Source organism: Helianthus annuus, chromosome 13 (assembly GCF_002127325.2).
Source record: "Helianthus annuus cultivar XRQ/B chromosome 13, HanXRQr2.0-SUNRISE, whole genome shotgun sequence".
Taxonomy (NCBI): Eukaryota; Viridiplantae; Streptophyta; class Magnoliopsida; order Asterales; family Asteraceae; genus Helianthus; species Helianthus annuus.
The window spans coordinates 113871636-113943724 of record NC_035445.2 but is presented as its reverse complement, the minus strand read 5'-3'; positions in this window follow the sequence as shown (position 1 = coordinate 113943724).

Genomic DNA, 72089 nt, shown 5'->3' with positions numbered 1-72089 from the left:
TAGTTTAAATTTTGAAAAAGAAAAAAGATTTTCGACAACTGACGTTGGAAAACTGATTTTCAAAATTCCGAGTGCTAAACATGATGAGCAGAATTTGAGGGGGAGTGATTGTGTAAATCTAACTGTATTTGTTAAATCTAAACTTCTTCAAGTGGTTCATCATAGATTGTTTTGAGGGGAGTAATATTTTGGTGCAGAGGTATCTGATATGTGATAAAGTTAGAAAAGTTATTTCTGAGTTAAGATTGTGCAGGTAGCCAGGTTTCGATCTCAGAAATTAATGCTAAAGATTTTTGATAGAGCTAGGATATTCGATTCTAAAAGTCTATGAAGATCATATTTTGATTCTGAAGATCATGTCAAACTGATGAACTTAAGGAATCAAGAGATCTGATCAAGAGAATTAGAGTGTTTGAATGCCAGACAAAGATCCTGAAGATGTTACTGAAGAACAAAAGAATGCCAGTAAATCGAGAGGGGGAGTATGAAGATTGAAAGAAGAGGAAGCCCAGAGACTGATCAAGCTTGACGATGTGAAGACACAGTTTTGATATCAAGGTGTGTTGACGACTCCATCAACATCTGAGGGGGAGTCTGTTGGTGCACTACATCTGTTGATTCCGTTTAGGTGTCTAGGATCAGATCTTATATCGAATTGTATAGCATAGGGCTCGAAATACGAGAAAACAGGAGTTTGTATAGATTTTAGGAGTGTGGATCGCTTTTAGGGTCACATGTGTCTTGGATCGCTCATACGACACTTTGTGGATCGCTTTTGTGACATGCCTGGATCGCTCATATGTCATTTGACCACATGAGCGGCCCCAGAACCCTATATATAGATCTTGAGCGATCCTCATTAAAAAAAAAACTGGTTTTCCATGCCGAAGTTCTGCCGGTGTGACGTCTGAGCTGTAAATCGTTTCTAATCAATACAAAAGATAGTTAGAAGGAAGAACAAGCTATATCTACTTGCTATTCTTATTATTCCGCATCTGAATTGCAAGAGTTAACCTTTGAACGACTCGTTCGGGTCAGCATACGATCCTACAAACATATTGACCCGTTTTAATACCTTGTCTTCACTTATTTGCTATTTCATAGAATCGCTAATTCGCGAGCCGTTCATCCTGCGAGCATGAGACTCGACATATACTTATTAGTTGCTAATTGTCAAATGGTATCAATACCACCATTTGATCCGTTTTACCCTTATTATTAGTTTAGGCTTACTTAATAAGTAGCCGTTCGAAAAAATCACTTTATCATAGTCTTTTCGTGACTAATTTACCGTTCCACCCCGTTTTACCATTACTATATCTTTAACACTTGTTTTTAGTTCTGACCCGTATCATTTGCGTCGGTAACCATATTTCAAATATTATCTCAATTGTATTTATAACTTATAGAATGGATACGTATTCTACAAAAATGTGTAAGTTTCACTTACCTTGCATCCATGCCACGCATTTCTTTCCATATTCGTTCCGTTTGACCCGCTTCATCCACAAGCTCCCACCTAGCTTGTTAAGCGCCAAACTATTATTCAATATTCACAAGGTGGTTAGATTAACCATAATTTAATATGATTTTCCACCTTACACATTTCATATCATCTTATCATTCATCGTATTGGAGGTCAGTTTGACTTTTAAAGGTCAAACGCCCATTAACATATAAAATGCACATTCACATTGGACAACTAGTTTAGGCATTCCTTTAATTTCCCGGTAGGCGTTATTTCTAGGTCACCGTTTTAACTAAAGTTCTAACCAAGTCCATTGCATTTTCAATACTCCAACTAGTTTAAGCAATTATCAAAACTAATTTATTCACTCATTTCGCAAGAACTAAGGGTTCTCATCTATAAGTGAGACCCGTTTCATCATATCACTAGCATTCGTCCGAACACCTAATAAATCAAGTTTTGCACACAACCGAGTAGACTGCGATTTCATTTAGGCATTTTCACAAACACCTAATGGGCATAATTTTTACTTATTTACAATCAAGTTCAAAACTTGTTATTTCGCCAATCATAATCACATATTTCGATTCCATCTTGACAAGCATGCATACAATTACCAAAATCATCATATGGAAATCAAGTAATACTACTTTTGACAATCATAACTCTTGTGTTCATCATATTTGTAAAACCCATTTAACCTACGAATGGGTTATCATAAATTTCAAAATTTCAAAATTTCAAACATGATTCCTGCTATTTATCAACTAGGACTCACTCTTAAACTTGTTTTCATTACAAGTTTCATCTAAATATCACATAATCAAGCTCAAATTTCGATTTTCACCATCTACCTAGAATTTTTAGATGAATCAAAACACCAAAATTTTGCATACCTTATGATCCCTTCAACGAGGTAATCATTAATTTGTGCTTGAAAGTCGATTTGGAACTGATTAAAGCCTTCAATTTGATCAATTTGGCAAGAACTAGGGTTTGGTGGGGGATCCTTGTTCGCCCCTGTGCTTTTGATCGACCAGACACACTTAAGTGTGTGTTTGGTGTAGATTATTTTGTTTTAATAATTTAGGTTTCAAACTTAACAACTTTGGTCCCCAAACTATTGTCTGGTTCTTATTATTCGTGTTTCTAACACACTAATGTATTATCACAAGACTTCTATCTAACTAGGTTATTTTAATTCCCAGTTAGTTCATTTCATTTATTAACGTCACTAAATTTTATAACATAAGGATTCATATCTTCGGTTACGACTCGGTTTATTTTAAGTCCCGTTTTCTCGGGCCGTTTATAAACTTTTATTTCCTCAAAAGTTTTCGTTCAACTTTATTTAATATTAGGTTTATTTATTTAAATCCTAATATTTACTGAGTTACTTTTACTACTAACGGTACAACTTTAATATTAGGTTTATAAACTCATTTTTCGGGGTATTACAGCTTTAAAAGAAGGTTGCACTAGATGTAGCTCTTGAAGGCTCAGGAATCAGGGTTGCTGATGTGCGGTCGCTCATCATACCTATCCTTTCCCTATGGAGAAGCTGTTTCTTTCCCCTCTGTGGTTGTGAACCGGAAGCGAGGGATTTGAAGCTTGAAGAAGCTTTAAGGCATTGTGGTTTGCCTGTTCCTGAGGTACGGTTTTCGCAGTCCAAAGAACACTGCTGGTTCTGAGTATCTGGCACGCCTGTGCAGGCTCGTGTGTGTTATCTCCGTATATTCCACGTGTGGAAGTGAAGCTATGTGTAAGGACCTTCAAAAATGTCCCTAAACGACCTGTAAGTGAAAACCCGGACCCTTGAAATCCTAATCCATATCAAAAACCAAGAAATCAAGATTTTTGGTCCTCTCGCGGGCCGCGTAAAGGATAACCAGACCCTTACGCGGGCCGCGCCAACTAGAAATTTGACTGGATAAACGTCCCAGGTCACGTGTCGCACACGTGGCAGGCCCACCGATGACACGCTAGCCCTAGTCTACGCCTAGGTGGCCCTCGCGGGCCGCGTAAGAGCCTGTTAAGGCTTACGCGGGCCGCGTAAAACTCAAATTTTTGCTATAAATTGAGCAGTGCATGGGCTTTCATCCTGTGTTGAAAACTTTGATCAAAAACGAAGTTATACTGCCCAAATTCGAAATTTACCATAGTGCCACGATATCGGGTAATAACTCGATCGTTGTTAGATTCAATGTCCGATCGATTGAAACTATCCAATGAATGTTTAAGCGCTGCCCACATTAGGGTTATACTTTGTCATTCGTCGTAAATTCGATGGATGTTAAGTATCGCGCTTTGTCATTCATTGTGAGAGTTTATATCTCGTGAGTTCTCGTAAATGCTGTATTAGAACCTTCTGGGGTAGCCCAGTTGGCCAGCCTCACCCAGCCTCTTCTTGAGGTCACCGGTTCGATTCCCGGCAATGTCCTAATGGGGTGTTGGGGCTCTTCACTGTGGGTAATCACCGCCAGGCAGCTATGGGGCTAAGCTAGCTTGCGGAGTTGCAATACTCCGGCGGATGGGAGGTCCATGCAACTACCCCCCCCCCCCGTAAATGCTGTATTAGTTACTGACCTAATTCGTGTGCATTATTGTTTAAATTAAGTTATCAGGCTTATCAGTAGGCTAAACTTTGCCCGTTTAAATCTGCAATGTGAGCCATTCTCTTTTTATCAACAATGTTTTACAATACCCCAAAGTATTTTCAAAAGTTATAATTACAGGGATTAAGTCGTGGTTATCTTGAATCACTGGCTAGTGGGGTATTGTGCACATTACTAATTTCTCACAGTTAGGCTAATAAATCCTAACAGTGATAATCATCGCTACTTGGGTGAAAGGACCCAATAGTGGTATGACCATCGTCACCAGGAGGTGACACGACGCCAGATAAAATAAGATAGAAGCCATTGTAATCGCTCTTATGCTGTAATTTATAGCTATGTGTCATTTCATCAAATGGAGTGACTCCAGTATTTCCCCGCTGACAAAATATTTTTAACACATGTTTTAGGTGACCTACTGTGAATCAAGGAAAAGTGCTACGGAGCACTCACAAGCTTGAGGTAGTGGCTCAAATAAATAAATAAACATGTTTTGTAAAATCAGGGAATTCTTGTGAAATTCCTCTATTGTAAATTACAGGGTTTATCCCGAATTATGAAATAAAATAATAATCGGGCATTTTCAAGTTTAAATGATCCTGCTAGACTTCCGCTGTAAACATAAATACCACGGGTTTCTGTCCCGCGGCTCCTGGACCGGGTCAAACCGGGGCGGGGGCCGTGACAGAAAAAGGTGGTATCAAAGCCACTGGTTTAAGCCAATTAAGTATTTAGGAATACTTAATTTATCTGATTGCCATTCTGTGATTTTGTGAAATTGTCATTTTGCAAAATTTTAACTTAGGATTGTGTGTGTCTTCGTGTGTGCTAACAGCATGAATAAACTATCAGAAGCCCTTCAAAATTTTACTATCCATAGTACAGATATGGATACCACTGGTACTGTTACTGGATACCAGGCATATATCGAGGAGCCTATGGTGCTCAAAGTCCAACCTCAGGAAAAACCAAAAGTAGTGAAAAAGAGGTGGAGGTTTGTAGGTTGGAGGCATGTACGCAGGAAGAAACCAGCAACACAGAAAACTATCAAAAAGGAAGACCCAAAAGATAAGGGAAAAGGAATAGAGACTGGGGAGAGTTCTAGGCAAACCCAGGGAATGCTATCCTGGGAGAAGAGTTGGACCATAAATTGGCACTTGGCGACATCATCGGACCTGCCGATGAAACTCTCTTTAATTACCCAGCTGAAGCCCTACTTCCTGTTAACCTAGAACCTGCTATTTCAGACCCTATTGTTCACCCTAGACCTCTACCAGGAGCACTGGAAGAATGGTGGACTACCGACTGGCAATTCCAGAACCTAATAGATAACCCTAATACCTTTTTCCCTTAGTTCGACCCGGAACCTGCACCGAACCCACCAATGAGCAATGAAAATTTGGCTGAACTCCATCATTATGGCGAGGAGCTGGTGGATGCCGAAAATAGGATTCGGGTAGTGGGAGAACAGATCTCCTGGAAGTACGAAGAGAGGAAACGTCGTTACTGAAGTGCCAGCTAACAGGGGTAGTAGGGGATGGTGTGGTTATAGTTGTATAATAATAATAATAATAGTAATAGTAAAAATATAAATCCTGTAAAATAGCTTAAAAATAAAACTTTATAAGATAACAGGTGTGTACGGAAGCATAATATAATATATAAAAATCGGATAGTCGCAAGGTCGACAATTTTGGCTATACGTGATTATGTGTGTTTTTGTGTTATTTGACTATTTGTTACTTTATAGTATGGGTAAGCAAAAGCTTTCGGACATCTATCGTTAACTAGAAAATGCCCAAAAGGATAAGGGAGCCTCATCTCAATCAGATTCCTCAAGATATTCAGTAAATACTAAGGAAGGAATATTTATTCATAAGGCACAGTATGAGAACCCACTTACTACCAAGAAAAGAAATTGGATTATTAGAAAAAAACACAAGAAAATAGGGACACCCAATTCAAAAGAAGTAATAGTTAATAAGGAGACTCAGGAAATATGCAAAAACCCGCCATGGGAAGATGAATTAGATGAAAAATGGGCAGATCTCTATATGTTAGCCACTACAGCAGTAAATCTTGATTCTTAATTAAGATAAACTGCCAAATCTAGACCAACCATGGAAGTTAGATAAATAAATACGAGGCAATAAAATAAATGCGGAGCATAATCGTCCTAGCTAAATTAAATAATAGTATATTTTGAATTTCAGTTGTAAGTTGTAATAGATAGATATAAGATTGTTGTGTTTGCTATTTTAAATAAAATCTGGTTGTACAGTTATACCCAAAATGTTTATACTAAATAATAGTTGTGATTGATAAACATCCAGATGGAACACGCGGTTAATGAACCCGTTAACGAAGTTAATCAATCGGAACACAATAACGAGGATCACTTCCTAAACCGGCAAGATATAGAAAACATCGTCGCTCAGGGAATAGTTAATGCTATTCCAGCAATCGTCACTGCGGTAAAAAGCCCTGCTGAGCCTTCGCAAGCTCACCTAGTAAACGCACGCGCGACGATACTTCTAGTAATAGTATTAATGGAGGCGGCAACAATAATATGTAATTCAAGCCCCGGTATACAAAAGAATGAAAGCTGCAACACCTGGTTGGACTTACAAGGAATTTCTTGCCTGTAAACCTGTTGAGTTCGCAGGCAATGAAGGGGCGACTGCGGCACTGCGTTGGCTGGAGAAAACCGAGGGGCAGTAATCAAAATAAGTAAATATGCCTGATGTATTGCAAAATACATCTTTATTCGCGTCCGGTTTAGTCGTTAGATATTTGTTTTTTGTCCCGTTTTTAGCGTAGAATGTATATATTTTGATTTATTTGTGTTTTCCAGGTCTTTGTAGTTGAAAGTGCAGGAAACGAGTAAAATATGACGAAGTAAAAGTGTCGGGTCGAGAATCGGAAAGTCGAAAGTTGAAAGATGCAAAAAAACTGATTCTGGAAAGTGAAGGCGGGCCGCGTGAACTAAACATACATCCTTTCGCGGGCCGCCTAAACTTAAAAGATGTTTTGAGATTGTAGCCATGAAGCTGGTCGCGTAAACTTACATGTATATCTTACGCGGGCCGTGAGAGACGTGAATACGTGCATCTCACTCAACAGGCAACGGCTAGTAGGTTTTTGAAGGTTATAAAACATCATCTTCATCAACAGTTTGTAGGAGATACGAATTTGAGTTTCTTGAAGCATCATTGAAGGTTGTTGAAGGTTTTGGAGCATCTGGGACGCTCGGAATCATTCGGGTATACTTTGGGAGCGTTCGGGAGTGAAGATTCGGGTTTAATCATCCTTTATCTTTCGTTTTCGTTCGTTTAAACTTATATCCATAATGAATTCAGATATGTTCTTGATTTTGTTTATGTTCTTGATGATGTTTTCTGGCTAAAAACCTTTAACTACCTAGGTTAATGACAATAGTTAAATAAAGTTTGGATCTTTATTCGATTTTTGGCGTGGTTATGGATTTTTCTTGTATTGTAAAAGCTTTGGGAATTTAACTTGGTGTATATGCGTGCTTGACAATTGTTTTATCACTATTTATTGCTTCGTATAATCCTTGGTGACGGTCTTTATCACGTAATAGGGTTGTGCTAGGGTTCTTGATTTAGGTGACGGTCTTTATCACGTAATAGATCATTAATCCTTTAGGGTGAAAATCTAGTAAGTAACCTTAGAAGTAATATTCGGTAATTTAATAAAATCAAGTGTTCTGCTAATCTTGTCGCTGTGAGGCTCGAGGTTATTAATAGGTCTCGGTTTGGTTTATAAGTCCTTAAACATTCCATTGTCTATTAAACCAGGATTAAAACCCGTAGTTGCTTTAGACTTTCGCGCTGTGAGGTAGATTGTCTTATATAGGCACTTTCAAGAAACTAGAGGACTGTGAGGAAATCTAGAAAACCGGTAAGCGTAACAGCCTAGGTAGTGCCACAAGAATCGCCTTGAGAGTGCTTGAGGGGCTTAGTGGTGTCTTAATAGGTTTAGTATCCAAAGATCCCGGTTCCATAACACAAAATTATCGAATAGAACTCCATTCTGAGTTTAGCTTGCGTCTAGCCTAGGTAGTCTTCATCATCTCTGGTCAAAGTCTCCGTTCGAGTTTGTGTTAGTTATTTAGCTAATCTAGTTATTTGTTATTTGCATTCTTAGGATTTTTTGGAACCCCCCAATCAATAAACAAATAGTTTGAGTCGTGTCAGTCTAAGTCTAGATAGAGTCGTTGGCGTATTTAGTAGAGTCTCTTGGGTTCGATACTCGGACTTCCATAGGCTATATTGCATCAATCGGTACACTTGCCGGTCGTGTGGTTTAGATTTTAGAGAGTCTTAGTATTATAAATTTAAAGCTTAGAGAGTCTAGTTTAGGGTTTAATTTAGTTAATTTAATTGAACCACTTTCAGCACATCAAGTTTTTGGCGCCGTTGCCGGGGACTCTTTGGCAATTGCGTTGATTACTTTATTTGGACTTAATTGACATCGTACGTGCTATTTGTTTGTTTGAGTCGTAGGAGTCTAGTTGTCCGTGTCTTTTATTTTTCTTGAGTCTTGTAAATATGTGTGAAATTTGTGGAGGTCCTCATTTTACTATTAATTTCCCACAATATGAGGGCTCCTCTGCACAATGTTATGCTAATCCTTTTATGTGTCAAAATTGTGGTATACCTCACATCTCTATATTTTGTCCATATTTCCCGAGGTACTCCACACGTTACGCTAACCCTTTTGTGCAGTCACAGCCATATTTTTCACAGGGGTATTCTTTGAATTATTATGATAATCAGCCATATTGCGATGATCCGTATCAGCAACCACAACATAACCAGGGCCAGACTAGCGATAGAGGTTCAGGGGGTAGTTTGAGTAGGATGGAAGAGATGTTCGCTCAGATGATGACGCAAAATGAGGCGACACATAAATCTCTAGCTGATTTCGCTAAAAATCAAGAGCAAATTAATAAAAATAAAGAGTCTGCTTTATTAGATCAATAGTCTGCTCTATTAGATCTTCAACGTACAACAGATGACATTGCTAGGAGATTGAAAGAAGAGGAACAAGCGCAAAAAGTCCAACCAGAACAGCCAACGACTGGTTATACATATGATGCGGAAGGGAACTACTTCAGTTACATGCTTTCTACTGGGGAATTAATCCCAACATTTCCAGACTGGGGAAAGAGCTGCCATATGAGGATTGGTCAGATGAAGATATCACTTCAGTTACGGAGACGAAAATGGACGACGAAGTCCCACCTCCGGTTCCACAGGTTCCGATTATTAATTACTGGAGTGACTCTGATGATGAAATAGACGAAGAAGAATGGGCGTCGTATCAGAGGTCGTTAGTGAAGAAAGAAGTAATTGAAGAAGAAGTGGAATTGGGGGATTCCACTGGTTGGATGTTTGATGAAGTGGAAAAAGAAAAAGTGATGGAGGAGGAAGTGGATTTAGGAGACTCCCTTGGGTTAATGTTTGGTGCAGAGGAAGAAATTGAAGAGGTTGAAATTAAGTCGTCTGGGGAGGATGAGTTTTTAGAGTTAGAATTAGATGGCTTACCGGTTGATGCGTGGTTGAAAACCGGCATTCGTTAATGTTTAAGTTGATGTTTTTACTTGGCTTTTAATCTCGAATAGCCTACTTTTAATTAAATTTGTGTTTTGCAGGTTTAATGAAGTTTAAGGAGCTTTTCGGGAGCTTTACGGGTCACCGGATCGAAAACCGGAGCACCGGGATGCGAACGGGTCAACCGGACTCAAGAAATGGACGAAACAGAAAACCCAACATCTGGGCACCGTCGTCGACGGTTTGCACATATGTCCGTCGCCAAGATTTGTTCGTAGGCAGCAACATAACCCGTCGGCCACTTTCAACAATCCACACACCGTCGCCGACGGACACATCCACCGTCGGCGACGGTCCTTCGAAAGTTTGTCGCGAATTTTTGGGTTTCGTTTGATTGTTTGACGAATTAAAGGGCATGGTCACCAACCAAAACGGGGGTTACACACTTTTTGAGTTTGAAACTTGATCTTGGAGCCTTATTCACCAACCATTCAACCAACCATTCCATCACTATCATCTCTACAACCCGGAACCATTCATCATCATCCCCAATTCACCATCAAAACCCTAGTTCATCCAATCCATCATCTTTCTCACCATCATCATTCCATAAACCCTAATTCTCCATCATTCCTTCATCCTACAAGCTTCAAGATGGCTCCATCCGCATTCCAACCATCCGGTGATCAAGTTGCATCAACCATGAGCGGTTAATCATCTCGGTTTCACCCCGGTGTAGGTAGTTGTTAATTTTAGGGTTTCAATTTGTTCTTGTTTCATCTTAGTGACAATTTGTATTTGGTTTTTGAAACTTTTGACAATAGTATTACATTTGTTACGAATTCGTGAATTGTCGAACGATGTTAAAAGTTATGACTTTGCGAAACGGTGATATGTAATTGTACATTGTCGTTGTTAGGATTTACTTGTGTTGATTACAAAGTGTCTTTTTGTTCGTTCTTCGGGACGTTGATAGCTAGTAGCACCTAAGTCACGGTACACTAAATCCGTTAATCGAATGCATTTGAGTTGAAACTAAAACTTATGGAAATCCTAGATTAATAATTGCCGAAACCGGGTGTGATTCCTTTTTATTATTATTGATCTAGTAATCATTTTTCTTGCAATTGTTAATTAGTAGTTGTTACTCATTTTCATCAAATCATCTAGTTTAAAATCATATCTTCCAAATAAACAAAAACACAAAATTATTCTAGTAAGCTTCATAATCGTGACACAATTGTTTAATTCATTCGAATCCACACACAAACCACATACTCTTGGTGGATCAACCCCTTACTACCACTAACACATTGTTAAGGGTAATTTGGGATTATAAATATTATCTTTGACCGGAGCGCGACACTCCGATCAAATTTTGGCGCCGTTGCCGAGGAGTGCATGCGCTTTGTGTTTGGATATTGTTTGAATTTTTTTTGTGATTAACTGTTTAACTTGTTTAGCTTTCTTTTTGTATTGTCTTTTTCCTTGTTACGCGGGGTGTGTTACTTGTGCAGGTTACAGGTAGTGCATGCGTACACGAAATTCCGGGAGGACTTCACCTTTAGTCTACGAACCGGAAATCGAAAGACTCGCAAGAAGGAACCTAGCAAGCCGGTTAGAAGCAACTCTTGCTTCTAATCAAACCAATCAAACACCACCACTCACACCGACCATTGAAACCGATTCAATGGCAAACCATAACTCCAACCAAGACTTCAATCTCAACCAAAACCTCAACCCAAATCAATTCCAATCCCGAGGAACCTTTTATCCCGCTCAAAACACCCAACCTATACCTCAAGAACAACCGGGTGGTAACACCAACGCAAGACCACCTACTCCACCTTTCCGAAACCAAAATACCAACAACACCCAACGAACACCTCAACAACAACCCCTTCACCGACAAGCATCGTTACCTATCAACCTTGATGATCGGAATGTCAACTCCGATCGTAGAGGTAACCGTGATCGCGGCAATCCCGCAAATGAAGACCCGTTTTTCAATATCGACGATTTAAGGAATGCAATCCCCGATGATGAACCGTATAGTGTTCCCGGTTATCAATCGCCGGAACACGTAAGCATTCATACGGAAAATTCGGACGACGGGGGGTATTACGATGATTGGGCTAATGATGATGAAGATTGGGGCTACGTGAATAGGGGAAACGTCTACAACGATAGAAGGTATGACGATGAGGAATTTGGTTACCAAAACGCCAATTATGTTGGGGACGATGAATACGGTTACGGAGGTGGAAGAAATGATGGTTATGGGAACAACCGTCAACCACGAAACAATAACCAACGGAACCGGAATGATGGGTTTTACAACAACAACAACAATGCAAACCCTAACCGGATTCCTCGTTTCGTGGGAGGTGGTAACCCAAGGGATAATCGAAGGGGGGATCAAAGAGGTGAAAGAAGGGATAATCGAAGACCGGGCGATCAAGAGGTTAATGGTCCACAACGTCGTCAACAACCTCCACGGGGAGTAAATGACCGTTTCCGCCCGATAGTGACCGAGAATAATTCCCCGATAGTATGCGAAAGGAGGATGTTTGATTGTAAACCGCATTACATCAACATACTTCCTCACTTCAATGGGAGGTCCAATGATGAGCCGTACACACATTTAACGGAGTTCTCTTCCATTTGTGATACTATTGGGGGGCAAAATTTCGCACTAGAGGAAGTTAAGCTTCGGTTATTTCAATTTTCGTTGAAAGACAAGGCAAAACAGTGGTTCCTTACACTTCCGGCCAATAGTATTCGAACTTGGGAACAAATGCAACAAGCATTTTTGGATGAATACTATTCTATGGCAAAAACCGACGATGCTAGAGATGAAATTCGGTCGTTTCGTCAACTTTCGAGTGAGCCTTTACATGAAGCATTTACCCGATTCAAAGAACTAATGAGGAGATGCCCACATCACCAAATAGAAAAATGGGAGTTGGTGAAATGCTTTGTACGGGGTTTGGATGATGCAACCTGGAATCGTCTCGAGACAACAAGCAATGGTACACTCTTGAGCAATCATGAGGATGATGATTGGGAATTTTTGGAAAGGATGAGCAAACGATCCAAGGAAAAAGAATCGGCCGATAGAGCAAAAAGACATCTAGTTTCCCGGTCACTTCCCGATCTCGATTCCAAAGACCGGATTTCCACCTTAGAACGGGAAATAGCTCAACTGAAAAAGAAGAAAGAGGTAAATGCGGTTCAGTTTGCGGTTTGTGAAGAATGTGGAGATATTGGGCATGAGACCGAGCAATGCTCAATGGGGTCGAGTGGTTACACCGAAGAAGTCAATCAAGTGTATGGAGATAGAAAACAATATGACATGAACTCCAACACTTACCATCCGGGTTTGAGAAATCACCCCAATTTCCGGTATGGCAACGCTTCAAATCAAATGAACCCGAATTTCCAATCGGGTAATCAAGGAGGAAGTGGGTCATCATATCAAAACCGTCAAGGTGGTAACCAAGGAGGTTACCAACGAAATTACAACCAAGGGTACCAAGGTGGGTACCAAAAGAATTACAATAACCAAGGCGGTAACGGAAGTGGGTCGAACAATCAAACTGGTGGCGATGATTTGAGTGCCAAGATGGATGCTTTGCTAAACATGCAAAAGGAGACTCACAGTGATGTTAAAGAGATAAAGAAGGCAAACGAGATTCGAGACAAAGCACACGAGGCATTGGCGAAACAAGTGGGTCAACTAGCGGAAGAAGTGGCCCAAATGAAGGGAGGCATGGGGAAGCTTCCAAGTGACACCACCATAAACCCTAAGCATCAAGGGTCGAGTTCGAGGAACACACGTGAGGTACCAATTAATAAAATTACTTTACGTAGTGGTCGAGTTATTGATAATGGTGTCAAAACACCACCACCCCAATTTGTTGAAGGGGTGGTGGAAGATGCTAGTGATGAGGAGCTTGAGGATGGTCAAACGGGTCAAAATAAAAATGATTTGAAAAAGAATAATGTTACTCCCGCTGCGACCATCCCCGTCCCCAAGGCTAAGGAAAAGGGTGTGGAGGCTAATACCGCCCCTTATCCCGAAGCATTGAAGGGACCCATGAAAAAAGTTGTAAACAAAAGAGGTCCACAACAAGAAGAGTTGTTGGAAATTTTCAAACAAGTCAAAATCAATTTACCTCTTTTGGATGCAATTAAACAAGTACCGTCGTATTCTAAGTACTTGAAAGATTTGTGTACCCAAAAACGCACTCACAAATTTCAAAAAAAAAAAAAAATAGATTTAACCGAAAACGTGAGTTCAATTCTTTCGGGTGCACTTCCACCTAAGCTCCAAGATCCGGGTGCGCCTATCATTTCAATTCAAGTGGGCGATTTTAAAATCAACCGGGCACTCCTAGATCTTGGTGCTAGTGTAAGCATTCTACCGGGTAGTTTGTATGACCAATACGAGTTTGGTCCACTTCAATCGTCAAACACCACCGTGGTGTTAGCCGATTTGACACCCAAACTACCCCGTGGAATTGTTTCGGATGTGATAGTGAAAATCGAGGATTTTTACTATCCGGTGGACTTTCTTGTACTTGATTATGTGGCCAAGGACCCAACCAAACAACCTACGGTGATTTTGGGTCGCCCGTTCTTAGCAACTGCAAATGCTCAAATTGATTGCAGAACAGGAACGGTTGACATGACATTTGGAAACCGGAGGTTGAGGTTGCATGTTTTTTCCGGACTTATGAGCCCTCCAGTTGATGATGAATGCTATATGGCAGACATTGTTGACACGTGTATACCTCTTTGCGACACAGTCGTTTATGGGGAAAACACAATGGAGGATTGTTATATGTTTGACATGTCACAGGTGGAGGTGGAGAAAAGCATGGACGAGGAAGTGAAGAGTTTGGAGGTGCAAGCGGTTAGAGAAGGAAAACCGACATGGACGCACCAAGTCGAAAGCTTACCGGAGAGCATTGATACTAAATTGAAGCCGTCTTTAGTGGAGCCTCCGGAAGTGGAGTTGAAAGCATTGCCAAAGCATCTCAAGTATGCTTATGTTGGAGAAGGCAATACTCTCCCGGTTATTATTGCATCAAATTTAACCGCGGAGCAAGAGAAAAAGTTAATGGAAGTGTTGGTCATCAATCGGGCGGCGATTGGATGGACTATTGCGGATTTGAAGGGTATTAGTCCCTCGGTGGTGATGCACAAAATCATCACGGAAGAGAATGTGACTCCCGTTCGAGATGCACAAAGGCGGTTAAATCCGAATATGCGGGAGGTCGTGAAGAAAGAGTTGTTGAAGTGGCTTGATGCGGGTATCATTTACCCAATCTCGGATAGCCAATGGGTGAGCCCAACACAGACGGTTCCCAAGAAAGCCGATATACAAGTCGTCAAAAATGACGCAGGTGAAGAGGTAGCTACCCGGCCGGTAACCGGGTGGCGAATTTGTATTGATTATAGGAAGTTGAATACCGCAACTTCCAAAGATCATTTTCCTTTACCTTTTATTGATCAAATAGTTGAGAAATTGTCGGAGCAAAAATTTTATTGCTTCTTAGATGGTTATTCCGGTTATAACCAAATTGCCATCCATCCGGAAGATCAATCAAAGACTACATTTACATGTCCTTACGGTACCTTCGCATTTAGGCGGATGCCGTTTGGATTATGTAATGCTCCCGCCACCTTTCAAAGGTGCATGATGAGTATCTTCTCCGATATGGTGGGAAAGTCTTTGGAAATCTTCATGGATGATTTCTCAATTTTTGGATCATCATTTGAGACTTGTTTGGACCAATTAGATAAAGTATTAAAAAGATGTGTTGAAACTAGTTTGGTCCTAAGTTGGGAAAAGAGCCATTTTATGGTTCAAGAGGGAATTGTGTTGGGGCACGTGGTGTCAAGTCGTGGGATAGAGGTTGATCGTGCTAAGGTACAAGTCATATCTACTTTACCATATCCCACGACTGTTAAAGGTGTTAGGTCATTTTTAGGTCATGCGGGGTTTTATCGGCGGTTTATTAAGGGTTTTAGTGATATAACAAAGCCTTTATGTAATTTGTTGTTAAAAGACCAACCGTTTGATTTCAATGAAAATTGCCAAAATGCTTTTAACAATTTAAAAGAGAAGTTAGTGGAGGCCCCAATCTTGCAATCGCCAAATTGGTCTTTACCTTTTGAGATTATGTGCGATGCAAGTGATTATGCGGTGGGGGCCGTGTTGGGACAACGGGTTGACAAGAAACCCGTTGCCATATACTACGCAAGTAAGACTCTTTCGGATGCACAATTGAACTACACAACTACCGAAAAAGAGCTACTTGCGGTGGTATATGCATTGGATAAATTTCGGTCTTACATATGGGGTAGTAAAGTGATTATTTACTCGGATCACACTGCAGTTAGGTACCTCATGGAGAAGAAAGATGCGAAGCCGAGGTTAATCCGATGGGTGTTATTGCTCCAAGAGTTTGATTTGGAGATACGGGACAAGAAAGGCATTGAGAATGTGGTAGCGGACCACTTGTCCCGGTTGATGGTGGAAGATAATCCGAAAGCCTTAGAAATCAATGAGTCTTTCCCAGACGAGCATATAATGAAATTAGATAAATTGCCATGGTATGCTAACATTGTCAATTATCTTGTTACAGGTGATATGCCGGCACATTGGGATAGACGGAAAAGGCAACACTTCATGTCCCAAATCAAGTACTATCGGTTGGAGGAACCGCATTTGTGGAAGGAGTGTGCGGATCAAGTTATAAGAAGATGCATTGATGACGAAGAGATTCCGAGCGTGTTGCAGCATCTACACTCGTTTGCATGTGGTGGTCACTTTAGTGGTCACAAAACGGGTCACAAAGTGTTGAATAGTGGCCTTTATTGGCCTACTATTTTCAAGGATGCAAATGAGTTTGCCAAAAATTGCGTAGAGTGTCAAAAATTAGGGGGTATTTCAAAAAGGGATGATATGCCCATGCAACCAATCCTTGTAGTCGATGTTTTCGATGTTTTCGATGTATGGGGTATTGATTTCATGGGCCCATTCCCCAATTCCTATGGCAATTTGTATATCTTGGTGGCCGTTGACTATGTGTCAAAATGGGTCGAAGCAATAGCCACCAAGACAAACGACCATTCCGTAGTATGCAACTTTGTACAAACCAATATTTTCTCAAGGTTTGGGATCCCTCGTGTCATCATAAGTGATGGAGGATCTCATTTTAAAAATTTTCGGTTTGGAAAACTCTTAAAACGGTTTGGTGTTGACCATAGGATTGCTACCCCCTATCACCCGCAAACAAGCGGGCAAGTTGAGGTGTCAAATAGGCAAATCAAACAGATTTTGCAAAAGACCGTGCGGGCGGACCGTAAGGATTGGTCAATTAAATTGAACGATGCTTTATGGGCCTACCGAACGGCACATAAGACACCCATTGGCACTACACCTTACCGGTTGGTCTACGGTAAAAACTGTCATTTACCGGTTGAACTTGTGCACAAATCGTTATGGGCTATTAAAGAGGTTAATGTGCAATATGATGATGCAGGTAAGGAACGGAGGCTTAAGTTGTGTGAATTGGAGGAGCTAAGGGAGATGGCATATGAATACACATCTCAATACAAGGATGGAATGAAGAGGGCGCATGATGCCAAGTTGAGAAAGAAAGAATTCGAGGTGGGTCAAAAGGTGTGGCTCTACAATTCGAAGCTCAAATTCTTTCCCGGGAAGCTACGGAGCAAATGGATGGGACCCTATGTTATCACCCGGGTCGGACAATTGGGTGATGTTACTATCGAGGACCCGAAGGACGGGGTACGACAAACGGTAAATGGTCATCGGCTAATACCGTTTCTCGAGGGTAACGAGAAAGTGGATGAAAACAAGGAATCAGTAAGCTTCGTAGCAAGTTTCCCGGTTTACGAGGTCGAATGAAAAGGACCGGTAACATTTGGTGTAAAGTTATGTATAACTATTTAATTGTTTGCGTATTTGGATGTGAATCGTTTCCGTTTCATACTAACCTTTCTTGATTGTGTGAAGTTCGGGCACTCCAAACGGGTCATGAAGATACAAGGTATGTTTTAGACTTGATTTGGTGCATTGAGGACAATACATGAATTTTTGGGGGGTGGTAGGGCCGTTGACGGTTATTTTGTTTATAAATTTTAACTTATAAAAATTCACAAAAAAGATTTTTAATAATTTTTAGGATTTTTACATGTACATAGCCCCTTAATAAAAGTTAATAAAAATTCTCTTCTCTTTTCATATATAAAAAAAAATTTACAAAATATAAGCACCGTCGCCGACGGTGGGTATTGGCGTCGCCCACGGTCTCCCAAAACTCCCGTAGATGAAAATTGGCCGTAGACAGCAAGATAGGCCGTCGGCCCAAAAGTCAATTACACACACCGTCGCCGACGGGGAAGTGACCGTCGCCGACGGCTCTTCTAATGTCCTCCGACGCAGGTTTGTTTTTGGGGTCTTGTTTCGAATTTAAACACTTATAAACTCATTCAAGCTTGACCCGAAACCCTTTTCCACCACACAAATAACCCGAAAATCCTATTACTTCCACCAAACATCTAGTAAACCTCATCAAATCTGCATCCACGTTACTTTCTCTCTCTCATATCCTTCATCTTCCCCAACTTCTCTCTAGAACCCTAATTCTTCTCTTCTCCATAACTTTCTCAATCCTTAACCAAATCACTTGCTTCTTGAGCCTATTTTGAGTGATTTTCAGAGGAGAACAAAACCCCCATAACCAATTTCACCAATTCTTGCTCGATTGCAAGATTTCTGGACGTGTGTTTTAGGGTTTTGAAGAGTGTTCATCCAAGTTCTTGTTTTACACTTTTCTTTAGTTCTTCTTGTCAATCTTCATCAAAGGTATGACTTTTCACTTAAATTATGCTTTAATTTCATATGTGTTGTTGATTTCTGCCGAAATTTTAAGCTTATTGTTTAAGAGTAAGTAGTTTATCACAATGTAGTATGTGTTGGTATGAATTTAAGAATGTTTGTTTGATTTGGAATGGATTTGAGCATACTTTAGTTTTAGTGATGTGATTACACTAAAACTTTGGCATGATTGAACATAGTAGTGATGTTGAACATTGTTGAACCATGATTTTCTGTTGAAAACTCTTAGGATTAAACGTGTTAGTCAATATAGATGATAAAATGAGCGACTTTGGAAGTTTAAAATGGCGATTTTACATCTAAAATTTGATTGAAGTTCAACATTGCATACCATGTTCAAAGTTTGAGATTGTTGAAGGTAGGAAGTACTAATTGTTGTTGTCTTTGTTTTGTGATTGTAGCCATGTTTCGAGGGGGAAAGAAAGCAAAGACTTCCGGTCAAGGTTCATCTTCGGGAGCCGGGTCGGGCTCCGGGGTATATCAAAGACGTTGGGAACAACTTAGTAATGTAGAAGAAGGCGATGGTCAACTTGAAAGACAAGATTGGGCTTGGGAAGAGGCTAAGAACAGTGGGTCGGCTTCGGCATGGAAGGAAGAGAAAACAAAGGCTCTTTCTAGATACAATAATAAGAGGTTGGAAGCCAAGATGTGGAAGATGAAAATGGTTACGGGCATTTCAAAACCCGTACCCGACAGGGCGGTTTGTGAACGTACGGTGGATGTTGAAGAGTTTAGGAAGATTGGTATAGTGCAAAGGTTTGAGAAACTTGGTTGGGAACGGGTGATTGACTGGTGTGATGACATCACCACTCGCGTATACTTGGGGGCAGTTTGTGAGTGGCTATCCACCCTTCGTTTTGAAAACTCTGATAGACCGGCTCATAGGTGGAAGTTGATTGGTAACATTGGAAAAGCTCAAATGGTCATGTCCTTCGAGCATATGAATGCTATTGCGAGGTTTGATTCACTAGGGGTCGATGCGTATGACTATTATGGGTATGATCAGTTTTTGGACAACAAGAAAAACGATGCGGACCCAGTGAGGCTTTTAGAGGACACATTACCCGGTTCTGGGGGTGCAGGTAATGCAAGGGCAGATTTGTCTCTGATGGGAAAGATATTGCAAGGTATCTCGTTGGAGAACATTATGGTACGGTTTGGAGACCGTGGAACGGTGAAGGCACCCGACTGTCGGGTTGTGCATGCATTGTTATATGGGACGCCCAAGCTCTCGTGGCGTCAAATTGTTATGATTAACACATGGGATACACGGGAATCGTTTAAACGCAAAATGATTCCTTACCCAAGATTGATCAGCGCCATGATTCTCCAACAAAATGCATTACCTCAAGACTCACTATGGGTATCCAAACCCATTGATCAATTCAACTTCGCCTCTATGAGGCGACATTGGAACATAACCGTGAAAGCTTTTGGGCATTTGCACACGGTTGAAGATGAGCAAGGGGATAGCTATCGGTTCAACGACAAAGAGGGTGATGAAGAAGGTGATGAAGAAGGTGATGAAGAAGGGGGCGATGAGGAGATGCCCGATGTTGAGGAGGACATTGATCCTTCCGGTCCACGGGGACCGAGGCGTAGGTACAGGAAGAAGCATAGGGAAATCTCTGCCAATGTGGCAGATTTTGTGAATCAAAGGCAAATACCGTCGTATCGGTTGTGGAACCGTGGGGATCAAGCGATCTACGACAATGTGTCGGCGGGTATTGGTGAAGCAAGAGAGTACCATGCTAGTCGGAAGGAATGGGAAGAGGCGCAAGGGGCGTACTCACAACAACAATGGGGTTTTCAATCATCTTTCCGCGAGAGGGTGGAAAAGCACTTGGAGGAACAACAGCTGCAAAATGCGTTGCACCAATCACAAATGGAACGCATGATACAGCTGCAAGAAGAGGAAAGGGCCAACAGACAAGCGTGGGAGGAAGAGGATGCTAGGCGCCGGAATGCACAGGCAGAGTTGGACCAACGCCGATGGGGGGCGTTGGCTTTCTCCAACCAGATGGCGATTAATAATTTCAAGGTGCTCCATGACCAAGAACGCCATCAACGAGATTATCAAGTCGGGCTTCCATATGCTGAACATTCGGGGTGGACCGATTACCCCAACCTTCCTCACCCGCAAGGGCCATCCGATCCAACCCCTCATTGGCCCGAAGCAGTCGGCTCGAGTTTTGTTCCGATGCCGTACCAACCGCCACCTCAACAAGAGTCAAGCCCGATGGATAACCATAGGGATATGTTTGAGGCCCTTACTGGTTATCCGTACCAGCCAAATCCGCCCGTGAACCCGAATGAGAGATATCAGCGGTAGAGGCGAGGTACGTTTTTTGTTGTCGTTGTTGTATATTATTACTTTGTTTTGTTGTTTTTCATTTTGTTATTTAAATTACCGTCTAGTTAAATGAACTTTGTGGGTGTGTTCCCTATATAACCCTCACGAGACCTCTCGTCCTCCCAAGCTATTGGGGGGTTTAAAAGGGCTTGTTGCATAAGCTAAATGCAACCGTGATTCCTACGAAAGTGAGTTAGGTTTGTTGTTGTTGTAAATTTTTTTTCCACAAAAAAATCAAAGTAAAATAATGCATGACTTGGTAATATGTTCATAAAAAGGGTAGAACTACGTACTAACAAATTTTGATGGTTGTGAGAAGCATGCTTCTACACAAGGATTAGAATTTGTAGGTACAACATGTTTGCGGGACAACCATTTTTATGAAGAGACGAAGAATATGAGCATCAAGCGATAAAAATCAGGTGCATGTGTTTCTTTTTACTTTGATTGGTAGTTTAGAATAAGTGGATTGTAATGTGTATTTTAATTTCCGGGGTGAAAAGTTGGGAAGGTTAGTCGTGTCACATCCCATGTGTATTGCTAAAACTCTAGTTCTTACACATTGAGGACAATATGTACTTCAAGTGTGGGGATGGGGGAGTAGTAAAATTTTTTTTTCGATTTTGACCCGTTCATTTAAACACTACACATTGAGGACAATGTTTACCTCAAGTGTGGGGATGGGGGAAAATTTCAAAAATTTTCCAAAATTGTCTTGTTTTCAAAGCAATCTCAAAAGCACAAGTAACCAAGTCAACGAGGGATGTCACAACCCATTTGGTCTTTTGTCATGGTCAAGTTCAAATTAATAAGCATAGCGGGTATTTATCGGGTGGTTATTTGGGAATAATTCGCCTAAGGAACTAGCAATTTATGCATATCACATATCATACCCTTATACGTGAGGTTTGAGCCACTTATATATCATAGATTTACATTTACATGTTTCTTTGTTGAGTGGACCATTAGTCGCGTATCGTAGAACTTGCAACTTTTGATACGTTTGAGACTATAGACCAAATACAAGCACGAGAATGATTAAGGCATTAGGTAAACCTTTTTCTCTTAAAACCATTTTTCTATCCTTACCCGAACAAATTCCTTAGTCGCCCATTTTGAGCCTAACCTTTCGTTTGACCACCCTATAGCCCATAAACCTTAAACCTTTTCTTTTTAAACCCGTGTGATGAAAATTTGATTATAGGAGTCGCATCTGTATAGTTATTCTTGATTGTTTGCATTGTTAAAAAAAAAAAGGAGAAAAACAGAAAATGTTATGAAAAAGAATTGAAAATTGTTGAAGAAAAACACAAAAAGAAGCGTTAGTAGTTGTCGAATAAAAGGGTGAAAAATTATTGCCCATAGTTGATGTGTATAGTTTACTTTTGTTTAGGATAGTCTTTTGTAATAAAAAGTCGAATTTTCATCACTTTAGCCACTTTAAAAATATCCTATTTCCTACCCTTCGCCTAGCCCCGTTACAACCCTTCAAGGACCTTTTGACTTGTGCTTGGTATTTGTGTTCGATAGTGGAGAATGATTGAGTTGCAAGCCTATGCGGGTACGTGTTCTAATCGGCTTTGAGCGATTAATTGTTGAAATGCTAATACATTATACATGTTAGCAAATTTTAAGCCGAGTGGAGAGCACATTGTGAGGGATATGCATGAGTTGTTAGTTTTACGGGCGGGTTAGTCTTGGATAACTATTAGTATATGTGATTATTCACTTAACCGGTAAATATGTGAAATTTGTAAAGAGTTTGAACTTTTGTATGACAATAGACCTTAACCTCTGTCTCGGGAATGGGATGTGCATTTGTTGTTCGACCCACGCGAAAGTGAAAAACAAATTTGCTTGAGGACAAGCAAAAGACAAGTGTGGGGATGTGATGCGTGGTTGAAAACCGGCGTTCGTTAATGTTTAAGTTGATGTTTTTACTTGGCTTTTAATCTCGAATAGCCTACTTTTAATTAAATTTGTGTTTTGCAGGTTTAATGAAGTTTAAGGAGCTTTTCGGGAGCTTTACGGGTCACCGGATCGAAAACCGGAGCATCGGGATGCGAAACGGGTCAACCGGACTCAAGAAATGGACGAAACAGAAAACCCAACATTTGGGCACCGTCGCCGACGCCCATAGGGGCCGTCGCCGACGGTTTGCACATATGTCCGTCGCCAAGATTTGTTCGTAGGCAGCAACATAACCCGTCGGCCACTTTCAACAATCCACACACCGTCGTCGACGGACACATCCACCGTCGGCGACGGTCCTTTGAAAGTTTGTCGCGAATTTTTGGGTTTCGTTTGATTGTTTGACGAATTAAAGGGCATGGTCACCAACCAAAACGGGGGTTACACACTTTTTGAGTTTGAAACTTGATCTTGGAGCCTTATTCACCAACCATTCAACCAACCATTCCATCACTATCATCTCTACAACCCGGAACCATTCATCATCATCCCCAATTCACCATCAAAACCCTAGTTCATCCAATCCATCATCTTTCTCACCATCATCATTCCATAAACCCTAATTCTCCATCTGTCACACCCCGGCCGCGTGTAACATGCAACCGCGGCGGAAACGCCGGGGAGTGTCGTGGACAGAATTAAATTGTTTCATAACCATGGCATACAAGTTGTATTTTATTTATAAACAAGAGTAGTACATTGTTTCAAAACAAGAAATACCAAGTTCATAACATATTTATACTAGCCTATCTTCATTGTTAGGCACTAAGGCACAGGTCCGCCCTAGTAATGTGATCAACGCCTTATGGAACAACTCCTGAAAACACATGTGAAAGTAGGTACGTCAGCATAAAAATGCCTGTGAGATACATAGTTTTTGTGAAAATGGGGTTCATGACTTGAGTTTTAAAGAATGTTTAATAACAGTCAGTCATGAACCTTGTAATTTGTTTTGCTTTGTAAATCATTTCAAAAACGATAACATCAAACGATATGTATAGATAAGTGCAAGGTTAAACGAATAACCAAGTAAAATGAGTTGAATAAGATAAGTTGTTTGTGAAAATAATGTCTTGTGAAGAATATGTTATTTATGTAAAATGTAATGTGTCTAAACTGAAATGACTTAGATAACGCCACGATATGTAACATTATACAAACATTTATATATAGGAAGTACCAGCGGCGTATCCACCATGTTCGTATCATATTACATACGCCACGTTACTTAAATCATTTTCCCAAACCAATCCACCATGTAAATTGTTCATGTGTAAACCAAATGTCAAGTGTTATTGTAAACCATGTCAAATGTTTATGTTCAAATGTAAACCACCAAATGTGTATGTCAATGTCGACATGTTTATGTTCAATGTAAATCATGTAATGTGCATCCCAAAATGTATCATGTATGGTAAGCGAAATGTATCAACTTAAACCATATGCACAAAACAAGTCGTTGAAGTAAAACGTGGTTTAAATCAACGTTATGTTCTGCGGAAAATGCATGCTCTATTGATATTAACATTTATGCGGTATTGTAAACTATGCATACATCCAAGCCTTGAGACTGCGGCGATAAACCCTTAAACAAATTAAAGGTTTATCTAAGTTATGTATATCGAATTCGGTCATTCCTTCCAGTCCTATCAAACCCAGGACTTCAGGAATGGGAGTTGTCAATTCCTATGGTACCACTACCTACTAACGAACGGCGTAGCTAGTGTTAATGAATGTATTGTCCCATGTTAAACAAACCAAATGTCAAAACAAAATGAAGGCATGTGATGTAAACAATTGTACTAAGTATGCTAAGTAAACATACGAAGCAGAAATGTTCATGTAAATCAATGTGTCCATATGCTGAGTAAACATATGCAACAGAAATGTTTATGTAAATCAATGTACTAAGTACGCACACAATGGGCATACATAGCATAAAATGTAATGAAATCGTGTACTATAATGTACTAACAACATAGCAGGCATATGATGTGAAAACATGGAAAGCATGAATGTAACAGCTAGGCACATGTGTTTCACCCCAAAACAGTTGGAAAACAGTAAACGAGGGGTTCTATGTACTCACCTGAGGTTGCTTTGTTGTTCTTGTGAAATAACCAGGTAAATGCGAGAGGTCACGGAATATCAACGGCACCTAATAGGTAGCTATGTTAATATACCGGACCATATCGGAAGATCGGATAGTACGCGGGTTCGTAAACCAAACGAGTATGGAGACTCGTGTAATATGGTTTAACAAAACCTACATACTAAAATGAAACTTAACCTAAGTGCTTACGGTCCATCACGACCCGCTTAGGTAGCTTACGCTACCCTAACGCGTCGCTCGCGTAGAACGCGTCTGGAACGCCTAACATCGTGACCACAAGGTATAACCTCGGAAGGTTATAGCTATGGTCACCTAATGTGTTTGGTCAGGTCCTAATGACCGACCAAATGGGTCGGGTTCGAAAGCATAAGCGATGGTTTAGATCGCTTACCTTACGACCCTATATAAGCACTAAACTAAAAGTGACGAGCTAAGCATGTTAGAACATGCTTAACTAAGTTTAGAAACAGGTTTGACATCAAAACAAACGGCTTTGATGCCCACGAGTAGTTTGGTTACAAAACATGCAAGAATGCACATTTTGGCCGAAACTACGACTCGTCACTGAGCCTAGATAACGTGGTGATCAGTAGGGATGGTCACTATGGACCATAACCATCGTGATCACGCTCACGTTATGAAGTTCCATGAACTTCGCATCGACCATAGGCTGGTCAATGCAGAAAGTCAACAAAACGTCGACTTTCGGACTCGAAAAGCGAATAAAAGAGCGAAAGAAGACTTACGGAGTGTCCCCGAGTGCTAATCAAGATCCAATAGCTCAGGTATGAAGCAAAAGCATCAACTTAGAGCATTTAGATCTGATTTGTGGGTTTTTACACAAAAGGGGGGGGGTATTTATAGGAAAAGTGGAATCGTTAGGATCGTTTTATCGAATAACGTGCTTTGATCTCGTGCGTACATGTGTCCAGGGGTTAGATTCAGTGTACTTGACCCTTGGCCCTTCATTTGGGTGAAAAGGCATCGCCCTTTGATCGAACGAAAGGCCAGATTCTGCATTAAATGCAGAATCTGCTGTCAGACATGTTCACGCGGCCCGCGTGAAAGTGGGTGTAGGTCTTACGCGGGTCGCCTAGCCCCGTCTGATCTGCACCACTTGCAGAATTTACGTATTCAGCCCCTGTTGCGTTTTTAAGCTATTTCCAGCCCCTTTAAGACCTGTAAAGTCACCTTTAAGGCCCAAAAATGATGCCTAAACATTGTGGACATGAAACATGCCCAAAAATATGTCGGATGTCGGTTCGTTTGGCCGTACGATCGCGATGTTCGCTTAATTACGACGGAATGCGCATAAGCGTGAAAGACGATCCAAATGACGCGACGAATGGATTTTTCTCATGCCAACCACTAAGGCATAATATAAGGATGCTTACATAAATTTTTGGATGTCCGGATGTATTCAGAACGTAAGTTATGCGCGAAAGTGCAAACTTGTGCACTTTTTGACACTTTTAGTCCCTGAATGATCCAAAAGTTTGTTTTAGCATACCAAACCCCTCAGAGCCTATTTCTAAGCTATGTAAAGGATATTTATGGTATGTTTAACTTATGGACATGTTCCGGAATGTTCGTTACAGTTCAAATTGGCATACTTTCGCAGTTTGTCAAGTTTAGTCCCTGTAAGTGAATTAAGTTGTTTTTGCTATACCAAAGCCTTCAAAACTTATTTCTAAGTTATGTAAAGGTTATTTAAGGTATGTTGAGTATATGTTGATGTTCCGGAGTATTTGTCGCATTAAACTGAGTACGTTTACGCACCAGTTTGCGTATAATGCTCCAGAAAGCGATGTAGAGTTTGAAATTGAACGAAAGTCCAAACACGAAAAATGTAAAACACAATGAAACAAACATTGGGATCAAATAACATTATTTTATTGATAATTGAACTGTTCATGATGATTACAGGCACAAATGTTACAGTCTCCCCTACTTGTGGAAATTTCGTCCCGAAATTTATTTAGAGGAAACTGATTGAAAAAGATGCGGATATTTTGCTTCATTTGGTCTTCACGTTCCCAAGTAAACTCGGGTCCACGCTTAGATTCCCAACGAACCTTGACCAAAGGAATGCGCTTGCGTTTGAGCCACTTGACTTCACGTTCCATGATTTCTACCGGTTTCTCAACAAATTTCGGTGTTTCATCAACACGAATTTCGTCAAGCGGTATGTGGAGGTTTTCATCAGCTAAACACCTCTTGAGATTGGACACGTGAAAGGTTGGATGAACATTTCCAAGTTCAGGAGGTAACTCAAGTCTGTAGGCTACCTTACCGATTCTTTCGACGATCTTGAATGGTCCAACATATCTAGGTGCAAGTTTTCCTTTCTTTCCAAATCTGATCACACCTTTCCAAGGTGAGACCTTAAGTAATACACGATCACCGACTTGAAAATCCAAGGGTTTGCGTTTTAGGTCCGCGTAACTCTTCTGACGGCTTCTAGCTGCCTGAAGGTTATCACGAACTTTCTTTACCTTATCTGTTGTCTCTAAAATGAGGGCAGGTCCAGTGAGTTGAGCCTCGCCAATCTCATTCCAGCAGACTGGTGAACGACATTTTCGACCATAGAGAGCCTCGAAAGGAGCCATGTTGATGCTGGAGTGATAACTGTTGTTGTAGGAGAATTCAATCAATGGAAGATGTGAATCCCAACTAACACCAAAATCGATCACACAAGCTCTAAGCATATCCTCCAGTGTCTGGATTGTTCTTTCAGATTGACCATCCGTTTGCGGATGATAAGCTGTGCTCAAATTGAGTTGAGACCCCATAGCAGATTGCATGGTTCTCCAAAAATGAGAAGTGAAACGAGCATCTCTGTCAGAAATGATGTTCAAAGGAACACCATGTCGTGCTACAATTTCATCCACGTAGATTTGAGCAAGTTTGTCAGCCGAAAAATCCTCACGGATTGGTAAGAAATGCGCTGACTTTGTAAGACGATCCACGACTACCCAGATGGCATCGTGACCTTTCTTTGTGCGCGGAAGTTTAGTAATGAGATCCATAGTAATGTTTTCCCATTTCCAAACTGGGATCTCCGGTTGTTCCAATAAACCAGAAGGACGCTGATGTTCTGCCTTAACCTTAAGACAAGTAAGGCATTTAGATACGTATAAGGCAATGTCTTTCTTCATACCAGGCCACCAATACTGAATACGAAGATCCTTATACATCTTATCTGAGCCAGGATGAATGGAATAACGAGACTTATGGGCTTCATCCATAAGCAAAGTACGAAGATCATCTTGGCTTGGGACCCACAAACGGTCCATGAAATAGTACGATCCATTGTCTTTTAGTTCAAGAGCAGGTGTTATGTGATAAGGAAATTCCTTATCCATTAAACCTTGTGAAACACAAGCTTGTTGAGCCTGAGAAATACGAGCTTGGATATCGGTTTGAACAACAGATTGGACACGTACACAATGAAGCTTAGTACGTTCCTTGCGACTCAATGCATCGGCTACGACATTCGCCTTACCAGGATGGTAGCGAATCTCGCAGTCGTAGTCGTTTAGAAGTTCAACCCAACGTCGTTGTCTCATGTTGAGCTCTTTTTGATTGAAGATATGTTGAAGACTTTTGTGGTCAGTGAAAACCACACACTTTGTACCGTACAAATAGTGTCTCCAAATTTTGAGAGCGAAGACAACTGCACCCAACTCAAGATCATGAGTGGTGTAGTTCTTCTCATGTATCTTCAACTGCCTTGATGCGTATGCTATGACTTTGTTTCTTTGCATTAGGACGCAGCCAAGTCCTAATTTAGATGCGTCGCAATAAACGACGAAATCATCGTTGCCCTCAGGCAATGTTAGGACAGGCGCGTCGCAAAGCTTTTGTTTCAAAGTCTGAAACGCTTCCTCTTGTTTGACTCCCCAATCAAATGGCTTGTTCTTCTGAGTTAGAGCAGTTAGAGGAACTGCAATCTTCGAGAAATTTTCTATGAAGCGGCGGTAATAACCCGCTAGACCAAGAAAAGAACGAACTTCAGTGGGGGTAGTAGGTGTATCCCAATCCTTAATCGCACTGATCTTGGAGGGATCTACATGAATACCTTGTTCGTTGACAATATGTCCTAAGAATTGAACCTCTTTAAGCCAGAATTCACACTTGGAGAATTTGGCGAAAAGTTGTTCTTTCTTTAGGAGTTCCAATGTAAGACGAAGATGTTGCTCATGATCAGCTCGCGTCTTAGAATATATCAAAATGTCGTCAATGAAAACAATGATGAACTTATCTAAATAAGGCTTGCAGACCCTATTCATTAAGTCCATGAAAACAGCAGGAGCATTAGTTAAACCGAATGGCATGACTGTGAACTCGTAATGTCCATAACGAGTACGGAACGCTGTCTTTGGAATATCTTCTTCATGTACACGAAGCTGATGATATCCAGATCGTAGATCAATCTTTGAAAAATAAGATGCGCCTTGTAATTGATCAAAGAGATCATCAATGCGAGGTAGGGGATATCGATTCTTGATGGTAAGCTTGTTAAGCTCACGATAATCGATACACATCCTAAAAGATCCATCCTTCTTCTTTACAAAGAGAACGGGAGCACCCCAGGGTGAAAAGCTAGGACGGATAAAACCTTTTTCGGAGAGTTCCTGCAGCTGTTTAGACAATTCTTGCATCTCGGATGGTGCAAGACGATATGGAGCTCTGGCAATGGGATTTGCACCAGGTACGAGATCAATACGAAACTCGACTTGGCGTGCTGGAGGTAGACCAGGTAAGTCTTCAGGGAATACTTCGGAATAATCCCGAACGACAGGAATATCTGAAATAGACTTACCCTTGCCTTTATCTGCTGTAACCTGTGCTAAGAAAGCCACATAGTGCTTTCGCAGATACTTCCGTGCTTTAAAACAAGACATGAGTTTGAGACCACCGGCAGGCTTCTCGCCACGAACTTGTAGGATCTCGCCTGTCGACAGCGGTATACGAACAATCTTCTCAGAACAAACTATCTCTGCGCGATGCTTGGATAACCAATCCATTCCCACAATAATATCGAAGCTTCCAAGTTGCATTGGCGTGAGGTCAATAGGAAAAATATGGTCGTTAAGGTTCAACTGGCAGTTGCGCAGAACAGAATTTAGAACGATGGGTTCACCACTGGCAACCTCTACTGTCAAAGGTTTACCTAGTTTCGTTCTAGACACGTGAAGCATTGTCTCAAAAGACAATGACACAAAGCTCTTGTCGGCACCCGAATCAAAAAGAACAGATGCTGGCTGATTATTAATAAAGAACGTACCGTTCACCACCTCGTTGTCTGCTTGTGCTTCTTGTGCATTCATGTTAAAGACTCGACCTCGAGCCGGTGCCTGATTCTGGTTTGCATTCTGGTTCTGGTTGGCTAGCCTTGGACATCGGTTTCTGTAGTGGGTCAGATCCCCACAATTATAACATGCACCTGGTGGGTAGTTTGGTCGTGCAGCCTGACCCTGTTGTTGAGCAACCTGTTGAGCAGGGTTCTGGACTGCGTTATTCTGAGCAAACCGACAAGCATCAGCAAGATGACCCGACTTCCCACAGTTAGTACAGAAACGGCACTGATATTGTGGCTGGTGGTGACTGTTGCATCGATTGCACAAAGGTGCACTTCCTGAATAGGGTTTCTTCGCTGGAGGCTGGTTGGGAGCTGCTTGGTTAGCTTGGGCAGTCACAGCAAAATTTTGGGAAGCCTTACGCTTCCTTGACCCCCTTGAGGAACCAGAGTCCTTTCCCTTCTTGTTCTGACCTTTCTTACTATCCTCCTTGTCAGCCGACTGCTTCTTGCCCTTGTCGCCCTTCCTGTGTAGTTTATTCTTTCGGATCTGCGACTCAGTCAGTGTCGCTGATAACTCGATTGCCTGACGGAGTGTGGTAGGGTTGCTACCAGTGAGGATGTCTTGTACTGAGTCAGGCAGGCCGTCGATGTACCTTTCGATAGCCTTGTCGAGTGGGGTAACCATAGTTGGGCAAAGAAGACTCAACTCCTCAAACCTGTCTGTATAAGCCCTGTGCTCACCACTATCTTGCTTCAAAACATCAAACTCTTTCTCCAACGCTCGTTGCTCATGACGAGGACAAAACTCCCTCATCATAAGAGCTCTCAGTTGAGCCCATGTCTGAGCTAGAGCAACTTCTGCACCTTGATCTCTCATAACCCCATTCCACCATGTTAGAGCCCTCTTCTGAAACACGCTTGAAGAAAACTCGACTTTGCGATTATCCGGACACTGCACATGGCGAAAAGTGTTCTCGATGCTCTCGAACCACTGGAGAAGCCCAGTTGCTCCTTCAGAACCACTAAACTTGAGTGGCTTAGCCTGGTTAAAATCCTTGTATTTGCATGTACCATTGTTGTTGTTGGCCTGGTTCCATTGAGCAAAGAGATTCGGAAATTGAGCAGCCATCTGCTGCGCAATAATCTCCGCCAGCTCGGCAGTAGCTATCTGGTTGTCGCGTCGAGGAGGCATTCTAGAAGAGAAAAACATGAAATGAAACGAGTGAGATGACTGGGTGAAGAGAATGAGATGAAGCAAAAGCAATCAAAAGCAAAGATGGCGGTTATGCATCGCAAAGTAAATAAGCGACGTGAAATGTCTAGTCAAAGTAAATGGGTCAGAATTAGTGTATCGCGAAGACATGCTCGCCTATAAGTGAACACTCACCCCAAGAGTTCCCAGGTAAGAGTGACTGGTCCGATTATGTGGATTTGTACGAACACTCTAGCCTTAGACAAAAAACTCAGGGTACAGGCATTCACCCTTCCAGTTCGCACGTGTTCACACTATTAACCCAACACTTTGACGGGATTTTTTGAAAATCCAAAGGGGTTCAAAACCTTATAATAGAGGGTTCAAAACCTAGTAATCAATCATCCTAGAACAGATGATTAATTTTCAAAGCGGATTCGGAACCGAAGTTCCCGTTGTGGTTATCACCTAAGGATAGGTGATGTGCATGTTTTAAACTCTAAACACAAGATAACTTGTGTTAGGGTCCTAGAAAGTTATAGTCTAGGTCAAAGCATTACTAATAACCTAATTCCCTATAACCAATGGCTCTGATACCAACTCTTCTGTCACACCCCGGCCGCGTGTAACATGCAACCGCGGCGGAAACGCCGGGGAGTGTCGTGGACAGAATTAAATTGTTTCATAACCATGGCATACAAGTTGTATTTTATTTATAAACAAGAGTAGTACATTGTTTCAAAACAAGAAATACCAAGTTCATAACATATTTATACTAGCCTATCTTCATTGTTAGGCACTAAGGCACAGGTCCGCCCTAGTAATGTGATCAACGCCTTATGGAACAACTCCTGAAAACACATGTGAAAGTAGGTACGTCAGCATAAAAATGCCTGTGAGATACATAGTTTTTGTGAAAATGGGGTTCATGACTTGAGTTTTAAAGAATGTTTAATAACAGTCAGTCATGAACCTTGTAATTTGTTTTGCTTTGTAAATCATTTGAAAAACGATAACATCAAACGATATGTATAGATAAGTGCAAGGTTAAACGAATAACCAAGTAAAATGAGTTGAATAAGATAAGTTGTTTGTGAAAATAATGTCTTGTGAAGAATATGTTATTTATGTAAAATGTAATGTGTCTAAACTGAAATGACTTAGATAACGCCACGATATGTAACATTATACAAACATTTATATATAGGAAGTACCAGCGGCGTATCCACCATGTTCGTATCATATTACATACGCCACGTTACTTAAATCATTTTCCCAAACCAATCCACCATGTAAATTGTTCATGTGTAAACCAAATGTCAAGTGTTATTGTAAACCATGTCAAATGTTTATGTTCAAATGTAAACCACCAAATGTGTATGTCAATGTCGACATGTTTATGTTCAATGTAAATCATGTAATGTGCATCCCAAAATGTATCATGTATGGTAAGCGAAATGTATCAACTTAAACCATATGCACAAAACAAGTCGTTGAAGTAAAACGTGGTTTAAATCAACGTTATGTTCTGCGGAAAATGCATGCTCTATTGATATTAACATTTATGCGGTATTGTAAACTATGCATACATCCAAGCCTTGAGACTGCGGCGATAAACCCTTAAACAAATTAAAGGTTTATCTAAGTTATGTATATCGAATTCGGTCATTCCTTCCAGTCCTATCAAACCCAGGACTTCAGGAATGGGAGTTGTCAATTCCTATGGTACCACTACCTACTAACGAACGGCGTAGCTAGTGTTAATGAATGTATTGTCCCATGTTAAACAAACCAAATGTCAAAACAAAGTGAAGGCATGTGATGTAAACAATTGTACTAAGTATGCTAAGTAAACATACGAAGCAGAAATGTTCATGTAAATCAATGTGTCCATATGCTGAGTAAACATATGCAACAGAAATGTTTATGTAAATCAATGTACTAAGTACGCACACAATGGGCATACATAGCATAAAATGTAATGAAATCGTGTACTATAATGTACTAACAACATAGCAGGCATATGATGTGAAAACATGGAAAGCATGAATGTAACAGGTAGGCACATGTGTTTCACCCCAAAACAGTTGGAAAACAGTAAACGAGGGGTTCTATGTACTCACCTGAGGTTGCTTTGTTGTTCTTGTGAAATAACCAGGTAAATGCGAGAGGTCACGGAATATCAACGGCACCTAATAGGTAGCTATGTTAATATACCGGACCATATCGGAAGATCGGATAGTACGCGGGTTCGTAAACCAAACGAGTATGGAGACTCGTGTAATATGGTTTAACAAAACCTACATACTAAAATGAAACTTAACCTAAGTGCTTACGGTCCATCACGACCCGCTTAGGTAGCTTACGCTACCCTAACGCGTCGCTCGCGTAGAACGCGTCTGGAACGCCTAACATCGTGACCACAAGGTATAACCTCGGAAGGTTATAGCTATGGTCACCTAATGTGTTTGGTCAGGTCCTAATGACCGACCAAATGGGTCGGGTTCGAAAGCATAAGCGATGGTTTAGATCGCTTACCTTACGACCCTATATAAGCACTAAACTAAAAGTGACGAGCTAAGCATGTTAGAACATGCTTAACTAAGTTTAGAAACAGGTTTGACATCAAAACAAACGGCTTTGATGCCCACGAGTAGTTTGGTTACAAAACATGCAAGAATGCACATTTTGGCCGAAACTACGACTCGTCACTGAGCCTAGATAACGTGGTGATCAGTAGGGATGGTCACTATGGACCATAACCATCGTGATCACGCTCACGTTATGAAGTTCCATGAACTTCGCATCGACCATAGGCTGGTCAATGCAGAAAGTCAACAAAACGTTGACTTTCGGACTCGAAAAGCGAATAAAAGAGCGAAAGAAGACTTACGGAGTGTCCCCGAGTGCTAATCAAGATCCAATAGCTCAGGTATGAAGCAAAAGCATCAACTTAGAGCATTTAGATCTGATTTGTGGGTTTTTACACAAAAGGGGGGGGGGGGTATTTATAGGAAAAGTGGAACCATTAGGATCGTTTTATCGAATAACGTGCTTTGATCTCGTGCGTACATGTGTCCAGGGGTTAGATTCAGTGTACTTGACCCTTGGCCCTTCATTTGGGTGAAAAGGCATCGCCCTTTGATCGAACGAAAGGCCAGATTCTGCATTAAATGCAGAATCTGCTGTCAGACATGTTCACGCGGCCCGCGTGAAAGTGGGTGTAGGTCTTACGCGGGTCGCCTAGCCCCGTCTGATCTGCACCACTTGCAGAATTTACGTATTCAGCCCCTGTTGCGTTTTTAAGCTATTTCCAGCCCCTTTAAGACCTGTAAAGTCACCTTTAAGGCCCAAAAATGATGCCTAAACATTGTGGACATGAAACATGCCCAAAAATATGTCGGATGTCGGTTCGTTTGGCCGTACGATCGCGATGTTCGCTTAATTACGACGGAATGCGCATAAGCGTGAAAGACGATCCAAATGACGCGACGAATGGATTTTTCTCATGCCAACCACTAAGGCATAATATAAGGATGCTTACATAAATTTTTGGATGTCCGGATGTATTCAGAACGTAAGTTATGCGCGAAAGTGCAAACTTGTGCACTTTTTGACACTTTTAGTCCCTGAATGATCCAAAAGTTTGTTTTAGCATACCAAACCCCTCAGAGCCTATTTCTAAGCTATGTAAAGGATATTTATGGTATGTTTAACTTATGGACATGTTCCGGAATGTTCGTTACAGTTCAAATTGGCATACTTTCGCAGTTTGTCAAGTTTAGTCCCTGTAAGTGAATTAAGTTGTTTTTGCTATACCAAAGCCTTCAAAACTTATTTCTAAGTTATGTAAAGGTTATTTAAGGTATGTTGAGTATATGTTGATGTTCCGGAGTATTTGTCGCATTAAACTGAGTACGTTTACGCACCAGTTTGCGTATAATGCTCCAGAAAGCGATGTAGAGTTTGAAATTGAACGAAAGTCCAAACACGAAAAATGTAAAACACAATGAAACAAACATTGGGATCAAATAACATTATTTTATTGATAATTGAACTGTTCATGATGATTACAGGCACAAATGTTACACCATCATTCCTTCATCCTACAAGCTTCAAGATGGCTCCGTCCGCATTCCAACCATCCGGTGATCAAGTTGCATCAACCATGAGCGGCTAATCATCTCGGTTTCACCCCGGTGTAGGTAGTTGTTAATTTTAGGGTTTCAATTTGTTCTTGTTTCATCTTAGTGACAATTTGTATTTTGTTTTTGAAACTTTTGACAATAGTATTACTGTCACACCCCAACCAATGGCGGAAACATCGGGATGAGACGAAGTGTGAAGATTGCTCGAGACATCATAACACTATTTGTGACAATAATTTAATAATCCAAGTTTCATTTCATAACTTCAACTAGTCAACATTACAAGAAATTCCAAATACAACAAGTTTAACCAATACAACATGATAACATAACAAAATTTGATACAACATATTCAACCCTAACGTCTATATGTGTATCTAGGCATCAACGCTACTTCTTTTATAGCATCATCATCAACCTGTAACATGTTTAAAATACAATTCAATGCAAAAGCAAAGGCGAGTATACAAGTTTGGTACGTACATAGCATAAGTTAAAAAGTGTGATCAATTCCTCATGGCAAGCATATGATTCAAGATAAACATTAAATATGGCATGTGTCTAACATATCAAACCAAGAAAACGCAATATGCTCAAGACATAACCTCAAGTTTACGGGCGGGTCGTTAATCCTATAGCGCTACATATGTCAAGGTTTGGCTCGTACGAAGTTAATGATAAGTTCAACACATAAGAATAACCCAAGTTTAAAGTATCAAGTCATCACGTATACAAGCATGTTATAGGAACGTTCATGTGTTTAATAAAGTGTTCATGTGTAAGTTAATAGGTAAACATGTTACACCCCAAAAGTGGTAAAAGTAAAAAGGGGGAAATACGAGTATACTCACGGTTTACAAGTGGTGACTTGAAATCCCGAGAGCAAGGTTGTAGATGAATTAGTTCGGAGCACCTTGTCCTTCTACACAAGGAAACGTAGGTGTGTGAGTTTGGCGTATAACGGAAGATTATAGATTCGGAGTTTTTAATATATAGAAAGTAACATAGGTGAAAATAATCATCTTGTACGCATAACTCTTGTTCTTGACACTATTGAAACTCAAAAGAGTTGGTATGATTTCATGGATTCTAAGATCCATTAGAGTCGTAACAAGGGCATGGTCATAGATGATGTAACGTCCACTTAACAAATAACTATTAAGTCATCATCAAGTCTTAGTTACTTAGATGTATACATATAGAATAACTTAGATATTATATAGTTTACAAGTCTTATGATTCAAGCATGAGGTAGGAGATTAATGTCTCCATTTAGGTACCTCTTTGTGTCATAGAATACATACATGAGGTAGGAAGAACAAGCTTCCATTTAGGCACCTCTATTGTTCACCACTACACTTGTTGTTATAAACAACAAGGAGGGTCATGAACATACAAGTATCAAGGTATTAACAACAACTAATCTATAGCAAAACATCAAGTAATGAGTGGATTCTTATGAAGGATAGCCCAAGCTAATCCAACCATCACACATTCAACAAGTTTCACACTTGAACATTACTTGTGGGTAAAACCCTAATTAAAAACAGAAAGTTTATGAGGTTTTAACCTCTGATTTAGATGTCTCAACCTTGTTTTTAAGCTTAACCAACCATGGGATAAGTTGTAAGCATTAGGACATAGGTATGAGATGTGTTGGACACAAGTTGCATAGATTTAAACAAGTTTTTGATGAACATAAAAACAAACAGAAAGTTTATGGACTATTTCGGGGCATTTCCAGGTCTGATTTCTCCAAGGAGAAGTCTAGGAATCGAACCCCATGATTATACAAGCAAGTAGGAAAAAGAATCGAGTGAATCGGATAAGAATTGAGTGAGTTATGCTCATTTTCGTGAAGGGGTGTCAATCTACTCGAACCTTTGCTTTCAGCTACGGTTTGGAGGATGTTTTGAGAGTTTTTAGTGTTGCAAAAGTGGTAGGGAGGCTGGTTATAAGTGGTATTTATAGGGGGGAAGGATTAGGGTTTCAATGGGTTGGGCTTTGGAAGTGTTTAGAAGGGGTTACACCTTGAAACTAGCCCACAAAACCCAACTATATGGGGCTGAATTTTGCTGAATTTGGGCTGCCATGTTTCTTTAGTTTTTTATTTTTTTTAAAACATTATAATGAGTAATTTTATTAGTTAAGTTGTGTAATAATATGCAACAATGTTTCCCCTAACTTGTAACAAGGTGAAATATGAAATAAAACATGATTTAACTAGGCAAAAAGTGTAATGTACAAGTATGTAACATGTTTGTAAGTAACAAGTATATGTCACATATTTACAAGTTCAACATATGTTTGTAAGTATCACAAAGAAGTATCAAATGATCTCATGATTAATCGTATTATGGTGTATGTATAGTATGTAACAAGGAAATGCAAGTTTTCATTCATGATCAAAATCTCGAGTTTACAACGAGTACTAGAAGGAACGAGTACAATGATACAAAGCTTCCAAAATTAGCAACACGAGTAAGACAAGCTATAAATAGAAAGTACAAAACACAGGGCGTTACAATTACATTTGTTACGAATTCGTGAATTGTCGAACGATGTTAAAAGTTATGACTTTGCGAAACGGTGATATGTAATTGTACATTGTCGTTGTTAGGATTTACTTGTGTTGATTACAAAGTGTCTTTTTGTCCGTTCTTCGGGACGTTGATAGCTAGTAGCACCTAAGTCACGGTACACTAAATCCGTTAATCGAATGCATTTGAGTTGAAACTAAAACTTGTGGAAATCCTAGATTAATAATTGCCGAAACCGGGTGTGATTCCTTTTTATTATTATTGATCTAGAAATCATTTTTCTTGCAATTGTTAATTAGTAGTTGTTACTCATTTTCATCAAATCATCTAGTTTAAAATCATATCTTCCAAATAAACAAAAACACAAAATTATTCTAGTAAGCTTCATAATCGTGACACAATTGTTTAATTCATTCGAATCCACACACAAAACACATACTCTTCGTGGATCAACCCCTTACTACCACTAACACATTGTTAAGGGTAATTTGGGATTATAAATATTATCTTTGACCGGAGCGCGACACTCTGATCACCGGTCTATGAAGAGGTAAGAGTGTTGGATCCTGATGGGGATATATCATACTTTGATGCTCTTCTTGAAGGTGAACTGACAGAAGTGAGCAACCCTACACCAGACGAAGAAACTAAGTGTGGGGATCGTTTTTTGAAAGTGGTGGAGGAAGAAGAACACCACAGCTGGCCCCTGGTGTTAGTGATAGATGAAACTTCAGAATCAATAAAACCACAGGAGAGGGAAAAGAAACGAAAAAGAAGAGATCGAAAACGAAAGAGGATCGAAGGTTGGTGCAAGATGGAAAAGAAGAAGACATTACAGTTCACGCATGATCAGTCTTCCCGCTACACGCCGCGCATTTGGTTTCTTCCAAGTAAGTTTAAATTTTGGTGGTCTGACCCGTTAAAATTTTTAAAAATATTTTATTATTCCACCAATAAATTTTTAAATATTTTTGAGGATCGGGTGGAATTAAACGGGTTAGATAGGGTCCAGATCAAAGAAAAGCCTCCTGATTAAATTCAAGTGTGGGGAGGTTTTGTAGAGTTTGTATTTTGAGTCGTAGTTTTTGTATATTAAGTCTTAGCTAGTAGTTTTTGAGTCGTTTTTTTTAGATTCGGTACTGCTTTGGTTTTTGCTTGTTTTTGTTTATGCAGGTTTGAATATGTACCACTCGTACTCAATCTCCATTCGGGTGATTTTGGAGCTGCTTATCAAATTTCAAGTATTTTCCAAGTGTACTAGTCAGTGTCAAAGCCGATCGCGAACGAAATGCTATACGATCGAGTTGGATTGGACGAGAGTTTTGGAGCCTACACGATAATAAACCACCTAAGTCCTTTCCAATTTGCCCTTAGTATTTTCTTTATTTCTTATTTATTTTAGTTTTTTGAGTCGGTTTCCATCCTACATTGAGGGCAATGTAGAGTTTAAGTGTGGGGATGGGAAACTATCGTTTAGTGTCGTTAGTTAGTAGAGTCTTGAGTCATAGAAAGTCGAAAAAATACAAAAAAAGTTAAAAAAATTTTTCAAAAATCCAAAAAAATTGAAAAAATTAGAAAATGTCTTTTGAAACAAGAAGTTTGCAAAATAAAAGCGGAAAATGATAGAAAAGTCGAGTTTTTGATCGGGGTCAAATAATAATAATATGAGAATAAATAATCGTGCTTGTGTCTAGTTTGGGATGTGCGGGTAGGCTCGATTCGGTTCTAGGTTCCTTTGACCTTAAAATTACCTAATTGTCGGTCTACTAGTGGGTTCTCATATAGGGAAAGTGGGGAAATTGAAACCGCCAATAATAGTATAAGGGATGCCGTTATAAGTTAAGATCGTTAGAGTTTCTTGTCATATCTCGTTGAAAAAAAAATATATTCAAAAAAAAAAATAAATAAATAAACGAGCTAGAAACTAAATGAAAGTAGCCATTTCTATGTAGTCTGGGTTGGGGATAGCGACTCTACAGCCGGATTACCGCTAGGGTGTGTGAAATCGACCTTGCAAAAAATAATAAAAAAATACCGAAGCCTAAGTAATCCGAGTTGGGGATAGCGACTCTACAGCCGGAATGCCTCTGGGTTAGGGAAAGCAACGTCTACGCTCGTAAGAAAAAAAATGAAAAAGTGATGAAAAAAAATGGAAAGAAAAAAAAGGGAAATAATAAATTTGATTTTAAACTCTCTTGATCTTGGTATAAAGCGGTTAGGAAATAACCTAGTGGTGGCTCCTTTTGTCGTATAAGCTTGAGGGGGGATTAGGTAGACTTGTAATTCTTAGCGTGAGACCTTAGGTGGATTGACCGAACTTGAACCTAAATTGCATGATAAGGGCTTGGAACCGGGTTGGGTTTAAGAGGATCATTATACTTGCAATCGCGGCTAACACGAGTGTCGATTTAAATAAAATAACTTAAGCTTTTGTCCCGATCGACTATTCCGACTATGATTCCGTTTGCACAATTCTTTTTCGAGGACGAAAAAAAAGTCAAGTGTGGGGACATTTGATGTATTGCAAAATACATCTTTATTCGCGTCCGGTTTAGTCGTTAGATATTCGTTTTTTGTCCCGTTTTTAGCGTAGAATGTATATATTTTGATTTATTTGTGTTTTCCAGGTCTTTGTAGCTGAAAGTGCAGGAAACGAGTAAAATATGACGAAGTAAAAGTGTCGGGTCGAGAATCGGAAAGTCGGAAGTTGAAAGATGCGAAAAAACTGATTCTGGAAAGTCCAGGCGGGCCGCGTGAACTAAACATACATCCTTTCGCGGGCCGCCTAAACTTAAAAGATGTTTTGAGATTGTAGCCATGAAGCTGGCCGCGTAAACTTACATGTATATCTTATGCGGGCCGTGAGAGACGTGAATACGTGCAGCTCGCTCAACAGGCAACGGCTAGTAGGTTTTTGAAGGTTATAAAACATCATCTTCATCAACAGTTTGGAGGAGATACGAATTTGAGTTTCTTGAAGCATCATTGAAGGTTGTTGAAGGTTTTGGAGCATCTGGGACGCTCGGAATCATTCGGGTATACTTTGGGAGCGTTCGGGAGTGAAGATTCGGGTTTAATCATCCTTTATCTTTCGTTTTCGTTCGTTTAAACTTATGTCCATAATGAATTCAGATATGTTCTTGATTTTGTTTATTTTCTTGATGATGTTTTCTGGCTAAAAACCTTTAACTACCTAGGTTAATGACAATAGTTAAATAAAGTTTGGATCTTTATTCGATTTTTGGCGTGGTTATGGATTTTTCTTGTATTGTAAAAGCTTTGGGAATTTAACTTGGTGTATATGCATGCTTGACAATTGTTTTATCACTATTTATTGCTTCGTATAATCCTTGGTGACGGTCTTTATCACATAATAGGGTTGTACTAGGGTTCTTGATTTAGGTGACGGTCTTTATCACGTAATAGATCATTAATCCTTTAGGGTGAAAATCTAGTAAGTAACCTTAGAAGTAATATTCGGTAATTTAATAAAATCAAGTGTTCTGCTAATCTTGTCGCTGTGAGGCTCGAGGTTATTAATAGGTCTCGGTTTGGTTTATAAGTCCTTAAACATTCCATTGTCTATTAAACCAGGATTAAATGTTGGACCGTTCTATGACCCTGAAAAATCAGTCAAGGTAGTTCATCTCCAAATGCAAAGGCGGAATCAATGCACATGAAGTTACACAACTTTTCCTCTTTAATTTCTTCTCTATTGATGCTTTCTGATTACAATTTGACAGAGTTTCGTTACCACAAGTATAAACAGGTTCCCTCCAACGTACACAACTAACTATCTAATTTCGCTCATAGCTGTTATATATAGTTCTCCGATGAGATCTGGGTGAATCCCATGATTTGTTGCAAGTGGGGTAGCAGCTGGAGTAGAACTTGACATTCCAAATTTCTCTAGAATATCATGCACGTACTTCGTCTAGTGAATGAAAATTCCCTCAGGTAGTTGTTCAACTTGTAGACCCAGAAAGAGTTTCATCTCCCCCATTGATGACATTTCGAATTTTTGCTTCATCACCTGTTCGAAATCTTTGCATAATTTCTCATTTGTTGACCCAAAGATTATATCGTCCACATAAATCTGAACTATCAGAAGATGACCGTCGACCTCTTTAGTGAAGAGAGTGGCATCCACTTTTCCACAAATGAACTTATTGTCTAGTAGGTGTTGAGACAAAGTCTCGTACCAGGCTCTTGGGGCCTGGTGTAAACCATACAGCGCTTTGTCCAATAAGTAGACCTTGTTTTTGTGGATTGGATCAGTAAAGCCCAGCGGCTGACCGACATAAACCTCCTCTTTGACCTTCCCATAAGGAAACGCCGATTTTACATCCAACTGATATACTTTGAAGTTCTTCCAAGACGCAAATGCTAGGAAAATTCTGATTGCCTCTAGTCGTGCCACAGGAGCATAGACTTCTGTAAAATCAATCCCTTCCTGTTGACTAAAGCCCTGAACAACAAGTCGAGCTTTGTTCCTTACAACAACTCCTCTGTCTTCTCTCTTACACTTGAATACCCATTTCGTATTGATTTTCCTTTGACCATCCGGCAAATCCACTAGCTTCCACACTCCCAACTTTTCAAACTGACTTAACTCTTCTTGCATTGCAATGACCCAAGAGTCTTCAGTAAGCGCCTCTTTATGAGTTCTCGGTTCGATCTGCGAGATAAAACAACTTAATGAAAATTCAGTTTGTAAAGGTGCTACTATAGAATAAAAACATGTTAAGCCCTGGTCTATTTGACGTCTCGTGCGAACACCTGAATGCAATTCTCCTATGATCAACTCCTCTGGATGATATGAAAGAGTTCGCGGCATTGCTTCGCTTGGAACATCCACATCACCTTCCAGATTAGTAACATTTTGATTTGCACTTTGTTCACCAACTTGGTTTATCTGACTTGAATCCTGAATCTGCTCTCCCTCATAATCTGAATCACCATGATCAAAGATCGGCATGTTCTCAGATTCTTGATTATCATTCTCAACCGACTGATTATCTTGAGCAACTTCATTCTGTTGGACATCATCATGTTCACCAGCATTACTCGGACCTGCTTCATTGTCATTCGAAGTTTCCCGTGGTCGCCTTGAATACTCAACTGGGAACCTTTGCTGTGACTCATACTCACGCAAAATATCCAACTCATCAAAGAAATCTTCTTCTTCTTCTTCTTCTTCTTCTTCTTCCATCATGTCAAATGATTCCCACAACTTGTCATAATGATATCGCCATGAATCTCCTGGACTTTGTGGCGGCATAGTATAACCTTGACATTCAACATTTGCAGCTTCAATAATCCGCTTCTCACTTGGAACGAAGACACGTCGTGTAGGACTTGAATATCCAACAAATATACCCTCAATGCACTTCGGACCAAACTTTCCATAAGGCTCTATAACTGTACAGGGTGACCCGAACGGTTCTAGATACTTCAAATTCGGTTTGCGATTATTGATCAGCTCAAAGCATGTTTTGTTGAACTTCTTGACAGTGAGAACTCTGTTGAGCGTATAGCATGCGGCGGAAACAGCTTCAGCCCAAAAATTAATTGGTAACTTTGAATCTGCGAGCATTGTTCTAGCCGTCTCGATTAGCGTCCGATTTTTGCGTTCTACAACTCGATTCTGCTGCGGAGTGTACGAAGCACTAAACTCATGCAAAATACCTCTTTCATCACAAAATTCTTCCATTTTGCTGTTCTTGAACTTAGTACCATTATCACTTCGAATTCTTTTGATACGCCTTTGGTACAGATTCTCAATTCTCTTGAATAACGCCATCAAACTATCAAACGTTTCGTCTTTCGTCTTCAAGAAAGAAACCCACGAAAATCTGGAATAATCATCAGTAACCACAAGACAATATTTATCTCCCGTAATACTCTTGACATTCACCGGACCAAACAAATCCATGTGAAGTCTCTCCAGGGGTCTTGAGACTGAATTGACTTGCTTTGTAGGATGTGACTTTTTCTTCTGCTTGCCTTTAACACAGCTAATGCACTCCCCTTCCAGATGAAAACCTTTGACATGAACTCCTGTAACCAAATCATTGTGCACCAAGTGATTCATCTTCCTTAGGTGAATATGTCCCATCTTCCGGTGCCACAATCTCGATTCCTTTTCAGTTGCTCTGGACACAAAACAATGAGTCTGACCCGTGGTTGTAGTAGCAACGCTCATATCTAACACGTACAGATCATTAACTCTCGGTGCCCGCATGATAATCCATTCCTCAGGGATTACAAATCCTGGTTTCAAGATCAAACATTCTTTATCAGTGAAGTGAGTGGTATACATCCTGTCACAAATCTGCGAGATACTCAGCAAATTGTTCTCCAGCTCAGCAATGTAGTTAACTCTCTCAAACGTCACAATCCCGTTGGATAACGTTCCTTCACCAATAATCCTTCCTCCTTGATTACCCGCAAAACCAACATACCCTCCATTGATATTCTTCACATCATACAGCAATGCAGTCTTCCTGGTCATATGTCGAGACGCTCCACTGTCCATAATCCAACGTGAAACTAGTCTCGGAAGATCCTGCATATAAAACAACATGATTTAAAACTTCAATAAGGATGCCGATTCATGCTTCGCGATCAAGAAAGCTCCGGCATATCAAACTGCTTAGTCAAACATGGTGTCCACCCAGGCCTCATCAGCCTTAGGTGTAACCTTGACAGTTTTAACTCTCGCAACTTGAATTTTAAAGTTTTCAGCCTTCAGAGGTGGAAAATTTGCATCATAATCAATTGGAATTGAATCCTCAGAAGGTGAAATCTTTTTCTCAGTTTTAGGTGTCCAAACTTGTTGAGATAATGCAACCCGTTTATAAAATTTGTCATTTTTAGTTACCGACTTCTTTACAGGTTCATTTTTCACTTTGATATTGTCATCTTTCACACTCTTTTTCTCAACAACGATTGGTGCTTTACCCTTCTCGTCAACTTTCTTCTTTTGAGTCTTCACAGTTTCAGTCTTAGGCTTCACATTGGTACATTTTCGTGCAATGTGACCAACTTGATTACATCTGAAGCATGTTCGAGTATCAGCCACTCGACTTGTGCCTTCAGACTGAGCCTGTGAAGCTCTTTTCTCAAAGAACTCTTCATTTGATTTTGAAAAAATCTCTTTCTCTTCATCAGCAAGTGAACTCGAACTGTTCACAAACTTTTTCTTTTCAACAAACCTCTTGTTTGAAACATTTCTTTTCTGATAAGGCTTACCCCCCTGATAACCACCCGACCAATTGTTTCGATTCTTGTTGTTATTATAAAAACGTGATGGATTAACAGATTTCTTATTGTAAGCTTTTTCTTTCTCAAAACTCATTTTTCTCTTCGTTTGACTCAGATTGTTCACTTCTGACAACTCAACTTCGACCAACTTGAAAACATTTGTCAATTTGTTCATGTTTACATTCTCAATTGGAAACTCAGAATCCAAAAACAACTTATCAGATCCCGTCATCTTGTACATGACAAGATTAGGTTCATCATTTAAGTTGCTCTTGGACTTTTCTTTCGGAATGTATTTGTCCAAGAAACACCCATCTTCCTCAGTAGTGTCACTATCCGTTTTTAGCACATTTTCAACAACACCTTTTACAATATCATTCTGGACACTATCATCATTGGAAGATGTGAACGTGACATCAATTGATTCAGGAAGTTTCACTTCACTTTCTTCTTCAATTTCAACCAACCCAGATTGCTTTTTCGTGTAATTATCCAAAATCGGCGGTGGAACTCTATGAAAACCCACCCCGGTTTGATGTGTGTAAAATGCAACATATAAATTACATCAAATGAGGCATAAAACTAACCCTTTTTAAGTACTAATGCTGGAAAAAGAGTGTTTTTGTCTTCCTTTTGTATTTTCAGGATGAAATGAGCTCAAATTCACAAAAGAAGCAAAAAGACGGCTAAATCTAACATAAATACAAGAAAAGGAACAAAAGTGGATTGCCCGACCCCTCAACGGCATCCTCCCAAGCAAAAAAGAGAAGTCAGAAGACTGAACACGCCCCGTGCTCAGCCAGCACGGGGCCGTGCCCAAGAAGCAGCAGAAAAGACAAACCTATAGAAGCTTCTATTGCCCACCACGGGGCCGTGTCCAGTGAGCACGGGGGCGTGGCGAAAGTACAGCAGGCGCATTAATTGTAATTGCGAATTACAATTAATGAAGAGAGAGAGTGTCAGACGGGCACGGGGGCGTGTCCAGCGGACACGGGGCCGTGCCCAGCCTTCTGTTCAGCCTATAAATAGGAGTGCTTGGTTTCATTTCAACTCATCCCTTGGCACACCACCTCTCTCACACTTCATCCACCACCCACCACCACCATAACACCATCATCCACCACCATCATCCATTGTCCATCATAGAGTGTGTGAGTCGTCTCGGGATCCAAGATTGATCGTAAGAGTTCTTGACAATCAAGGCCATGTTTGCCTAAGTCTCTTACATCACTTGGTGAAGACAAGTGTTTAGTATAATACTTTTTATTTTTAATCTCTTGCACTTTTTATTTGGTTTTGTATTAATGACTTTAATAACTAGTTGCTTATGTTGAAGGTGATCTTTCCTTATCGTTTGTCCGTGGTGTCTTGGCATTATTTTACTGTCTATATAAAATAAAAGATTTTCACCATTCATACCTCCACGGTCTATATGGAGGTATGTTGGCTACCTGGTCGGGGGTTAAGGGAACGGTTTGGTAAGGGTCTTGCCCTTGTTCAGCGTTTAGAGGTCCTGCAAGGGACCTGGGTCAAATTTAGTAGGATCTCCTTCAATGCCCATAGGTATTGGATGGCGGGGATCCAAACTCTTTGACCCCCTCATAAGTTAACTACTATTAATACTATAATCCGGCTATTTAGGACTGTATCCCTGCTGACTCAGACTACTTAGCCGAGGGTAACGTCACCGCCAAAAGCGGGGCCTACCATAATTCGCATTAATAACTTAATTCATTATCTTCCAATAATCCAACCCTATAGGATTGTATCCTTGCTGACTCAAACTACTGGGTTGAGGGTAACGTCGCCTTCAAAAGAGGGGCCTACTACAATAACTAAGATAATCTCTTAAACAAGTGCAAAAGTGCAAAAATAATCAAAGGTTATACTAATACACGAGTCGGATCCAAGTGATTCATCTTGTCTATCTGTTTTTATTTTTATTTTATTTTTCAGCATTTAGTTAGTTTTTATTTTCTTTGTTTAAAAACCTTTTCTAACTTTTTGATTTGATTAGACGTTGAGGATAAACCGGTACTAAAAGCTCTTGTGTCCTTGGTCGACCTTGGTATCTTGCCAACACTATACTACGTCCACGATGGGTGCACTTGCCCATATGTGTGTTTAGTGTTAGTAAATATCGTGTTTTATAAATTTAAAACTTGGCTAAAAGTGTAAAAAGGGCTTAAATATACATCAAAAATATATAACACCTCGCACACATCAAGTTTTTGGCGCCGTTGCCGGGGACACAAGGATTTTAAGAAAGTTAGGAATCAACGGCCTAATCATATTTTTATCTTTCTTTTTATTTTTTTTAGGATTTTTTTTAGTTTTTCAGCTTCTGCAGAGCTCAGCACGGGCCGTGCCCGCTGAACACGCCCCCGTGCTCAATCATTGGAACTGACAATCCTGTTTTAAGTTAGACAATAAGCTGAACACGGGGCCGTGCTCACTCAACACGGCCCCGTGCCCAAGATTCACTTACTGAAAATAGAACCGTTAGATCCCGGCGGTTGGTAATTTCTGACATAAACATGAGTGATAGTAATTCTTTTTACTTTCGGCACTCTTATGGTACGTGGTGTCAATTATGTGGAGGCGAACATGAAGAATTAAAATGTTAATTTCTAAATTATAGGCCCCACTACATAGACTCACCAATTCCTTATAACATTAAGAGGGGCGAAAGTAAAAATAAGCACCATCTCTCCCTCGAATGCGCCCAGCCAGATATTCTAGGGGAAATGCTCCTTGACGAGTTATTTCAACTAGAAGAGCTAATTCTAAATTGGTCAAAAGAACTTAGGAAGGATTTTATTGATCCGCCCCAAGACGATGACCATGAAGAAATGTTGGAACCGCATTCTGACAACCTCGTTGCTCCCAAAAATACCTTCATACCTAGCGAAGACTTGGACGATAGTCGTCCCTGTGCCGATTGTGCCGTGAAGGACTCTCCATCGACTTCGTTCGATGCATACATAGACCTGAGCGATTCGGCATACACCTTCTTTAACGAGAGCCCGGGAAAGGGTTGGACTTGTCCACCTAAAATGAAAATAGGAATTACCCTCACCGACAACCTCTTGCGTTCTCGCCTTAGTCTAGGACAATTAAGGTATCTTAGGGACTTTGGGGTTGTTCCAACCAGTAAGGAACCACCCGATATCAACGAGATCCTTAGAAGCAACAAAACTCCATAAGACAGCCTCCAGACACGGGGCCGTGTCCAGGTCAACACGCCCCCGTGCTCACCTAAAAGATTCTCTGCTGATTTTGTCAGAATACGGACAAAATGTGTCAGGATTTCCTCTGCACACGGGGCCGTGTCCAGCGAACACGGGGCCGTGTCCAGTGTGTTGTCGTTTTCTTTAAATGCAACCTGATTCCTGCTCATTTTTTACCACTTCAATAGACAGAGATTCCTGGGATCTTCACTCATACCATCCTAGGTAAGTGCTAAAAGAAGGTTCCCAAGGACCATCTTGTCCCTTCCACTTTTATTCATTTCCTCTTCTTTCAAAATTTTTTTCAACATTTCCTCCATGGAAGCTTGGAAACTCCATGATTCCAACCCTCTATGTAAAGTTTGTAAGATTATTTGTTAAGGATTCTTGTTTAAAGTTAGTTGTATAAAACACAGTAAAAAATCATGAAAATAATTTAAAACTCCAAAACTCCTTAGCCTAAAATCCTGCAGACAAATGGACACGGGGCCGTGCTCAGCGAGCACGGGGCCGTGTCCGAGGCACTGTTTTGTGAAAATTTAGCTTTCTTCGGTTTCTTTCACAGAAAATGGCAAGCAGATCATCTTCAAGAAGTAACCGACAAGGGAGGAGATCATCAACAGCAGAAGACTCTCTTGTAAACTATCTTCACGCCCTAAGGGAGGCTATTGATGAAATGACGGGAGTGGAGGAAGCGTTGGTGGACCGTATCAACCATCTGACGGTGGGACTGGAGGGTTGTCTCCGAGAGGTGAACCTCTTGCACCAGAGGTTAAACCTTCTCGCCTCCCCGCCCTTGGTGCCTGTGATAACCCAAAGGGCGTGGAACGTGGTGCCCGAAGTCATCATTCCGGCCGAATGGTACGCCATGCACCCTGAGCCTCCGCGAAGGGTGGTGCAAGGAGTCCCGGTGAATGTTCCCCCTCAGCCACAAGTTGCTGAGGAAAATGAAGCTGCCTTCTTCCTTCCAAGGGAGATAGAAGAATGGCTTTAAACGACATCTAGGGAACCATCGGCCGAAGGTCCTACTATATCGGGAGACTATTCTCGAAATTTTCTTAAAAAGAAGAACCCTTTATGATAACCTCGTGTACCTCTTGACCTAGTTAGTTAAGTTTTAATTTTATTTAGGAATTATATGTATCTCTCTATGGTTGCAATGAAATGATGGATGGCTCATAATGAATAAAACACACTCATGGTGGTAAAGGATAAAAAGGGGAACGAGAAAAATGGCCCCATGCACAAGAACAAGGCAAACCGACACAAATTTCTCCATTACAAAAGGTTCAACACGGGCCGTGTCCAACCAACACGGCCCCGTGCTGAACCCCCTGCAGAAAAATGCCCAGTTCAGGTAACTGGACACAGGCCGTGTTCACCAGACACGCCCCCGTGTCCAGGCTTCTGTCTCTTTTCTTTAATTTTTGTTACTGGCACCTGAACACGGGGCCGTGTCCGGTCCCCACGGGGCCGTGTCCAGACTGCCAGTAACATAAATCTTTGCTTTTTAACACCACATTACACATCCAATCAACCTAAAAATTTATTTTTGGGACACATTGAGGACAATGTGTAATTTAAGTGTGGGGGGGGGGGGAGGGGAAGCTAAAACCTTGAAATTTTGCAAGTCCTATTAACAAGCCTTACACAAAACTCTATTGGAACCGCTAATCACCCCCAAATTTTTTTTCAAAAACTTTTCGTTTTTTTTACTTGTCTAGGTTTAATTTGGGAATAACAAGTTCTAAAAAGGTTATATTTTTACAAATTTACAACCGATAGCGTCGTGATAAAAAGAACCAACATAAGAAATTATGAAACGGCATGACAAGCTTGGTTAAAATTCAATTATATATACTTGATCACATAAAAACCCATTCCTACAAAAGTGAGTTTTGAGCCTTTATTGAGCATACAAATTTACATCTTTAGACTAAATGCTCATTTTTCATTTCTTGTGTGAATAGCCGCTTGGTTCTTACGACTCTAGAACTTGCCACGACGATTCATTCCCGGTCCTTACCAACTTAAACCCAAGTAAGTAAATGATGGAGGCATTAGGACTAACCATTTTCTTTCTACACCATTATTTTTCAATTTTTTTTTACCACCTACCCAAAATCCCCCTAGTTAACCCCTTTGAGCCTAAACCTTGCATTTCTTTACCCTAAAACCTTTTCACCCACCAAAAACCCTTTTTATTTTCACCCTTTATTTTAGTAACAAGCTCGGTTTTTCGTGTGACTAAAAAAAATGATGATGAAGTCAGAAATAAACAAACAAAGCTATTAAAACAAAAGCTTTTTTGGAGAAATACTTCGAAATAAAAAGTCACTAACACAAAGTGTTTTACGAAAACCGACGCTTTTTACGCTTTTCTCCATTTTCTACTAACCCATTCACCCACCTTTAGCCCAAGCCTATACCCAAAAAGTCCTCTTGATATTTGCAACGGTAACAAGTTAAAAAGGAGGAGGGTTGATTGCTTGGCAAGCTTATGGTAGGAATAAGTTCCACGCCGCTCTCGAGTGATTCACTAAAAATACACCTTCGGCCGAGTGTGAGTGATTTCTCCCGTGAGGTATGTGAACTTGTATATAAATGGAATTTTAAAAAGGCATGTTATGCCCAAATTAGTAATTTCTCCTATGAAACGTTCTAAACAAATCATAACGAATAGGATTGTAAATAAATAAAAATAAAACCCAAAAAGATCTTGGATTCCCGACACTCTATGACAAGCCAAAAAACCTTCTCTTCTACCCATTCCATTTGGGAGTGTAAGTCACATATTAAAGAGTTTTGCTTGAGGACAAGCAAAAGTTCAAGTGTGGGGGTATTTGATGTGTGTAAAATGCAACATATAAATTACATCAAATGAGGCATAAAACTAACCCTTCTTAAGTACTAATGTTGGAAAAAGAGTGTTTTTGTCTTCCTTTTGTATTTTCAGGAAGAATTTTGCTTGAGGACAAGCAAAAGTTCAAGTGTGGGGGTATTTGATGTGTGTAAAATGCAACATATAAATTACATCAAATGAGGCATAAAACTAACCCTTTTTAAGTACTAATGTTGGAAAAAGAGTGTTTTTGTCTTCCTTTTGTATTTTCAGAATGAAATGAGCTCAAATTCACAAAAGAAGCAAAAAGACGGCTAAATCTAACATAAATACAAGAAAAGGAACAAAAGTGGATTGCCCGACCCCTCAACGGCATCCTCCCAAGCAAAAAAGAGAAGTCAGAAGACTGAACACGCCCCGTGCTCAGCTAGCACGGGGCCGTGCCCAAGAAGCAGCAGAAAAGACAAACCTATAAAAGTTTCTATTGCCCACCACGGGGCCGTGTCCAGTGAGCACGGGGGCGTGGCGAAAGTACAGCAGGCGCATTAATTGTAATTGCGAATTACAATTAATGAAGAGAGAGTGTCAGACGGGCACGGGGGCGTGTCCAGCGGACACGGGGCCATGCCCAGCCTTCTGTTCAGCCTATAAATAGGAGTGCTTGGTTTCATTTCAACTCATCCCTTGGCACACCACCTCTCTCACACTTCATCCACCACCCACCACCACCATAACACCATCATCCACCACCATCATCCATTGTCCATCATAGAGTGAGTGAGTCGTGTCGGGATCCAAGATTGATCGTAAGAGTTCTTGACAATCAAGGCCATGTTTGCCTAAGTCGCTTACATCACTTGGTGAAGACAAGTGTTTAGTATAATACTTTTTATTTTTAATCTTTTGCAGTTTTTATTTGGTTTTGTATTAATGACTTTAATAACTAGTTGCTTATGTTGAAGGTGATCTTTCCTTATCGTTTGTCCGTGGTGTCTTGGCATTATTTTACTGTCTATATAAAATAAAAGATTTTCACCATTCATACCTCCACGGTCTATATGGAGGTATGTTGGCTACCTGGTCGGGGGTTAAGGGAACGGTTTGGTAAGGGTCTTGCCCTTGTTCAGCGTTTAGAGGTCCTGCAAGGGACCTGGGTCAAATTTAGTAGGATCTCCTTCAATGCCCATAGGTATTGGATGGCGGGGATCCAAACTCTTTGACCCCCTCATAAGTTAGCTACTATTAATACTATAATCCGGCTATTTAGGACTGTATCCCTGCTGACTCAGACTACTTAGCCGAGGGTAACGTCACCGCCAAAAACGGGGCCTACCATAATTCGCATTAATAACTTAATTCATTATCTTACAATAATCCAACCCTTTAGGATTGTATCCTTGCTGACTCAAACTACTGGGTTGAGGGTAACGTTGCCTTCAAAAGAGGGGCCTACTACAATAACTAAGATAATCTCTTAAACAAGTGCAAAAGTGCAAAAATAATCAAAGGTTATACTAATACACGAGTCGGATCCAAGTGATTCATCTTGTCTATCTGTTTTTATTTTTATTTTATTTTTCAGCATTTAGTTAGTTTTTATTTTCTTAGTTTAAAAACCTTTTCTAACTTTTTGATTTGATTAGACGTTGAGGATAAACCGGTACTAAAAGCTCTTGTGTCCTTGGACGACCTCGGTATCTTAGCAACACTATACTACGTCCACGATGGGTGCACTTGCCCATATGTGTGTTTAGTGTTAGTAAATATCGTGTTTTATAAATTTAAAACTTGGCTAAAAGTGTAAAAAGGGCTTAAATATACATCAAAAATATATAACACCTCGCACACATCACGGTTCCATCATAATAAACATCTTCGCAAGCTTTGTTTTTCCCGATGGGTTTGGGAACAATGTGTTGCAAAACAAAGCTTGCGGAGCTGTAACTGTTAAGCTTCAACTGGATTCGCTTGTTTTCAATTTCAGCCTCTTGAATTTTAAGTTTTAGTTTAGCGATTTCATCCAGTTGTTGGTTGATTGATTCTTCTTTTACTCTAAGCACTGCTTTTAGTTGAACGTTTTCTTTATAAGTTTTACCATTTCGATCATCATTATCTTTCATTATGCTTTTGAGTTTTTCAAACTTTTCAGAAATCTGACGGTTTTCAAGAATTAACTTTTCATTTTCATTTTTAACTCTTTCATGATCAATTTTATCATTTTCAATTTGGTTAGTTAATTCTTTTATCCGTTCAGTTGAAGCTTTAACCCTTTTGTCACGATCAAGAATTTGATTCTCAACGCTTCTGACTTTTGCTGTCAGATCTTCAACTTTCTTACTGTTGAGATACGTGACTGTATTACAAAATTTGCATTCTTTGATGCAATTTTTGCAATCAGCATTTCCATCAATCTTCTTACCTGACACGTTTGTTGACAAGTTTGAACTGACCTGGCTTTTTGACTCAGACACGGAGTTAGAGTCTACCTCAAGTGCCTTAGCAGCCAGCACTTTGTCAGCCATTTTTCCGAGGTTTTCAGCAGTTAACTCCTGCGTTGTGTCAATAACCCCAGTATCAACTTTCTTTGCCTTCTCTATCTCTTCTTTCTCTTTCTCATCTTTCTCTTTCTCGTCTCCAATTCCCCACCATTTATTCTGCCAATAAGCATCCTCATCTTTAAACTCCTTGATTATTGCTTCCAGGTCAAGAGTTTTGTCATCAACTGCAATATTTCCATATGGGTCAAGATAACACTCCCTGTCCGGATCCCATCTTCTCGCTCTCCTCGCTTCTAGATAGATACCAGATATTCTAATTATTCTGTTTTCAGCCAACATTTTTCTGTATTTATACTTTTGCTCTTCAGTTCTGTTGTCTTTCCAAGGAATAGGTTCGTTATTCGCCATGAACGCGTAACCAACTGCATCTTCCTCCGGTAGAACCTCTTCACTCCAATCGTAACCCTCATCATCATAAATCACCGCAAGAGCTCTAGATTTCTCTTTGTTGTCTTCAACCTGCTTCAATCTAGGCGGCTCAGATTTATTCTGGTGATAAATCGCCTTCTTGTAGTAATCCTCTCTGAACGGGTTCTCTGATTCATCAGCATATGCGTTTCTGCATTCTCGCTTGAAGTGACCTTTCTGCTTACACTTGAAGCACGTCACATTGGACTTATCAAAACCCAGCTTGGTAGATGGACCACCAATTGTCTTCCTGCCAGTTATTTCCATGAAACGCTGTGCTCGACGAACAGCACTGGCCATGCACCAACGAATGTCGATTAGCTCCATTTCTTCAGGATCTATTTGATCATAGTCCTCTTTCGTTAGGTTGGTGTTGCCTATCTTCCCTGCTACTAACCCTTCATATGACTCCAACACAGATGCTAGAAAGATCATCTGTTGTCTAGCCGACCCCTCATCAAAATTCTGAGCATTCTTTAAGTCCATTGCGATGTTGCATTGAAAACGATTCTTTGCATCAGAATGACTTGCAGATGATGAAGATCCACTGTGATAACCACTGTGATTTCCACTGCTTTGACCACTTTGACTCTCTTTGCTTGCTGTGGACACATTCTCAGCAGAAAACGCCGTCTTGGGAGAAGTTGCTTTTGGCATCATGCTTTTTGGATAATACAAATCCAAATTCTGCTGATAGGATGAGTGATTGACTTTGTATGTCTTCTTCAGTTCCAACTCGTGACTTTCAAGTCTCTCAATCAACAAATCCACAGTAAGATCTTTCGGCAAGATAGTGTTTCTTAGCATGAGAGCATAATATCTCCAATCCATCTCGTCTGGTAATGAATCGAACAACTTGTCTACTAGCTCATCGTTAGAATACGTAATTTCATGTCTAGCTAGCTCTAGTTTCAAATGCCCAAACCTCTCGATCATCTTTGACACTGATTCATTCTTTAAACAGCCAAACATATCAAACTCTTTCCTAAGAAGTTTCTTTTTACTTTTCACAATTTCAGCACTTCCTAAACATTTTGTTTCTAGCTTTTTCCAGAGATCTTTTGCATTTGAATAATCGATCAATGAGATTATGTCTTCCCGGACGGACTGAAATAACAATGCCACACATTTTTGCTCAGCCACAAATGATTCAATCTCCTCAGGTGATCTTAAAGTTTCACCATTTTTGTTTACATTTTCATAACCGTTTTTCATACTCTTCCAGCTGGGAAATGCAAATGCCATCAACCAATCTTCAAACTTTCTTGACCACCGACTGTATTCCTCGATAGCCATTAGCTTTGGAGGTTTATTAAACGTTCCAAAGGCACTTTCAGATTCCCAAGCTTCCTTTTTCTTCGTATTCGGCGGATTCTCATTCTCTTTGCTTGATGAAGTATCATCATTTCCAGAATTTCCAGCGAATGCGTACATGTCGCTAAAAGGGTTCAAGAATATGTCATCCATTTTGAATGTTCCTGCAAAATCAGCAAACACTTAGAAAAATTTTCGAATTTTTGGCAAATAGTGACTAAAAAGCGAAATAGTAATTATTGTGACACAAAAGCGAAATAGCAACTTTTGACAGAAAAGCGAAATCAGATCTGTTCCTAAGAGCGAAACCCTATGAGCGAAATAGGTAATGTACGTATGAGCGAAATAGCAATGTCCGTATGAGCGAAATAGTAATGTTCGTATGAGCGAAATAGGTAATTTCGAGTGAAACCCCTTGATTACCGAAAAAGCGAAACCCTGTTTTTAACCAGTTTTTACCATTTTTAAGCCGTATTTAAATCTGATTCTTTCTAGGGTTTGTTATTACTATGTTTCACACGTTATATTCGAAAATCAGGCCATTTCAATCGTAGGAACCAGTTCAAATCGAAAAAGTATGAGAGAAAGTGAGTAGAAATGAGAGAATCTGGTAGAATCAAGCTGTAGTAGTATGAACTCCTCGTCCTGAGCTCTGATACCACTTGTTGGACCGTTCTATGACCCTGAAAAATCAGTCAAGGTTGTTCATCTCCAAATACAAAGGCGGAATCAATGCACATGAAGTTACACAACTTTTCCTCTTTAATTTCTTCTCTATTGATGCTTTCTGATTACAATTTGACAAAGTTTCGTTACCACAAGCATGAACAGGTTCCGCTCCAACGTACACAACTAACTATCTGATTTCGCTCATAGCTGCTATATATAGTGCCTGTGGTTTCGCTCCAATGACATACCATATGAGCGAAACCACCTTAGATCCATATGAGCGAAACCTTATCTGACAAATAAGCGAAACCCCTAAACCTATCTGTACATATAAGCGAAACCTATATATTTAACCTAATTTTGACTCTTAAGCTCCAATGTTGACCTAACTTGACCTAAGACTTGATATATACGTAGTCAACAAACATTTCGTGCACCAACATTAAACCCGTAGTTGCTTTAGACTTTCGCGTTGTGAGGTAGATTGTCTTATATAGGCACTTTCAAGAAACTAGAGGACTGTGAGGAAATCTAGAAAACCGGTAAGCCTAACAGCCTAGGTAGTGCCACAAGAATCGCCTTGAGAGTGTTTGTGGGGCTTAGTGGTGTCTTAATAGGTTTAGTATCCAAAGATCCCGGTTCCATACCACAAAATTATCGAATAGAAATCCATTCTGAGTTTAGCTTGTGTCTAGCCTAGGTAGTCTTCATCATCTCTGGTCAAAGTCTTCGTTCGAGTTCGTGTTAGTTATTTAGCTAATCTAGTTATTCGTTATTTGCATTCTTAGGATTTTTAGGAAACCCCCCCAATCAATAAACAAATAGTTTGAGTCGTGTCAGTCTAAGTCTAGATAGAGTCGTTAGCGTATTTAGTAGAGTCTCTTGGGTTCGATGCTCGGACTTCCTTAGGCTATATTGCATCGATCGGTACACTTGCCGGTCGTGTGGTTTAGATTTTAGAGAGTCCTAGTTTTATAAATTTAAAGCTTAGAGAGTCTAGTTTAGGGTCTAATTTAGTTAATTTAATTGAACCACTTTCAGCACATCAGTGCCAAGGAGGATAAAGTTATGTATGCTTCTCACCTTTTCAAGGAAGAAGCATTAGAATGGTGGAATACGGTAATGCAAGCCAAAGGAAGTGACTTAGCTTATGCCATGAATTGGGAAGAATTTAGGCGATTGATGGAAAGAAAATTCTATCCCGAATATGAAAAAGAACTAATGGCAAACAATTTCCTGAACCACCAAATGATGGATGTTGACTGTCGAGGGTATACTTCAAAATTCTTTGAGTATGCCAGAATCGTGCCAACCCTGGCATCGCCAGACCCGGTACTTATTTCTCGCTACATTTGGGGATTGATTAGCGAGATTCGTGATATATTCAAGGCTGCTAGACCCCGCACGATTGACGATGCGGTGGAATTAGCCAACACCTTGATTGACGGACTGGAAAAGAGGAACCGGGCGATCTTCCACTGTTCCATTCTGCGGTACTTGCAAAAGAAAGCATTTTGGAAAATGCAAAGGGTATTGTAACTTCTGCAAAATTCCAGGACATCAAGAGGAAGATTGCAGGAAGAAGAAAGCAACAGTTTGCTACAACTACGGAGAAGCTGGACATTTCAGGCCAGACTGTCCGAAATTAGTTAAACCAGCAGATAACAAGGCTAAACCTGCAAAAGGAACTACTAAGAAGAACGCAAGAGCCTTTCAACTGACTACGCAGGAAGCCGAACTGATTCCTGACGTCATAGTTGGTACGTTCTTAGTTCACAACGTTTATGCGAAAGTATTATTTGACTCTGGTGCAAACCAAAGTTTTATAAATACTTCGTTCTGCCAAGCTCTTAATTTACCCTTAAGCAACCTTAGGCAGATTTTTACAGTCGAAACCGCAGATGGTAATACTCTTAAAATAGATAAGGTTCTGCAAGAAGGAAAGATAGAGCTTTTAGGCCATAAATTTTCTGTAAATCTGTTACCTATAGATTTAGCTGGATTCGATGTAGTATTAGGAATGGATTGGTTGGTCGCCAACCATGCTCGAATTCTCTGTGATAAAAATTCCATAGAAATCCATACACCTACAGGAGAATTAGTAATGATTACAGGAAATAAGCCACAAAAGCCACTGAAATTCATTTCAGTAATGAAGTTGGCCAGTTATTCTAGAAAACAAGGAATAACATATATGGTTTCGGTAGTTGTTAATACCAAAAGTAAGGAACTTAAGGACATCTCAGTAGTATCAGAATACCCGGATGTCTTTCCGGAAGACCTACCAGGATTACCACCCGATAGGGAAGTAGAATTCAGAATTCATCTAATTCCAGGAACTATACCGATAGCCAGGGCACCCTATCGATTAGCACCCACTGAAATGTTAGAACTGAAAAAGCAATTAGATGAACTGCTTAGTAAGGGATTCATACAACCTAGTTCATCCCCTTGGGGAGCACCAGTGTTGTTTGTGAAAAAGAAAGATGGTTCAATGAGAATGTGTATCGATTATCGGGAATTGAATAAGGTTACAATTAAGAATCGATATCCATTGCCTAGGATTGATGATCTTTTCGATCAACTTCAGGGAGCTAGATATTTTTCTAAAATAGATTTGCGCTCCGGATACCATCAATTAAAGGTACAAGAGGAACACATACCTAAAACTGCTTTAAGAACTAGGTATGGTCACTACGAGTTTACAGTTATGCCTTTTGGACTAACAAATGCTCCGGCAGCATTTATGGACATGATGAATAGGATCTGTAAACCGTACTTGGATAAATCCGTAATTGTCTTTATCGACGATATACTTATTTATTCCAAAAGTCAGGACGAACATTGTGAGCACTTGCATGCACTCTTAACTATGTTAAGAAAGGAAAAACTTTACGCCAAATTCTCGAAGTGTGAATTTTGGCTGCAGGAGTGCAATTTTTAGGACACATGGTGAATCACGAAGGTATTCACGTAGATCCCTCCAAGATAGAAGCAATCACTAAATGGAAGCTCCCACAATCAGCCATGGAAGTTCGAAGTTTTCTAGGATTAGCTGGATACTATAGGCGCTTTATTAAAGATTTCTCTAAGATAGCAGTATCATTAACTAAGCTAACCTGTAAAGCCGTAAATTTTGAATCGGGACCCAGACAAGAAGAAGCCTTTAGGATTTTGAAGCAAAAGTTAACAAACGCCCCAATTCTAGCATTGCCCGAAGGATCGGAAGATTTTGAAGTATACTGCGATGCTTCTAAGCTAGGATCAGGATGTGTGTTAATGCAACGCAAAAAGGTAATTGCGTATGCCTCAAGGCAGTTGAAAAAGCACGAAGAAAATTATACAACTCACGACTTAGAATTAGGAACGATAATTTTTGCCCTTAAGATTTGGAGGCATTATCTGTATGGAAGTAAGTTTACTGTCTATACGGATCATAAAAGCTTAAGGTATATATATGGGCAGAAAGAATTAAATATGAGGCAAAGAAGATGGATGGAAATTCTAAGTGACTATGACTGTGATATTCAATATCACAAAGGAAAAGCAAATTTAGTCGCAGATGCCTTAAGTCGTAAGTATCATGAAAAGCAAAAGCGAGTCCGTGCTCTTAGATTAAATCTACAGTTAGATTTAATGGAACAATTGAAGAATGTTCAAGCAACAGCAATCAAGGATGATGCTGAAGGAATGAAAGGACGAATAGAAGAATTAGAGCAAGGAGTTGATGGAATTTGGAGATTCCACAAGAAAAGGATTTGGGTACCTAAGCAGGGAGATTTAAGAAATAAGATTTTAGAGGAAGCCCATAAATCTAGGTATACCATGCACCCTAGAAATAATAAGATGTACCAAGATTTAAGAAATAATTTCTGGTGGATAGGAATGAAAAAGGACATAGCTAAATATGTATCTAAGTGTCTTACTTGTTCGCAAGTAAATGCAGAACATCAGAAACCTTCAGGGTTACTTCAACAATTAGAAATGCCTGTATTGAAATGGGAACTTATAACAATGGATTATGTTACTAAGTTGCCCAAAACCAGAAAAGGTAACGACGCAATTTGGGTAATTGTGGATCGATTAACCAAATCAACTCATTTTCTACCCATGAAAGAAACTTTCAGCATGGAAATGTTAGCCAAGTTGTACGTAGACGAAGTAGTATCTTTACATGGAGTTCCACTCTCTATTGTATCAGATAGAGATAGTCGTTTCACTTCACATTTTTGGACAAGTTTCCAAGAAGCTATGGGGACACGATTAAATTTAAGTACAGCATATCATCCCCAAACAGACGGACAAAGTGAAAGGACGATTCAAACCCTGGAAGACATACTCAGGGCATGTGTAATAGATTTTGGTGGAAACTGGGATGATCATCTACCCTTAATTGAATTCTCCTATAACAATAGTTATCATTCAAGCACCGAAGCTGCCCCGTTCGAAGCACTGTATGGACGCAAGTGTAGAACTCCGGTCTGTTGGGAAGAAATAGGAGAAAGCCAATTATCAGGTCCTGAAATTGTGCAAGAGACCACCGATAAGATAACTCAAATCAAGGAAAGACTAAAGACAGCCCGAGATCGCCAGAAAAGTTATGCAGATAATCGACGCAAGCCACTCGAATTCCAAATCGGAGACAAGGTACTCTTGAAAGTTTCTCCTTGGAAAGGAGTAGTTCGATTCAGTAAGAAGGGAAAGCTGAGTCCAAGGTACATAGGACCATTCCTAGTACTTCAACGCATAGGACCAGTTGCTTATCGTTTACAACTACCAGAAGAGTTAGCTGGGGTACATGATGTGTTTCATGTACCAGAAGAGTTAGAAGAGTTGCTTATCGTTTCCATCGGATTAATGAACTGAACTGTAGAAAATAAGTAGTTTTAGGATAACAACTTACTATTAAGATTTTCAATATTATAACTTATCTACTTTTAATAACCAACTAAATAAACTGAGTATACAGGAATAACTAACCAGTTTACAAGTGATTATATTACTAACTGAGGAAATAAAAAGAAAAGAAGAATTGATGTGTTTTTATTTGATCAAAGTGTGTAACATAATTATATAGGCCTACGAACCTCATATTAAAACATGCTTTTAATTGAGAAAATCAAGGAAAACATTATTAAACATCATACTTATAAAACCATTTTGACAGTTTCATCTTCTTTGTTTTAAAAAAAGGAACAGCGAACATCATTTTCTTTATGCGATCACCTTTAACCAACAATAGTTCATTCCATCATCCCCTTTAATCAAGCTACATGAAAAAAAGAAACCAAACGAAAAGGATTTGCGAACAGGAAAGTGTACCGAACGTAAAAGATTGCGGAAGACTTGAGCTCAACGGCTCCCACGACGCTCAAGTCTTCCGGGGATATGCAGCGGTGAGACGACGAAAGAGGCCACGGTTGTCTTCTCCAGTTCCGGAAACTCCCGCAAAAGCTTTGTTATTTCCGACGGCACTTCTGAACTCCGGTCGTCTCTGGCAACGACTGATCCTTCCGGCAAGAGTGTTAGGTCGTGCGAAGATGTTGTGAGGTTGTCAACAACTTGATGGTTGTGAGGTGAGGTGATCGATAGGTAAGGCTCGGTATTTATAGGTGGTTCGAGGGTGGTTTCGAATTTAGAAACGACCGAGCGTTTGGTAAGTTTTCGGTGATTATGGAAACCGAATTAAGTTTGGAAATGATTGATAACAAGAAAAATGGAAAGGCTCGGAATATGGTAACGTTGCCGGTTGTGAAGAAGGAAAAGATTTGGTCACGTGGTTTGTTTTGGGCGGCAACTTTTAAAAAGGAATGATGCGAAAACGAGCATAAATTTTAATTGTTTCCATAAATAAGCGGATGTGGCATGCCCGGCCGAGTGGTTAAGTTCTTGCTTGCTAATGCTGAGGTCGCGGGTTCGAGACGCATGGGGGCCGGTCCTTTAAAGAAGGACCCCCTTTTTGCTGAGTTCTGATTAAATATTACAGTTTGGTCCCTGTGGTTTAAAAATGTGACTAACTGATCTAACTAAGTTTTCTAACTCAGTTAGTGGTCTCCTTTAATAAATAACCTAACCGGGTTAGGTTTCAACTATGGTTTAATTAACCTAGTTAGTTTATTCTAACCAAACTAACCCTTTTTCATTAAAAGTTTATTTATTTAATTACAATATTAATTTATTTGATTAATTAAAGTATTAATTTACTTATTAAATGATAATATATATTATAATTATTTGATTTAACCCAAATTTTGGGTAATTTACCGAATTAACATATAAATTCCTGATTTTTGAACGGATTAGGATCCGAGTTTCAAGACGGGTCGGATTTTGAATATCCGTTTTTGACGGATGTTACAATGTATCTGATGTCTTTTGCTTTTGTAGAACCGTTAGAGCAACCAGTCTCCGCGTCTACTATACCGTCTTCCCCACCGAAGATTGTGGACGTGGAAGCCCAGAAGAAAGGTGGAGAAAACTCTTCTATTGAGGTGGTGAGTAGTGAAGGTACTCCTCCGGCTGTGCATGCGGAGCAGGTGTCCAAGCAGACCGGGGGTGACACGATCTTCGATACGTTGGACTCATCCAACAACTTGATCGACCTGCGTGGTGATGGGGATAAGGGGGCGAGAAGCCAAAGTCCCCTATATTTGAAAAGGTACCCGGTTCTACTGTCGCAGGGAAGGGAGTTGAAGATCAACCTCCAATTCAGCCAGATGAGTCTGAATTGGATTATTATTATCGCTCTTATTCTGAAGTGCGTAGCTTTACTGTTCACCGTCCCCCCTAGGGTGTTTGCAAGGGGATAAGGTGATGAACGATCCCTCTGCATGTAGGGAAGTTCTGAGGGGATTAGGGACCCAGTTTGAGACTGCTCGAGCTCGTGGCCTTACTCGCCAAAATTTGCAGAGCCGGCTTGCCTCCATGCTTGTTGGAGGCTCCATAATCGCGAATGCGATTATAGAGGATTATAATGCCATAGCTCGCAGGGAAGAGGAAACCATCCGGCTAAGGGTGCAAGCTGAGGCGATGATGAAAACTACTCAAGCGGGTGAGGAGTAGTTGGAGAAGGAGAAAGCTGCTTTTGAGAAATTGAAGCAGACTGAAAGGTGGGCCGCATCTGCCAGCCTTGAACAGGTCCGTTCTCTTACCAAACTGCTTTCTGATGAGCGCAAGCTTTGGAAGGAAGCCTGTGCTATAGAGAATGAAAAGCTTTTACGTGTCCGTCAGGAGCTAAATAACCTGAAGGCCGCTAATGCCGCTTTGGTCAAGGAGAAGACCGCAGCTGAAGCGGCTATTATAGAAGGGGAAACACATGGTGTTACTACGCTAAAGGAGGCGGAGGCGCCTGCTGCCAAGGAGCTTGCGGATGCGAATGCTGATCGCACCACGTTGAACAAATTTGTGGAGGAGCTCCAGGTATGAACTATGACTATGCATGAGTTGTTTCCTTGTTCTGATAAGTGTAATAGATTGCCTTATTATACTTGTATGTGCTCATTGCGAACAGGCAGAACTGAAGAGCCGAATAAGTATTCTTGAGGAAGTGACCTCCCACGCTACTGAGGCTGAGACGCGGGCTAGGCAAGCTGAGGAAGCTAGAGATGGGTTGACCACCTCCCTAGCCCAGGTTACTGATGATCATGCGTGGATGCGCCAGCACGGTATCAGACATGTAAGTACCTTGTGCCTTTTTATTGCTATGTTCGCCTTAATAATACTGTTGCTGTCATGTGATCAGATTGTAGAGACTATCCTTGATGCCCCTGAGAACGCGACCGCGGTTACTGATATGAACGAGCGTGCGCGTTGGGCTGGGTTAATGATATGAACCCATTCTGTGGTGGTAAATTTACTGACAAACGATCCGGGTTTCATGGTGTCGATACCGAAGCTGCTTTTGATGCCGTGGTAGATGCGTACAACAAACTTTCCATTCCCGCCCTTGATCGTATTGAAACATGTTTGGAAGCGGAAGATTACGTGGACCGTTTACGCATGCTGTTTAACCCGACGAAAGATGGTGAAGGCACTAGTGGTGCAAACGCAGAATAGGTTGGGCCTGCCTGCCTTTTTACTTGTAAATGTTCTACAATGATGTATTAGGATGATGTAAAGTTTGTCTTTTATGTACCTGGTAGGTACATAAGTATGAGGAATATAAATTTTTTTTTGTTTGGCTCAAAGTATGTAAGTAAAGGGTATTTACTTGTTGACTTTGTGTGAGCGCCGGTGAGTTAATATTACTTAAGGCCAATGTTTAAGGCGCGTGTAAATAACATTAAGTCAGGGTTTGCCATTTGCATGTCTAGGTGATATGCAAGTATGTGTGGCTCAAAGCGTATAAGTAAAGGGTATTTACTTGGCTTTGTGTGAGCTTTGATGAGTTAATGTTATTTAAGGCCAATGTTTAAGGCGCGTGTAAATAATATTAAGCCAAGATTTGTCATTTGCATGTCTAGGTGATATGCAAGTATGTTAATGTGTGACTCTGCTGGCTTTAGAGAGCGGGCGAGTCGACACCTTTTATCCTTCCCGTTCCACTGGTTAGGGAATGCGTGAAGTAATGAGTATATTGTACACCATTGTCGTGTAAGTAGTAGTCAATTCCCATTATATCCCGTTAGGGCCTAGGAAGTGTGATCTGGTTTGAAAAAACCCTGAGCAATCCGCTGTACGCATCCGACCGGATACATCACAGTGTTTGCCCTTGCTGACCTATTACAATATTTGTGTGTGATTGCCACGTTGTATGGGTATTGTAAATGAAGATTTTGCCAATCTGTTTTTGTAGATACCACAAAGTGTAACACGCATTTGTAATAGAAAGAAAAGATAAACAATTTGAAGTAATTGTTTTTTTATTTATGAACAGCTGGCCTGTTGGCCATTGGGTTACATTGCAGCTTACATATAGCAGCGTCGAAGCTGGTGTGCGTTCCAGGTCCTTGCGATAGGGTCTCCTTCTAACGTTTGCAGTTTGTAAAATGCAACATATAAATTACATCAAATGAGGCATAAAACTAACCCTTTTTAGTACTATTGTTGGAAAAAGTGTGCTTTTGTCTTCCTTTTGTATTTTCAGGATTAAAAGAGCTTAAATGAACAAAAGAAGCAAAAACACAGCAAAATCTAGCATAATTTTTTTTTTTGAAAGAAAACCTTTTATATCATTCCACATGAAAAAGTGGCATGCCCGACCCCTCGACAACATCTTCCCAAGCAAAAACAAGACAACAGAAGGTTGAACACGCCCCGTGCCAGCGGACACGGGGGCGTGCCCAAGTGCCTGCAGATTAGACAAAACAGTAGAAGCTTCTATTCCCCGACACGGGGGCGTGCCCAGCTCCACACGGCCGTGGTCAACGCTAAGATTCGCAGAATCCAAGTAAATCTTGATAGTACAGATACGCTTCTGCACACGGGGCCTTGCCCAGCGGACACGGGGGCGTGGTCAACTAATGCAGACAAACTGCAATTAATGAAGAAAGAGAAAGTGGGTGGACACGGGGCCGTGCCCAATGGACACGGGGCCGTGTCCGGGCTTCTGTGTAGGCTATAAATAGGGGTGCTTGGTTCACTTCATAGGCATCCCTTGACAAACCACCTCTCTCCCACTTCACCCACACTCCACCACCACCACAACACCATCATCCACCACCATCATCCATCATCCATCATCCATCATCCATCATAGAGTGTGTGTAGTAGTCTCGGGATCCAAGATTGATAGTAAGAGTTCTTGACAATCAAAGGCCATGTTTGCCTAAGTCTTTTACCTCACTTGGTGAAGACAATCATTTAGTGTAATACTTTTTCTTTTTAATGTTTTCGCACTTTTTATTTGGTTTTTTATTAATGACTTTAATAACTAGTTTCTTATGTTGAAGGTGAAACTTCCTTATCATTTGCCCGTGGTGTCTTGGCGTTATTTTACTGTCTATATAAAATAAAAGATTTACACCATTCGTATCTCCATGGTCTATATGGAGATATGTTGGCTACCTGGTCGGGGGTTAAGGGAATGGTTTGGTAAGGTTCTTGCCTTGTTCAGTGTATAGATCCTGCAAGGACCTGGGTCAAGTTTAGTAGGACCTCCTTCAATACCCACTCGTATTGGATGGCGGGGGTGCGAATTCCTTGATCCCCTCATATGTAAACTACTATTAATACATTAACCCGACTATTTAGGATTGTATCCTTGCTGATTCAAACTACTTAGCTGAGGGTAACGTCACCTTCAAAAGAGGGGCCTACCACATTACGCATTAATAACTTAATTAATTATCTTTCAATAATCCAACCCTTTAGGATTGTATCCTTGCTGACTCAAACTACTGGGTTGAGGGTAACGTCACCTTCAAAAGAAGGGCCTACTACTATAACTAAGATAATCTCTTAAAAAGTGCAAAAGTGCGGAAATAATCAAAGGTTACACTAAAGGCGAGTCGGATCCAAGTGATTCATCTTGTCTATCTCTTTTTATTTATTTTTATTTTCAACATTTTTAGTTTTATTTTCATGTTTAAACCTTTTTCTAAAATTTTGATTTGATTAGACGTTGAGGATAAACTGGTATTAAAAGCTCTTGTGTCCTTGGACGACCTCGGTATCTTACCAACGCTATACTACGCTCACGATGGGTGCACTTGCCCATATGTGTGTTTAGTGTTAGTAAAATATCGTGTTTTATAAATTTAAAACTTGACTAAAGTGTTAAAAAGGGCTAAAAATACACATAAAAATATATAACACACCACACACATCAGCGCCCATAGGACACTTGGGAGTGCATCGACCCAGCCACGCCTGGCTGTTCCCAACCGTGCCTTTATGCCTTCGACTAAACTTTTGTTGATACTTTCCATGTAACACCCCCTGTTTTCGAATGTCAAAGTCAAAGTCAAAGTCCAAGTCAACTTTGACTTCTTTGACTGTTAACGTTCTTTTGCTTTTTGTATTATGTGGAGTAAGTGTTGTCTAAATAAAATGATCAAATGTTTAATCAATGCGACCGATTTACGACTGTGAATAATAGGAAGTAACAATGCGATAAAGTTAATCAATCAATAATCAAGTTAATCAAATCAATCGATCGAACTCGAGACTCGAACTATGCGAAACTGGTGTGGTAATACTTACGTGTGTGTGTGCCTTATGTGTTACTTGTGCATGTCTACTTTATGTTCTGTGTGGTATTCAATCGAATCAATCGAAACTCGAAAAGCAATCAAACTCAATCGAAACCGACATCGAAACGTGACTTATAGATAATTGTATGTTAGATATAGTAGTTGGGACTGAAAGTAATTTGACTAGGAACTCTATCGTATTCGTATCATCGTCTATCGAAATCGAAATATCAAAAACCGTCGCGAAACATTCGAAAAGGGTTGCTGATCGAACAGGAAGCATCCTGATCGAACAGGCCAGTCAATCGGCTAGCACTTTCCTGGCCGATCGAGCAGGCCATTCGATCGGAGATCCTGGCCGATCAGTTGACACTTTCCTCTTTGGGAGGCCTATAAATAGCCCTGTCATTGTCACTCTTTCCACTTTTGGGAAGCTCTGACCGAACCAGCCTTGTTCTTCACCTTTTCTCAGATTTCTCTCAACTCCGGTAAGTTTTCACTCTAATTCTTGTACGTTTTTGATCATTACATGACTCTACACCTTTCTATCTTTCAAAACTTGATTTCTAACCGTGAAATCATCAAGATCTAAGTGTTCTTGGGTGATGTCATCATGGTGTTCTTGAAGAACATCATACTTGGGCCTCATTCAACCGTGAATAGCTTAGATCTGACCGATTTCCACATAAACAAACTAAGATTTGTAAAAGTCTTAACATTTTCATGGTAAAAAGGATTGGAAGAAGGATTTCCAATTTTCTTTCAACTCTTTTACACTCAAAACCTTAAAACAAAAAGAAACGGAGCTCGAACCAACTAACTAATCATTCTAATAGTCAAGAGGTTCAAGATTCGGATTCTATCTACGAGGTTCACCGATTTCGGGTTAAACACCAAACTACCGTTCCGAACAGCTCACCGGCCGGACTTGGATGATTCCTGTCCGAACTTGTGAAGCAAGTAAGAACCCACGTTCTACGGTTTAACTCGTTGTCAAAATACCTTAAAATCATGACAAATAATCAAACAGCCAAGTGTTAGACGAAAGGCCGACCAGATCAAAAATGCTGGCCGAACGGCTAGGCTGTTCGAACAAACAGCCCAGCCGATCGAACATACCAGCCGATCGGCCGGGCCAGCCGATCGGCTAGCACATGGTTCCACACTTTTCAAATTTCATGAAGTATGCTATTGACGTAGTGATGTTCGATCGAATATGCTACTCGATTGGTAAACATTACTCTTCAGATCATGAGATACTATGCTTCAACACTTAATCGATTTTGCAACTCGTTCGTAGTAAGGAGTGCCAGCCGATCGAACAGGCTGTTCGATCGAGTGACATTCTGCTGAGAACCACTTCTGAAGTTCCTAACCGATCGGTTAAGCCGGCCGATCGAACAGACCGTTCGATCGATCGACCGGAAAGGTAAGAACACTTCAGTGTTCTCAAATACTACAACGAAAACTTCAAAAGTTCAAACCATCATACACAAACACATCAGAGGAAGAAACAATCCACTCGAATGGACCAGCCGATCGAGCCTACCGGCCGATCGAACAGGACTGTTCAAACGGACTTTCAAGCCGATCGAACAGCCCGTTCGATCGAACCTGCCGTTCGATCGACCAGGCTATTCGATCCATTTACACTCGTTTGCATTTCCGCATTACTCATTTTCGTGCTATCGAACTATTCAGGCTAACCCTACTCTCAGCGCTCCCTTCAATCCATAACCAATCACTGTGAGTATACTCGAACCCTTTTTGCTTTAGCACTTTTGGGTGTTACATACGTTACTTATCAAAATCACAATCGAACACACTATACAAACTATTTGAACGCTAACCGATTGCATGTATTACGTGATTAAATGTATGCTTGTTGTTATGTTTACATGTGGAACGCTGTCTACCTACCTTAGCAACGTATTACTATAGTTTGGACTCAGCACCCGTTCACACGGGGGTTGTTAAGGACAATTACTTGCATGGATTACGGTGGTAATCATGTATTGCGAACTGTCTCGGACAGTCAACCCGCAGTCATTGGTATCGATAGGTCCATGTCGATAATTAACATGCATCATTTCCCTCTGTGTACGTGCTGGTTATGCGTAAACTATTCGAACTCTATATGTTATTATCAAACTTGTATGCTCACCTTTACATTATATGTATTGACTTTATTTTAACGTATGTGACAGGTGTTTAAGATGCTTACTTGTTCTATCTGCTGTGAAATCGAGGCTATGAAAGAGTCTAGAAACCAAGACAATTTATACTAATGTTTAATTTGAATCTGAGTCGTCGGAACAAGATTAAATTGTTTGGATGTTATCTGTAATAACTTGTTATTTATTTGGGATACGGTATGGGACGTATCATTTTAAACTGAATTTGTATTAATAGTTGTTGTGGAAACTTCTGGACAATCTGTTTCGCTCAGTGCCACGCCCCGATGATTCCGCCATCGGTTGGGGTGTGACATTCCACCTTGCTGGTCCCTTGAGGATGCACCACGGAAGAGAAAACGTGTTCAATGTTTAGTTCTTTCAACCAGTTTTGGAAGTCATCGGCAGCGAAGTTGGTGCCGTTATCGGTTACGATGCACATTGGTAAACCGAAACGACAGATGATGTGTTCACAGACAAATTTTCTAGTTATCACAGCGGTGGTAGGGGCTAGCTGTTTTGCTTCTACCCATTTGGTGAAGTAGTCGACAGCCACTATGATAAATTTCACCGCACCTGGTGCATCTGGAAAAGGTCCCACCACGTCTAGTGCCCATTTTTTGAAAGGCCACGCGGTGGATACAGGGATCAGGTTGTTCTTTGGGCGTAATGTTTTCGGTGCATGTCGTTGACAGTTGAAACACTTGCGTAAGATCTTAACAGCGTCCAGGTGCATGCCAGGCTAGTAATACCCAGCGTTCATGATTTTGGCCACTACAATGCGCGGGCCTGCATGTATGCCACATATTCCTTCTTGTATCTCTCTGACGAGATATGTGGCATCTTGAGGGTTGACACATCGCAGGAGTGGCCCCAGGTATGACTTGCGGTATAAGATACCGTCCCCCCTTTGATAGTGACACGCCTTGTATTGCAGTTTGCGTGCCTCTCCTTTATTCTCAGGAGCAATACCTGATTGTAGGTATCTTATGATTGGCGTTATCCAAGACGTTGTGCCGTACTGGATGACGTTGACTTGGCACATGGATACTGAAGAGTTTTTGAGGACCTCAATACGGATTTCCTTTGCCAGGTGTTGAAGCTGGTTGATGCTAGTTTTGAAAGTGCATCCACAGGTTTTTTTTACTCCTGTTGATATGTCGAATGTTGAAGGAGGTGAACTGTGATGTCAGTTGCTTGGCTTGCTCGAGATAGAGGATCATGATGTCCCATTTCGCGGCGTAGTCTCCGCAGACTTGCCCTGCAACTAGTAATGAATCGACGTGAGCTTCCAAATGTTGCACGCCGAATTTGACTGCCAACCGTAGCCCTGCGAGTAATGCCTCGTATTCCACCTCATTGTTTATACTTTTGAAGTCGAGGCGTATGGCGTAAGTAAGTTCTTTGCCGTCAGGGCTGACGAGTCGCAGACCTGCACCCGCGCCGTCCACATTGGATGCACCATGAGTGTATAGTGCCCAGATGTCTGATGGGGACGGCGGAGGTGTAGGATTTTGTTCATCTTCGCATTCTTGGATGCGATTCGCCAGTACTTCCGCAACGAAGTCAGCTAAAACTTGCCCCTTGATTGCTGGGCGCGGCTTATAAACAAGAGTGTGTCCGCTGAGTTCAATAGCCCATTTGGCAAGTCTTCCAGAGATTTCGTGCTTGGAGAGGATTTGCCCGATCCTGTAGTTGGTTAAAACGGTGATGACATGATCTACAAAGTATCGGCGTAGCCGTCTAGATGCATGTACCAGCGCGAGAACCAACTTCTCCATGATGGAGTATCTTGTCTCCGGATCGTTGAGCATTTTGCTGACATAATAGGTTGGTGTCTGGACCCCCTCTCTATCCACTATGAGTACCATGCCTACTGCGTTGTCTGCGGCAGATAAGTACATGATGAGTGGTTCTTTTTTGCGTGGTGCGGTGAGAGTTGGTAGCTAAATCAAACACTCTTTTATCTCCCGGAAAGCGTTTTCTGCCTCTGTGGTCCATTGAAATTGTTCTTTATTTAGGCAGTTGCACAAGGTACAGATAAAGGGATAAGATTTAGCCATGTGGTTGGCCAAGAATCTGTTTAACGCGGCAAGCCGGCCGGTTAACCGTTGCATCTCCTTTATCGTTGAAGGCGATGGCATGCGCTCAATCGCCTGAACTTTTTCCGGGTTAAACTTGAATCCATCTTTTGTAACAATGAATCCAAGAAACTTTCCTTCTTCTATTCCAAACGGCCATTTCCCTGGATTGAGCTTCATGTTAATGCTTCGCAGA